Raw genomic sequence first — 72,089 nt, forward strand, 5'->3', positions numbered from 1 at the left:
AAAAAAAAAAAAAAAAGAGGGAAAGAGAAGCAGATTAAGAAAAAACAGAAACTAAACCAAACAACAAAGTCATACGACTTGGATAGTTTTGATAGCACTTTGTATTTCATAATCCCTCAATGGGCTTATGAAAGTGAATGTGTGCAGATCTGCACTTCAGACTATTCTATTTACCCTTCCATAAAAATCAACTGGAAACCAGACAGCTATATGAAACAATGGTTTTCAGTTATTGGATAGCAGGCAGTGGAGGACTATGATCCTTCAAAGAGGAGAAACAAATGAAGTAAACCCTGCAGTTACAGCAGTTCACTTTTTAGAGGTAGTTTCTAGGCAACAACTGTGAGCTGAAGGCCAAACAAAGCTCAGAGGTCTCAAAGAATGGTGACATAAGATGTCCTAGACAGCACTCTGGCCTCAGAATCAGCCTTTAAGGCATTTGGATCTGGCTGAAGAGCCCATGAGAGTATTTTACGCATGGAAAGCCAAGAAACTCTGGCAAAAAAAAAAAAAAAAGAGTGACCTAAATGAAAGATCTCTGCAAGTGAGATAACAGTGGAAAGAACAGGTCATCAAAGAAGGAGGTACCTTTCTCTGAAGGGAGGAGAGAACTTCCATTTTGACTATGACCCTATCGGAATAAGATCAAAGTCTGTGAACTCAAAAGGCTTCCATAGCCTTGGCAACTCATGACAAGAGCCTCGGGTGATTACTGACGCCATAAACAAGAGTGTCAATTTGTTAAGTCAACAACAGGAGTCACTGTACACTTACTCCTCATGTAGGATTTCTGTCCTTAATGTGTTGTACAATGTGAATTAATGCTATAACTAGTACTCAAACAGTATTTACTTTGTGTTTCTGTGTGGGTGCAAACTGTTGAAATCTTAATATATACTAAACTGATCTTCTGTATAGAAAGATAATTGAAAATGAATTTTGATGCGAATGGAATGGGAGAGGGAGCAGGAGATAGGAGGGTTGCAGGTGGGAGGGAAGTTATGGGGGGAAAAAGCCAATGTAATCCAAAAACTGTACTTTGGAAATTTATATTTATTAAATAAAAGTTAAAAAAAAAGAATTCAGAGTTTGGAGATCCTGAGGTACCTATGATTTATGGGACAGATTACTAAAGAGGGAACTGTACATGCACACACACACCAGAAAGCAACAGAAAAACAATTTTTATATGTGATCTTAGCCAAAAGGCTAAGAAGCAATGACCAATTTTTTAATTCATGCAAACCTACATATACTTTGTTATTGGAAGCAGAGTTGAAAGATCATGCAATTCACATGACATATGATAGACTTCTCAGAAGGATTCTACCTTAGGCTTGAAGATTATCACTAAAGACTATTCTAGTTTGTCCAAAAAAAAAAAAAAAAACCTCAGAAATGATCTAAATGATTAGAAATAACCCAATTGTATACCACAACACAGAATGCAATATTATTTTAAAGGAATACTTGCTACACAGTCTAAAAACAAATAATGAATAGTACAAAATGTACTTCATATGACAAAAACACCAGGTATGCAAAGAAGCAGAAAAATATGACCAATATTAAAGAAATGAATTTAAAAACAGCAACAGATCTAGATGACAAGATGATATAATTGGCAGAGGACATAAAAGCATGAATAGTCTAAAGTTATAGAATGCAGATGAAAACAGGAACATGATAAAGAGAAAATTAGAAGTAATGAAAAGACAAAAATGTAACTTCCAGTTATAAAAATGCAATATTTAAAAAAGTGTATTAATGATATCAACAGATTAAAAATCAGAGTACCGGACAGTGTTGATGAAAAAAGGAATTAATTGATAAATTTTATTTTGGTGTCAAATTTTAATCAATGCATAATATTTTCAGTTGCACATTTTCCATGAACTTTTTGAAGATCCCTCAATTTTCCAAAGAAAAAAACATACTGAATTTGGACACATATAGTGCAAAAATTATAAAACAAAGCATAAAGGGAACAGAGCATCAGTGAATCTGGGACATTTTCAGGTGCAATTGTATTCACAGAATGAGAGAAATAAGGAGGAAAGAAATAAACGTTTTAAAGAAAAATTGATTAACTTTTTCCAAATTTAATAAACTCCACCAATTCTCAGGCCACAAAACTGAAATACAAGAAACAAAAGGAAAACACTACTTTGAAGATCCCAATTACATTGATGAAAAGTGGGATTAAACAATGGCCCAATCAACTCAGTCTGGTATTTTTGTAACAGAGCATACAGCTTGCAAACAAAAACAGCATAACTTGATTTCCAAATGAGCACAGGGTACTGCGTTTCATTTAAAAAACACCATTTTTGGAAAAGTGTAGCAACTTCTCCTGAAATCTCTCATGGGTGAGCACTAGCAGGAAGTGGAACTGGGGAGCTAGTGTAATCGTGCAGTGTGTTAAGAAGCCAGCATCCCTGTCTGGAGTGCTGGCACCCCATATGAGCACAGGTTTGAGTCCTGGATGCTCCACTTCCAATCCAGCTCTCTGCTATGGCCTGGGAAAGCAGTAGAAGAAGGCCTGCATGCTTGGGCTCCTGCACCCATGTGGGAGACCTGGAAGAAGCTTCTGGCTCCTGGCTGTGAATTGGCACAATTCTGACTGTTGCAGCCATCTGGGCAATGAATCAGCGAATGGAAAACCATTCTCTCCTCTCTCTCTTTCTCTCTCTCTCTCTCTCTCTCTCTGCCTCTGCCTCTGCCTCTCTATAACTCCGCCTTTCAAATAAATAAAATAAATTTAAAAAACAAACCAGCATCCCACATTAGAATGTTGGTTCCAGTTCCAAATGCTTGGCCTGGGAAAGTAATGGAAGATGATCCAAAAACTTGTCCTTCTCATGCAAGTGGGAAACCAAGGTAGAGTTCCTGGCTCCTGGCTTAGGCTTGGCCCAGAGCAGGCTGCTGTTCCCATTTGGGCAATGAACATTTAGTTGGAAGATTCCTGTCTCTCTTTCTCTCAATAGGTCTGCCATTCAAGTAAATAAAATAAGCATTTAAAAAATATATGTGGATCTAGAACTCAAACCTAGGTAGTCTGACATAGCATATGAGTTCCAAAGGCTCATATAAACAAATGCCCACTCCCAGATGTGCTTGCTCACGTTTTCTGATTTTTAAAGTTTTTACCTCTTATATGCATCATCTGTCATTCATATATTTATCTATCATCTATCTATCTATCTATTTGAAAGGCAGAGAGAGAGGAGAGACTGAGACACAGTGAGATCTTGCACTGATTTGCTCCCTACTTACAACAGCCAGGGAAGGGCCAGGGTGAAGCCAGGAGCCAGGAACTCCATTTGGCCCCCTATCACCTGTTGCTTCTCAGGGGTATTTCAGGAAGCTGAACTGGAAGGAGATGTGACACTCAATCTTTGGCAATTAGACATAAGATAGACACATTCCATGTAGCAGGTTAAACCACTGCACCAGAATTTTCCCAATTTTTATGGGTCTTTTATTAATAATGTCTATGATTCACTTATACTGTAAATGCATACTCTTTGTAAGATATTTGGGTATTTATTGCATATCTCTTTTCCAAGTTTCCTGGCTTTTATTTCAATGAACCAAAGATTTTACTTTCAAAGAAAGTCAATTTATCAATATCTTGATTTGATGATTAGTGCATTTGTGCCTGTTTAAAAATAATGGCTAACCAAAAGTCATGGTGTTATTTTCCTATATAATCTTCTTGAAATGTATTCCTTTACCTTTAATAGAACTGTGGATCTATGATCCATTTCACATTCATTTTTGTATATGGTGGCAGGAATGAGTCTAAATTATTTTGATTTCTACAGTTTTATTCACTTAACCTGACACCATTTATTTTTATTTTATTTTATTTTATTTTTGACAGGCAGAGTTAGCCAGTGAGAGAGAGAGAGAGAGAGGGGTCTTCCTTTTTCCTTGGGTTCATCCCTCTAAGTAGCTGCTACGGCCGGTGCCTTGTGGCCGGCGGGCTGCACCAATCTGAAGCCAGGAGCCAGGTGTTTCCTCCTGGTCTCCCATGCGGGTACAGGGCCCAAGGACTTGGGCCATCTTCCACTGTCTTCCTGGGCCACAGCAGAGAGCTGGCCTGGAAGAGGAGCAACCAGGACAGAACCATCGCCCCAACCGGGACTAGAACCCGGTGTGCCGGCGCCGCATGCAGATGATTAGCCTAGTGAGGTGCGGCGCTGGCCCTGACACCATTTATTAAAAAATATTTTACTTATTCAACAAATTTATCCCTTATTTGGTAAATCAAGAGAATATTATATTTTAAAAATCTATTTCCAAATTACACTCCATCTAATTCATCTTCTTCCTCATAATTGTGCCAAGTGTTATATTCTTTCATTTAGTTAAAATGTATATTAAATAATGGTAGTCTCTCAACTTTATTGTTCATAATAAATGTTCATAATTAGGGTTGTCTTCTCATGAGTAGTTTTTATTTTTAAACAATCAGATTGCTAATTTTCACTACCAGATGTTTTTCTAAAATTTTGAGTAACACTCTATTTAAACTGTGGAAAATTTAGAATGGTACCACTTAAATAGAATGAATATTAGATGGTGTATATATACATTTATTTGAATTATTTTTACATTTTATTTTAGCACTGTTCATTTCATTCTTGAAGTTTACAATTTTTAAACTATCTTAATTTTTATTTTCTACTGTGTCTGCTCTTTTGTTGTTCTTCTAAAATGTATTTATTGACTTTTTCATTTTTTTCTTAAATCAGTAGAAACATAACTGCTTTGTGTATTGAATTTGAATTCAGTGGTCTTAATTTTTTGAGTAATATATATTCAGAGATAGACTTGGTTTATACCAATCAATATTTGTTGAAGCTTTTGTATTTATTAAATAAGGTTTTTCATCATAATTACTTATTTTAAGCTAGTATTTTTTTCAAAAATGTATTCTGTCCCATTCTCTTGTTCTTATCTCATTAATGAACTGCAATATTTGACTGTATGCTAAGTATGCTATTCTTTTCCTTCCATTATTATTTTCTTTTCTCTACACCTTTCTCTCACTCTGTTCCAGTATATTCTAGAGAATTTGTATTACAACATATTCAGTAAATATTGTTCAGTTATTTTCATTTGTAGCATATCTTTTGCTTTGCAATTGTATGATTGAATTATATTGACATGTCTTATATAAGTACAGCTTAAAAGTCAGCCAAAGTTGAGGCAGATTTTTTGTTTTTTATTTGAGAGGTAGAATTACAGACAGAGAAAGGGAGAGACTGAGAGAAAGGCCTTTCATTCACCGGTTCATTCCCCCCATATGGCTGCAATGGGTAGAGCTGGCCCAATCTGACGCCAGGGGCCAGAAGATTTTTCTTGGTCTCCCATATGGATGCAGAGGCAGAAGTACTTGGGCCTTCTTCTACTGCTGTCCCAGGCCATCGCAAGCCAGGATATGAACCAGCACCCATACAGGATGTTGACACCACAGGTGGAGGCTTAGCCCACAATGCCACAGTGTCAGCCCCAAGGAAAAAAAAAATAATTAATTTTAAAGGATTTTTCTCTACTATTTTCTCCACTACGTCAAACTCCATCTATCTTGGAATGGTAGAAGTCCAGATCAGTGTACTTGAAAATGTTCATGGAAAAATGAAATTAAAAGATGAGTTTAATTGGTGCAAAATATGTTGAAATATACTCATACTTTTTTTATAAAACACATTTTCTATGAATCTTTTGATGCTGCCTCATATATACACATTTCAAATATTTTTCACCAAAATGAAATTCTCTTTTTATTCCAATTTCCACAAAACTTTTTGAAGTGTTCTCAATTTTCTCTGAGTAATAAAAAGTCTACTTTATGTGAGTAGATGTAGAAAATATCAAAAGGGGAAATTCAATGTCAATTATTCACCATTTGTATGCTTCCTTTGTATCTATGAGTAGTGTTTTCCAGCTTTAACAAAAGTCATTTGATTGCTTTCATCTAACTTTCACAGTTCTTTGGGATTGGAGGATCAATTTGGTTCAGCTACCTTTTCATACATGATCCCCTATTAGTGTTTGACAGGTTATAAAATAAATTGCAGCACCAACAGAATGGGAAAAAATATTTGCAAAGTATACTACAGATAAAGGGTTGATAACCAGAATCTACAAGGAAATCAAGAAAATCCACAACAACAGAACAAACAACCCACTTAAGAGACGGGCCAAGGACCTCAAGAGATACTTTTCGAAAGAGGAAATCCAAATGGCCAACAGACACATGAAAAAATGTTCAAGATCACTAGCAATCAGAGAAATGCAAATCAAAACCACAATGAGTTTCCATCTCACCCCGGTGAGAATGGCTCACATTCAGAAATCTACCAACCACAGATGCTGGAGAGGATGTGGGGAAAAAGGGACACTAACCCACTGTTGGTGGGAATGCAAACTGGTTAAGCCACTATGGAAGTCTGTCTGGAGATTCCTCAGAAACCTGAACATAACCCTACCATACAACCCAGCCATCCCACTCCTTGGAATTTACCCAAAGGAAATTAATTGGGCAAATAAAAAAGCTGTCTGCACCTTAATGTTTATTGCAGCGCAATTCACAATAGCTAAGACCTGGAACCAACCCAAATGCCCATCAACAGTAAACTGGATAAAGAAATTATGGGACATGTACTCCATAGAATACTATACAGCAGTAAGAAACAACGAAACCCAGTCATTTGCAACAAGATGGAGCAATCTGGAAAACATCATGCTGAGTGAATTAAGCCAGTCCCAAAGAGACAAATATCATTTGTTTTCCCTGATCGGCGACAACTGAGCACCAAAGGGGAAACCTGTTAAGTGAAATGGACACTATAAGAAACAATGACCTGATCAGCTCTTGTCCTGACTCTAGATGTACAATGTAATACTTTATCCCTTTTTAGTATTTGTTGTTGTTGCTGTTGTTGTCTAGTACTAGTGGTTGAACTCTGTAATTAACACACAATTATTCTTAGGTGTTTAAATTTTAACTGAAAAGTGACCCCTGTTAAATTTAAGAGTGGAAAAAGAGAGGGAGGAGATTTACAATTTGGGACATGCTCAATTGGACTTGCCACAAATGGTGGAGTTAGAAATGTGCCAGGGAATTCCAACACAATCCCATCAAGGTGGCATGTACCAATGTCATCTCACTAGTCCAAGTGATCAATTTCAGTTCACAATTGATGGCTCTGATAGGTCTAAGAGTCAAAGGGATCACACAAACAAGACAAGTGTCCGCTAATACTAACTGATAGAATCAAAAAGGGAGAGAAAGATCCAACATGGGAAGTGGGATACACAGCAGACTCATAGAATGGCAGACGTCCTAAACAACACTCTGGCCTCAGAATCAGCCCTCAAGGCATTTGGGTCTGGCTGAAGAGCCCATGAGAATATTGTAGGCATGGAAAGCCAAGATACCATGGAAAAGAAAAAAAAAAAAAAAAAGAAGACCTAAATGAAAGATCTCTGTGAGTGAGATCCCAGTGGAAAGAACGGGGCCATCAAAGAAGGAGGTACCTTTCTCTGAAGGGAGGAGAGAACTTCCACTTTGACTATGACCCTATCGGAATAAGATCAAAGTCAGCGAACTCTAAAGGCTTCCATAGCCCTGGCAACTCATGACTAGAGCCTAGGGAGATTACTGATGCCATGAACAGGAGTGTCAAATTGTTAAGTCAGCAACAGAAGTCACTGTGTACTTACATCCCATGTGGGATCTGTCCTTAATGTGTTGTCTAATGTGAAGTGATGCTATAACTAGTACTGAAACAGTATTTTTACACTTTGTGTTTCTGCGTGGGTACAAACTGATGAGATCTTTACTAATTATATACTGAATCGATCTTCTGTATATAAAGAGAATTGGAAATGAAAAAAAAAAACCTGGTGTTAAATTGGAAATGGCATAGAAAATTAATTAATTAAAAATATTATGTAGGATCTCTGTCTTTAATGTGCTGTACACTCTTATTTAATGCTATAACTAGTACTCCAACAGTTTTTTTTTTTTTCACTTTGTGTTGCTATATTGGGGCAAACTGTTGAAATCTTTACCTAATATGTACTAAACTGATCTTCTGTATATAAAGAGAATTGAAAATGAATCTTGATGTGATTGGAAGGGGAGAGGGAGTAGGAAAGGGGAGGGTTGTGGGTCGGAGGGAAGTTTTGGGAGGGGGGAAGCCATTGTAACCCATCAGCTGTACTTTGGAAATTTATATTCATTAAATAAATGTTTAATAATAATAATAATAAAAGAATGTGTCATTTAAGACATTAAAAAGTAAACCAATAATTTTCTTAAAATAAATGAAAATGAAAACACAAAATATTGAAACCTGTGGGAGACAACAAAATCAGTATATTAAGAGGGAATTTTTAAGAATTAAGTACTAGGCCAGTGCCACGGCTCAATAGGCTAATCTTCCACCTGCGGCGCTGGCACACCAGGTTCTAGTCCCGGTCAGGGCGCCGGATTCTGTCCCGGTTGCTCCTCTTCCTGTCCAGCTCTCTGCTGTGGCCCGGGAGTGCAGTGGATGATAGTCCAAGACCTTGGGCCCTGCACCCGCATGGGAGACCAGGAGAAGCACCTGGCTCCTGGCTTCAGATCAGCACAGTGCGCCAGTCGCAGCGCACCGGCCGTAGCGGCCATTGGGGGGTTAACCAACGGTAAAGGAAGACCTTTCTCTCTGTCTCTCTCTCTCACTGTCCACTCTGCCTGTCAAAAAAAAAAAAGAAGAAGAAAAAAGAAAAGAAAAGAAAGAAAGAAAGAAAGAAAGAAAGAAAGAAAGAATTAAGTACTTACATTAAAAGAGAAATTCCTCAACTAGATGATCTAATGATGCATTTCAAAATCAGAAAAACAAGAACAAACCAAACCCTCAAATCAGAATAAGATAAAATATAGTAAGAATCAGAGAAGAAATAAATGAAACTGAAACTTGTTTTTTAGAGAAGATAGACAAAACAGACAAACATTTAGCCACAGTAACAAAGAAAAAAGGAGAAAAAAACTCATAAATAAAATTAGAAATTAAAAAGGAGACATTAAAATTGATAACACCAAAACACTAAGTAAGTATCATTAGAACTACAATGAAAAACTATATGCTAACAAATTGGAAAACCTCAAATAAAGAAATAAATTCATGGGTACATATAACCTACCAAGAATAAATCAAGATAGTATATAAAATCAAACAGGCTCATAACAAGCATTAAGATCTAAGTGGCAATAAAAAGTTTTCCATCAAGGAAAAGTCTAGGACCTGATAGATTTACTATTGAATTCTACAAAACATTTAAAGAGGAACTAACTCCAATATTTTTCAAATTATTCCAAAGTATTTAACATGATGTAGTTTTATATATTATCCATGAATTATTTGTATTTTGAGGTCATTTGTAGGAATTATCCAAACATAGCTAAGAATATAGGATAATCTATTTAGCATAAAGTAATATATCGAAGCTATTAACACTTATTGTAATTCTTATATTTTAACAAAAATAACTTTGAAAACATTTTTGAATCACTCATTCAGAGTGGTCACTTCCTGATGACATTATCATGAGTTATTTTATGTTTGAGTTGCATCTTTCTGTAGTCATTTTCCATAGTTATTAAGGCTGTATTTATACATTCTGCATAATTTTAAAGTGGCAGAGTATTTAGCAGTAAGTTGGAAATATTAATAACTAAAGAAGGCATTTGTAGTAGCCATTAAGACTTTTTAAAAATTATTTATTTGTATATTTATTTATGTAATTGAAAGAGTTAGAGAGAGAGAGCGAGAGAGATCTTCCATATGCTGGTTCACTTCCCAGATGGCTACAACAAGCTGAATAGGGCCAGGTGGAAGCCAATAGCTTCATCTAAGTCTTCCCTGTGGGTGCCAGGGATGCAAGCACTTGGGCCATCCTCTACTGGTTTTCCAAGCTATTAGCAGGAAGCTGGATTGGAAGAGGAGTAGCTGGGACAAGAACCAGCACCATATGGGATTCTGGCAACATAAACCACAAATATACCCACTATGCCACAATGCCGGCCCCAAAGTTAAGACGTTTTTGAAACAACCAGCTCAGAAATAAGAGTGCCTGGTTTCAAGTCCCAGCTCTCCTCCAGATTCTAGTTTCCTACTAATACACACCAAGGGAAGTATCCAATAATTACTCAAGTAATTACGTCCCTGCCACCCTCACAGGAGACCTGGCTTGAGTTCTCAGCTCGTGGGTTCAGCGTGGCCAAGCTCCTGTTGTTGGAGTATTTGAGAAATGAACCAGCTTATTAGAGCTCTCTGTCTTTCTTAGTCTCTCTCTCTATCTCTGAAGTAAAATAAATAGTATATATATATATATATATATATATGTGCATGTGTGTGTGTATGTGCATTTATATATAACATTCCTATATTCATCATGTATGTGTGTGTGTGTGTGTATGTATTTGGGGTCAAAATAGCCCTTAGGTTATAGCAATAAATACTTCTTTGGTTGCCAAAGAGATACCTTATTGAATATCATCTTTTAAAGTAGTTGCAAAAGCTTCCTTACTGTCTATAGAATTCAATTTAAAGGTTCAAGTTTCAAGAGACCTTTCTATTTATCTCCAATTTCCCATGACAAAGTTTTTATCTATAGAATCATCCATCTTTCATCTACCAATCTATACACTTAAATACGAAGTTTTAAACATTATCTACCTTGATGATTGAGGATGTCATAGGAGTATCAAGAAGTTCAATGCATGATTGTACACTCTGTATTATACATGAAATAATATATGAAACTCAATCTGGCATTAACAGGTAAACAAAAACTATTGTCCAGCAAGTGGATGCATTATACTCAGATATGTGTAGGTCTTTTCTAAGGCAGAATTTGTATCACTCACAGTCTGCTGTTTTTCCTTCCAAGCTAACTATTACTACAGCTTCTTCTGACCAGAAATGTCAAACATCACTGCAATGTTGCTGTAGAAGCAGAATCCTCTCCATTCTTCCAGAACATTCTTCTTTCTTACTAGAGAATAATTAGCCATTTTTTATTCTAATGTTCTGCCTTACATAGTTTAGATACTATCACTCAAACAAGAACCTCAGGTGCCATGGAGCACAATTACTTTTCTTCTGACCAATCCAGATGTTTCTAAATACAATTTTCTCTGGTGAAAGAAGTAGGGAATAGAACTCCTGTGAACACGTTAAAGCGTCACAGACTTATGTGTTCATACAGAGAATTATCAACCAAGGTTAAATATAACATGAGGTAATTTATTTGAATATGATTTGGGTCCATTATTTCATTCACATATATGTAGGAATGATTGCAGAAACTGAAAAGCTAGAATCAGTTATGGCATTATGGAATGTAAGGACTGAAAACAATACCAAGTTCCCAAAACCAAATGAGAACGTTCTATAAGCGGCAGGCAAATGATCCCTTCCTGTTGTCTACATTAAGATGCATTCTTCAGAGATAAAAGTTTCTCAAATAGTACAGAATATATTGTGAAAACAATTATATTTACTTGCTGATAATTAGAAAATGGTTGGTACACTTCTGGAAAGTATTAAGATACTTATATAGAAACTGATAATTTGATAATTTTATTTTTAATTTTAAAAGTTTAGACTGTATAGTTTTATAGATACATAAAGTCTTCAGATAATTAGTTCAAAGGTTCATTTAAAAAAGTTAAAAAATGGTGCTTGGAAAAGTAAGGTTCATCTTTGAATGTATAGCTAGTCAGTGGTATACATACTCAGCTAAAATCTACATTTTAATCAGTGCTCCTATTATAACATGAAAAACCTATATTGTATAGGAAAGAAATATTTGGTGAAATGTATCACCTTATCTTGAAATGAAGAAAATGAAGGAAATTTGAAAAGAGCTTCAAGATAGCTAGACAAAGAACTTTTGCATGTAATTAGGTCTCTGGATTCATGGTAGGTTGCTGCTTCTCTGTAAATTCCTTTGTTTCCCCAGAGTCAGAGTTTAAAATACCATCCTAACTTTAGCACATCAAATGTTCATTTAAAAAAATTGTAACTTAATCTCTCATATGCAAGATTTACTACAAAAGCAATAATGGCCAACATATTTTGAATGCCTTCTATGTCAGAAAGAATTATTTCATTTAATTATCTTAACCATTTAGGTAGATAATTTTTCTAATTTATCAAGAGAATGAAGACTTGGCAAGGGGGAGAAAATTCCTAATGTCAATTCTCCATTTTTTTAGTGGATTAATGTAAAATGGAGCCAGGATTTTCCTGGCTTCAGAGCTTTAATTTTTAGTTTTTAACCACACTATGGCATACATAGTCCCTATTTGCATTCAGTAATTGCAATCATTCTTTTTTCCCCATATAAGAATATATGCTTTGGTCTTCAGATTTTTTTTAAAGATTTATTTTTATTTATTTGAAAGACAGTGTTACAGAGAGACACAGAGACAGAGAGAGAGGGGTCTGTATCCACTGATTCTCTTCCCAAATGGCACAACAGCCAGAGCTGAGCTGATCTGAAGTCAGGAGCCAGGAACTTCTTCCAGGTCTCCCACATGGGTGCAGGGGCCCAGGGTTTGGGCCATCTTCTACTGCTTTCCCAGGCCATAGCAGAGAGCTGGATGGAAGAGGAGCAGCTAGGACTAGAACTGGCGCCCATATGGGATGCCAGTGCTTCAGGCCAGGGCTTTGATCTCCTATGCTACAGCGCCAGCCCCTTGTCCTAAGGTTTTCGATGTGTGTTACCCTAAATCTGGTCTTGTTTCCTTGTGATATTAGTTCATTTTTATGATTGTACTCCACTAATCCTAAGTGTCCAACTATTCTTGGAACTATTCAAACAACCTAGTCTGTCAATGTCTCAGGGTCTTCTTATATATTACATTGATAGATACCAGATGTTATCTCTCAGAATAGAGGCCAACAAGCTACAGCTTATATGCCAAATCCAAGCCACTCTTTGTTTGATCAATAAAGTTTTATAAAACAACACAGTCACAGCCAACATATATCTCTTGTCTATTATTCTTATAGCTAAATCATTCTAGTTGTGTAGTTGTGATAGAGATCATGTGGGAAGTAAGGCTTAAAATATTTACTATCAAAGCCTTCAGAAGAAGGAAAAAAAATAGTTGCCAAAAGTCTCATCTGAAATCTGATAGCTATTTCCCAGCTATTTGTTACTGTCAGTAAGGATGAAAGTACAGAAACGAAGTGTAAACATTTTGGAAACTTGTGTTGTAATTTGACAGGTTAATAGCTTGTCTTTGAATCTAATAACAACAGAAAAAGCATGTTCCTTTGTACTTCTTTTAAGGTTTTCTATTATACTGGTGGTACATTTATTGTACTTACAGATGTATCAATCCTTAAAGACTGAAATGAAGAAAAATAAAGTACTTTTCTTTCATCATACAATGTGGGAAGCTCTAGATTGACTCCTTTCTCTAGCTAGTGACCTGGACTTATGAAGTAAATATTTTTTAAAATTTTCCTTGAACATTTTATTTAATATATTTCCAGTTTACTCTATTTTTTTTCAAGGAATAAACCCTGGTATAGAAAGAGGAAAGTGGTGGATCAGGTTAATGAGTATGAGGTAGTTACAAAGACCATTATTATTGTTAAGGCAGACATCAGCATGTGTGTGTAAGATAGGCTGAAGAAAATGAGAAGTTTCAAAGGAAGTAACTTATGTACAATGGAATGAGGAAACACGTTCTGAAAGCAGGACTCAGCTCTGATCCTTCTGCCTTGGTCCAAGGTATCCTTGCCTGTCCTCTTTCTAAAAGAATTCAATCCATTGAAGGAGTGATACAGCTGGACCAATAAGGTTATAATCACTGGACGAAAGGAGTCTTTGGCTTCTCCAATAGATAGAACCCTAACATTATCTTCTGTGGGGGGGCTGTTTAGGGGAACCCCACATCCAAAAAACCCTCACCCAGACTTCCTCAGAAGAGGGAGAGGGGAGAAGAAACAGGGAATAAGGGACCCATACTCATGTCTATAAAAATCCCAGTGTGAATGTATACTGAGCTCTCAATCCTTTACTGAGATGCCTGCCTGGTCCATCAGGTCTACATAGGCACTTCTGTGTCTTCCCTTATTTTCAGTAACGTTCTTTGTTATTGTCCCTCCTTTCTGCTTGTTCATCAGCCACATACTTCTTCATCAATACAACAATTTCCCAGGGTTCAAATCAGTGGTAACATCTGGGTTCTGTGCCAGGATCCTTCCTCGACTGTGCCAACAGAGAATAAGAGAAGATTGCGCCTAACTTTTTCCCTGTTCTACTTTCTTTAATTTTCACTTAGGACAAAGTTCTGGATGTGTGTGCCTGGGCGAAACTGGAAAGACAACTGAAGAGCTCAGGCTAATGCAACACTGGTGGACGCCTGAAAGTCTTCCAATGAAACCCAGCCACTGACTGCCCACTAAGGCTCTCTAAGAGGGAAGTCCTCTTTTCCTGTCTCATCTGACCAAGCCTCTCTCCTCAATGGAGGGAAGGAGACACTCCAAAGTTTCCTTTGAGTGAACTCCCCTTGGAGTGACACAAGTGACTTCAGAGGAGCCCTTCCAGACTACCCCAAAAGAGTTAAGCATGATGCTGGTCTCTGCTTGTGCCTCCTCTCTACCACCGTGAGGGTTTTAGGAAACAAGATCATAAAATGGGATCTCCCCTAGCTGGTTCACAGCTCCCACCATAGCTTATGTTAAATGCCTGCCTTGTAGACTCAAGTGGCATGTTCCATCAGGCTGTCCTTTCCCAGTTCAGGGTTTTCCTTTCTTGGTGGGGTATTCATTTTAGAAAAGTCCTTTTCATAGCCCACTTTTAGAGATGGACAATGGAAAAGATTTGTGTCACCATATCACACTTCCTTAGCCCCTTTCCTAATTGTTCAGCAGCCTTGGAAGCCAAGGTTAGTGTCCCTGCCCAGACACTAGTGATTGTGTGCCCCTTTATCAAATGGTCACTTTCAAATTCAGGCTTATAAAATTCAGCTTAAGGTCAGGGAAGATAGGAATCCTGTGTCAGTTTGGCCAAACTCAATGACAAGGAAGTATGTTCACTGGCCAGTGGATTGCCAGAACCCCAGTTTGACTAAGGCTGGGAGTCTCAGATATGGGATTTTCCCATCACCGTTGTGGGCATGAGAAAGGGGCTCTCCCCCTGTAAACAGGTGGGAGAGGAATGGTAAACATAAATCTTAACTACCTCAGAAATTAGAGTGCAGAACCGTACACTGTTCTCTCCCCAATGTCCACCAGATGGGAAATACAGAACCCAAAACCACTTCAGGATGCATCCTGGATTGGCAAGCTTTCAATCTCCAAGCTGCCCCAAAGAAGGACATGGTCTTTCTATGCCAGCAGGTTTGTCTAGACTATTTGTTAAAAGATGGGGAAAAGTGACTGACAGTAAAAAATATGTTATAATATCTTGTTACAATTGGAACTTACAAGAGATTGAGGCAGCTTAACTCTGTTTCAAACTCTCAAACTAGGCCCTCTTGACCCTATCTGCCTTGTGTGACCAGTCCAGCATCTGCTCACCACCCCGTCTCCTTTATTTCAAATGTTGGGAAGTTGCAGAAATGTCACAGCTGTTCAACGGCCAAAGCACTGCACACGGTTTCAGTCCGTTCTCCATGTGCCTCATTTTCTCTCTCATTTCTGCTGTTCTTTGCCAGCTAGCAGGCCAGAGATCCACTTCTATGGACAACTGCCTCTTTTCTATTTAAACAAGCCTCATGTTCTGGAAGGAGCTTCTCAGCCATGTCTTTGACCGCCCACCGGAGGAAGTGTTCCCCCAGCATTACTCTCTGGGACCTAAGGGAGCACAATTCTCTTCCCTTTCCATTCTCTAACATTGTCTGATCAAAGGGACATCTTTTATGAGTACTCTTCCAGTGTATAACAAGTTAAGCCAGGTGACAACCTCCTCAGCAGAAATCAAGACATACCAGAGAAACAGGCAAGGGCTGGCTGAGCATAAGGAGAAACGTCTCCTCCTACCTGCTGACCTCCTCTTCACACTGGGCTCCATGGTGTGAGACTCCCACAGTCCAGAGCTTGAAACACTCAAGCAAGAAAAAGGCACCCATAGTAGGCCACCAGGACACAAAGGTAATTCCTTTGACTGTCAGAACTTGATCTGAAGATCAACCCAGGAAGAGACCAAGAGAACTGAATCTTAAGAAAATTACCCAATAGAATGTTAAAATGACTTAACTCTAAACTGAATCTCTGAGCTTGGGACTTCCAGCTGGATCCCTGGAACCTTTCAAATAATGAGACTCAATCACAGGTTGTGGAAATGGTACCAAACTAATGCTGTGATTACAATTTGCAGGTCCATGACTTTTCTTTTCTTTCCAGTTGGCTTCACAACTTGTTGACTCCACTCCTTTGTCTCTCAGTCCTGGGCAGTGCCATTACCTTTGACAGAATTCTCCCCGGCAATGAATCCTCTCTCTCTCTCTAAAACTTAGATATAAATTAACAATCTCCTGTAGGCAACTTATATACCTACACTGGGCCCTGGCCCCCAGTCACTCATGAGAACTGTCTTGCAGCTCTCTGAAGATGTGTTTTTCTGAGACCGTCTTGATCACTTGACTCTTGACAGGTGTTGATGGCCTAAGGTGTTTGTTGGGTGGGGGAAAAAAATAGGCTCAAATTCAATTTAAAATCTTTAAAATCTAGAGATGTTTTTGGTGAATAACAATCTCATGTGTAAAAGTGCCAGAGTTGGGGCCAGTGCCATGGCACAGTAGATAAATCATCCACCAGCATCCCATATGGGCACCGGTTCTAGGCCCGGCTGCTCCTCTTCCAATTGAGCTCTCTGCTGTGGCCTTGAAAAGCAGTAGAAGATGGCCCAAGTGCTTGGACCCCTGCACCCATGTGGGAGATCGGGAAGAAACACCTGGTTCCTGGTGTTGGATCGGCGCAGCTCAGGCCATTGTGGCCATTTGGGGAGTGAACCAATGGAAGGAAGACCTTTCTCTCTGTCTCTCCATCTGTCCGTAACTCTACCTCTCAAATAAATAAATAAAATCTTAAAAAAAAAAAAGTGCCAGAGGCCAGAGTAATGTTTCTCCTGCTAATATACTTTGGCTATAACTGGACATTGGGTTTAACAGGATTTTTTTAAATGAAGATCACTATCTTGATAAATTGCTTTGTAATTTGCCAAACTTGTTTTGTAACTGGATTCAAGAGGTTTAGCCAAACAAGGATGGGTGGTGGGAGCTCTATCTTTATAATCTTTATGGTATATTTTCCAAAATAAAAAAAAATAAACCTATGAAAAAAAGAATGAAACCTATAGCTTAAACATATGAAAAAATAAAGCAGCATTGTATTCTCTATTCTATTCTATATTCTCTATTCTCTATTCTATTAATAAACAACAAATGGCCACTTATTAGACCTGAGTTATATCAAGTATAAGTCTAGTCTTTTTCAACTAGACTTATTCTATTTAAAATAAAACTAGTAAAATTCCACGTAAATGTAATTTTCACCTTAAGAGTAATTCAGATAAATGTATGATATAATATGTAATTGTCTTTAAGTCACCTAAGTGTAATTGGTAAGTGTAAGTTGGGTAAAAGTAAATGAGTTACACGTCTCTAAATGCAAACTTAAGAGCTCCTAGCATCTTAAATTCTATGAAAAATATACAATTTGTGTTTGTTAACAAGTAGGTTGTCATAAATTGTCCATAAGTGACAAAGTATGTCATGGAAACTCTCATCCAGTCCCCATTCTGTTAAACTGTTCTGAACTACGAGATGATTTCATGTGCTAATGCTTATATTCAAGGTCTTTATTTCCCATTTTGGTAACTGACCAAAGATTTTTGTTTTTGTACTCTATTGAGGTAATCTTTTGTGTTCTCTACTCTAAGTTCTGATTTTTAGAAAATAACTGTTTTAAGTCAAGGTTGTTTTTGGATATGTACCTATTTTGAAATATTTAAGCGATTGCTTTATAACTATGAATAAATCTGATCTATATCTGGTTAAATCACCCCAACTAGATGGATACATATTATTTCACAATGTTGTAGAGCCTTATTTTGTTCAGATATTTTAAACTTTCTTGGCATTTTTGACAGGCTTTCTAAAAATCAAAGTTCTAAATTCTTTAGCATTTGATACATCCAGTTGGGCCCCTGGAATATGAAAGAATATATCTCACATCTTGTAGAGATAATAACTAATTAGACTATTTGGATTATATTAAAGGTATGTGAAATGATGTAAACTTTATCATGATATAAACATGTTATTGATGTAAATATCCTAGAAACTATGTAAAATTAATAAAATCTTGACAAAGTCCAGACAGCAGGATAATGGTTCTTGAACTCTTTGTTCCATGATGTATTTAACTGTTATGAGTAAAATGTTCATATGTTGATGTCATGTGCACATCCTTTAAATCAAGGTTTATCTCTGCTTTTAGAATGACCTAAAAAGTGAGAATTTTATGAATCTAAGGGGAAAGGCTCAAATTTTTTGTTGTTGTAATTACTGGGTTCTGATTTTTTTTGGGGAAATTGCGTGTTAAAGGAGTTAGCATTATCTACCCATTTTAAAAACATGTTTGATTGATCACTGTAATTTTTTTTTTATTTGACGAGTAGACAGAGAGAGACAGAGAGAAAGGTCTTCCTTCTGTTGGTTCACTCCCCAAATGGCCGCAAAGGCCAGCGCTGCGCCAATCCGAAGTCAGGAGCCAGGTACTTCTTCCTGGTCTCTGGTGCAGGTGCAGGGACCTAAGCACTTGGGCCATCCTCTACTGTCCTCCTGGGTCACAGCAGAGAGCTGGACTGGAAGAGAAGGAACCGGGACTAGAACCCAGCGCCCATAAGGGATGCCAGTGCCGCAGGCAGAGGATTAACCAAGTGAGCCATGTCGCCGGCCCCAATCACTGTAATTTTGATTAGCTCTCCTCCACAGCTTTGGATAAAATATGCAAGTTAAATAGATTACCCTTGCACAGATCTAAGATCTTATTCTGATAGCTTTTTGAGTTAGTTTAGATTGTGTAAATTACATTGTTTGTCATAAAATGATATCAAATTTATGTTGTACTTACATAAAGGTCTGATGTTTTAATGTGCCAGGGTCAGTCACTGGCCGAAGAAGAAGAAGAAGAAGAAAAAAAAGCCAGAAAGTAACTAGGCTTGGCCAGGCCAAAATATGCATCAAACAGAGGTCCAGCCAACAGGAAAGGAAAGTTTCAAAACAGACTTAGTGATGACTAAAGACAAGCTATGCAGTCAATATTAGATAGCACGATTTCAGGAACCCACAAAAGTCCCAGTACAGCTAACAGATATTAGTTAAGCCCGGCAAATCACTCCCATAACCCACTGGCTATACAATGAACACTATCTTAAATCCAAAGGCCCAAAAAGTGTAGCTACATAATGAGCACAAGGTAAGTCTGAAAGCCCAGAAAGACAGGCTAAGCATGCGGGGAGGCCTGACATGTTGCCTATTCTGAGGGACTCACCACATAAAAAACCATATAAAAGGGATAATTAGCTCTTTTCGTAATAAAGCCTGGACACTTACAAAGACCAAATAACATAATATCCCCCCACCAAAGAAGAAAAAAACAGCTTAACTCTGATATTGTTACAGCTAGATTTATTCTTCTGTGGACACAGTTAAGTGGGGACCCCCCCACCCCCCCATTAAAAACCAAACTAAGAGATAAAAAGTTTGATTCATGACTTCAAAATTTACAGACAGGTTTTGTGATGTGGTCATCATGTTTCATCTTACCTTGAAGGGCATTGGTCATCTCATGGGCAATGTCTTATCTCAGAGAAATAACAAACCAAGCAAACCATTTTCAAAATGTGCTTCTGACTACAGATTTGTAGCTGAATGCATCAAAAATTAGGGGTGGGGCTGAGCACCCACTTGGCTAATATCCTAAAGGCTGCCTCTATGGTATATTATAACAGACCAGGAGGAAAAGGAGAAAGCTAAGCAGCAGGAGCAACGTAAAGATAGGTGGTAGGTCAATTAATAGCTGCTTTACAGTGCTCCACCTTCAAGGAGACCCAACAAGGCCAGGCAATGCCCAAATAGCACCTGTTTTTGATGTGGGAAGCCGGGGAATTGAGCAATCTGCTGTCATGACAGAAGTCAGCTTCTGAAAAGCCCTGTCAGCTCTGCAAAGAGCTGGGCCACTAGAAGCAGAACTGCTCTGCGGTTGAAGGTCTCGCAGGTCAGAGCCACAGACCTGTTGGCCTTCCCTAAGCTGAAAAAGTCCTTCACTCTGCCCAGCTTCTAAGTAACCATTGCTGTTAGGGGGAAGGCTTGGGGTCAGGGACATTACAGGCAGAATCTGTATTTTCATTTTAGAGACACCACCTGTTCTATTCTAACCTCTTATTCAGTCCAGTTCTCCTCCCAATCTAGCCAGGTAATTGGAGTCAACAGGGTATCTTTCCTAAAGAGATTCACACCTCCCTTATACTGTCTCTGCCAGTTCCCCATATAAATAAATAAATAGATCTGGGCCTCAGGTATACCTGGTCAGGCCTTAATGCCCACCTGATTATTATCAAGCCCCTCCTTGCAGTTTGAATTTGCCTTTAAAATCCTTTAACAAACAGGACATAAATCATACTCATAAAATACCTCCATGCTCATGTGTCAGCTTGAAGAAGATACAGAAATTGTGATGTGCATATATGTGCCCCCATAGATTATGGGTTACTTCCTTGGGGGGGTATTAAGGCAGCTAGGTAAATATTAGCCTATGTGTGTTAAGTGAGGCTGAAGAAAATGAGAAGTTTTAAAGAAAATACATTTATGTACAATGGAATGAGGAAGTAAATCCTGAAAGCAGGATCCATCCCAGTCCTTCTGCTTTGGTCCAAGGTGTCCTTGCCTGTCCTTTTACTGAATTGAGGGAGTGATACTTCTATTCCAACAACTAACTAGACTGAAGGAATCATTTGCTTCTCCAAAAGATAAGAACCTTGATGGTCAGTATTGTCTGGTGGAGTTTGTTTAGGGGAACACCTTACTCAATTATTCCCCACCCAGACTTTCCCAGATGAGGGAGAAGGGGAGAAGGAATGGGCAGGGTGGACCCATACTCATGTCCATAAAAACCCCAGCCTAAATGCAGAGTGAGCTGTCAGTCCCTTACTGAGACGCCTGCCTGGTCTTTCAGGTGTAGGAATTTCTGTCTCCACATTATTTCAATAAAATTATTTGTTAATCTGCTTCTCTTTGGCTCATTCATCAGCCACACATTTCATCATCAATAGAACAAGTTCCTTGAGTTCAGAGCAGTCATTATTTATCAGGTCTAGGTTAAGTAATGTAAAAGAGAAAATATGATTGTAAGACTTTTGATATGATATTGATTGCTCATGAATGTCTTTTTTGTAGCTACTCAGAAAAGTTAAATCTTGTCATATAAATAGATAACCTAAGTATAGGGTGGCATTTAGAATGACTTCAAATTTCTTCCATTTCTACTTCCACTAAATTACACCCACTGCAACTATATTTTGTATTGGGAGCAAAATGATAGCATTCCAAGTAAGTATTTGCTCTGCTTTATCTTCTACAAGCGTTTCAAAAGAATACAACTTATTAACAAGTAATTAACTAAGTACAACTTGTAAATGCTTCCTTGACAGCAGTTGCCAAGTGGGTTCTGGTCTCCTAGGAAGACAATCTTCCTACCTAATTTTGTATTCCAGCCCAAGTACTTAGAACAATGTTTAACACTCACATATGAGTGAGATGAGCACAACTGTTCAATTTGTAGTGAGACAAATCTCACACTGCATCGTGTTTTAGTGTTTACTAAATGCTTTATGTATTGTCTCTTTGATTCCAGGATCTTAAATCCCATCTCACAGAAAGAAGCAAGAGCAATAATTGCATGTGGAGAATCTTACCACAAGCGAAAGACCAAGGACTTGACTCTGCATTAATCTAAACTAAATCTCCTGATGTTCTATAAGTATTATTGTACTTTACTCTTTAGTCTAATAGCCTACCTATGGCCTTCACATAAAAATCCTACTTTGCTTTGTTTACCTCAAGTTGTCTTAAGGAATCTGGTATTAAACTTCTAAGTTATAAGCATGGTAAAAATACAGACTCTTTCAAATGTTCACTGTTCATGAATTTTTATTAATTTTGGAAACTACTACCAAATCATGCTGGGTTATATTAGACTCTGAAGTATAAAGAGGAGAGAGAATTCAGATGCATGAGGAAAACTGAGCTTCTGCTGAAAATGTTGTAAGTAATTGGCATCCCTTAGACAGTGTTACTTTCCAGGTTTATTTCAATATAGCCCAACAATTCCAGAATAATTACATTAACATAAAATAAAGCATCCTAAAATTATAGCAAAATAATTTGACACTAGGCAGTTGGTTATAACTCTATAGAAAATGCAATTGCCCCAGAGAAAACTTTTGATATGGAAAATAGCTCAGATTTATCCCAATGCCTTTCACAATTAGCTCTTTTACTAAATGGGCCTATTAATCTCAATATTTCCAGGATAATTGTTCGTGGCTCAGTGATAAATAGCAATGCACCATCTGCACATAAAATCTCTTTCATCCTTTTGCTCTTGTTATTGTTGCATCTTGATGCTAATGCTGTTCTTAAGGCCACATATTTATTGGTAAAGAACTTGATAGATATGTCTTACTGAGTTTTGTGCAAATTTATAGTATCAAGTACACACTTTGTTTTCACTTTTCATATGCACTTACCTTGTAATAAAATTAAGAAATGCTAAGTTTCTTTGTAAGTAGTCTACCTCAAGTAGTAACACTAGTTCACCTTGAACTGGGGTTTAGACATAGTTAGATGATATGGATCATAAAATGAATTGAGTAGTAGAATTTTTAAGATGATAAATTATGTAGTAGATTCAAGTATTGAATAAAGATTCAATCAAAAGTCATGATTGTGAAATGTGTGACACTGACAGGTAAGCAAAAGAAAATTTATACATGTGCTAAACTGTTGTGAAATTCCACCCAAATAACCATAGAATATTCATGACCACCAAGTGCTTGCTTCTCATTATAAAAGGACAATATATTTTATGCCAAATTTTCTTAAAATTGAGCTCAAATATGTTTTTATAATAATGCATGTCTTCCTATGGGGCAATGAAGCTCAATATACAGTTGAAGTAGCATCATTTATTACAATAAATCTTATATACTTTTGCTGAAATAGCTTAATTTGTACTATATAGAAAATTTGAAGATATATTTATTTGTTTTATATGTTTTAATATGTATTGACTTATTTTTCTGTTTAAAATGTACTATTCAATCAGTTTATAAAGTGATAATAATAATAAAATAATATTTCTCTTTATATTTGCAAATCTTCATTTCTTTCTTTGGACATTTACTAAGTGAAAACAGCTTAACCATCTTATCATAAGCTTTCTTTTCAGATAACACTCATGTTTTAATAATTTGCTTTAAAAATTTCCTGAGTATACTTTTACCTTGATAAGTAGATTGACTTCTTTCTAAAATTTCCCCAAGACAGAATGAGGTAGGAAGTGAAACCTCTATTTTATGTATGAGAAAGACAGACCAAAAAACTTAAACCAACAGCCCAATAAAAACATACAGTGAATAATAAAGCAGGAATTGGGAAATTTATATTCTAAAATGAAACTTAAGGTTATTTTAATCCCTTCCAATTGTCTCAAAGAAATGTTATAAACTTGTTTAAATATTTTTTACAAAAAATGGCAGAGAAAAATTAAGAGTGACTACTTAAGTCTTATAATATGCACGAGGTTGAAAAGGGAAATGCTACTTATTGAGAACCTTTATGTTCAGGTACTTTATATTCATTTTTTTCTAAACCTAGTCTATAAAAAACAGTATATTATGTACAAAGACTTTAATTCAAAGAATTTTTCGAAAATCTTTCAAAAATCACACAATTATGAATGAGACATGGAACCCCAGGTTTTCAATTTTTAATAAAATTCTATATTCTCAAATTTCAGTGGGCAGCAGTGACAACTATAGATTAAGAATACTGCAATTGATTATATATAAAACAAAATGCAAAATATGTGATATGGGAAATGGAAGTATACTGTTGCAAAGTCCTAAGCTTATATGTAGATTAGTGCAATATTTCTTTAAAATATAATTTGTACATGAATGATAGCAAACACAAACACTAGAGCAACAATAGAAAGCAGATTTTAAACCAATAAAAGCAATAAAAATGCATCATTAAAATACTTAATCTATGAAAAGTCAGAAGAAGTAAAAATTGGAAGAGCAGATGAAATACTTGAAAAACAAATAGCAAGTTTTTGTTTAAAATCCAACAATACCAATAATTACATTAAATGAAAAATCCTTGTGCCTTCAATAAGAAATATATTTTAAATACAAAAATAGAAGAGGGTGTTGTGGTACTGCAGAAGCTGCTACTTGGGCTGACTGCCTCCTACAATTGGAGTACCTCGGATCTAATCCCACCTCCACTTCTAATTCAGCTTCCTAATAATATTCCTGGAAGGCAGCAGATTATGGCCCAAGTATTTGGGTTCCTGCCAACCAACCAGCAGACCCAGATGGAGCTCCTGGCTCCTGGCTTCTATTTGGTCCCAACATGTTGTGGGAATTTGAGGGGTGAACCAGTGGATGGAATCTCTGTCTCTGTTTCTCTTCTTCCTGACACTCTGCCTATCAAATAAAAATTTTCTTTTTTAAAATTTTATTTATTTATTTGAAAGGCAGAGTTACACAGAGGCAGTAGCAAAGAGAGAGAGGGAGGTTTTCCCTTTCTCATCTGATTTTTGTCACTAATATTTTCCCTTTCCTAAACATACTAAATATTCCCAATGACACCATACCTCTATCAGTTTCAAAATCATGCTAATAAAATACACATTTTGATCCATCCCAATATCTGCACCAATTTCCCAACAATTCTTGCTGAGATATACCATAGTTCTCACTGTTCCTTCATAGCAGCAAGAATAACTCCAGTCTCCTAAGTGCTGCCTATTGCCATGAGGTATCCTAAGCAGTTTAAAATCCATCATCTCACATAATCTTCATAACTCCCCTGCAATTTAGCCAACGTTATTCCATTCGTTGTTATATTCACAGTATGGGAAATTTGTTACAGAGCAGAGGCTTGTTGGAGCCAGGATTCTGAAATCTATCTTTTTACTCCAGACCCTTTTTTTCCTGTATATAGAAGTTTTGCTCTTCCCATTTTTATGCTGCCCTGTTTTGATGGTCTGGAATTTCCTGCTCATAGAATTTCTTGTATGCCCTGCTCTTCAGCTATTTATAAGAGACCTGTCAGCATCAAAGCTCAATTCAAATGCCACTTGCAACTTGATACCCTGAGCTGTAATTAAATTCTTGTTCTACAGTTTCATATCTCTTCACACCTCTCATACAGGAATCTTTGAGTTCTTTTCTATGCTATTGTTAGGTACATGTAAGCCTGCTTTCATAATGCCAAGAATATTTATATCCCCATTAATGTCTGGCTTCCAAAAACATCCATTAAAATCCCTGAAATGATTCTATTAAGAATCTGAATGAGAAATGTAAAAGAAAAATAACTCAAACATCTCAATGATATTATCTCAGTTTCTTTTGTTTGAAAAAAATCAAAGACACATATAATGAAATGTCAGAACTTAAGGAGTATAGCAAGAGGGAATTGTCCAACTTCACTTCTAATAGCTTTAGCTGGAATCCCAGGGAGGCAAAGGCAATTTGCAAGTTAAAGCACTAATAAACCCAAAGCCAACTTTTTAATCACTTTTGCAGAGCTGATAAGCTGAGGGTTCACATGAGTGCACTGGCTATTTCCTGGCACCAGGCAACAGGCTGCCTCCTGTCACTCTATCCTCCAGCTTGTCTCCTCCTGCTTAAATAAGCTAGTATAAGGAAAGTAGGTTTATGCAAGTAGGAAGGAAGGTATACGAGGGAGAAAAAAATAAAGGAGAGAAAAAGATTTGGAATACCTTCAGCTCTCTGTATCCATGGGTTCTATATGTGTGTGTCCTTTATCTTCAAATTCAATCCTGTGGGTAGAAAACACTTGGAAAAATATACAGCTATACTAAACATGTGAAGTTTTTTTTTTTTTCTTGTCATCATCCCCTAACAAAACAGAATAACACCACAGCATTTGCATTCTACTAGGTATTAAAAGTAATTGAGATGTGATTTAAAGTATATTAGAGATTATATGTAAATGTAATCCCATTTTATTATATAAGGAACTTGAGCACTTGCATAAATTTTGGCATATCTTTGTGTTAGAGGGGGCAGGGGATGGGAGTCCTGCAGATATTGAAAGATGACTGAGCAAAGAACAATTTAGGAATAGAAAAGTTAATTTACATTTCTCAAAATATTTTTTCTTAACTTTCTTTTTATGTACATGTTAAATTTCAGTAAATCATAGTATCTTAGCACATTTGGGCTTCTGTAACAAAACACAAGAGACTAGATGGCTTATAAACAACAGAAATTTATTTTTCACGGTTCTGGCAACTGGGAAGTCCAAGATCAAGGCTGTGGCATATTTGGTGTCTGGTGAGGGCTGACTTTCAGGAACATGGAGGGAATTGTCTCATTGTGATATCACGTTCTGGAAGTCCAAATGATTTATTTGGAATTCTTTTTATAAGATCTCAAATTCCACTCATAATAATTCTATTCCCATGACTTACACCCAAAGGCCCGGCTGTCATACTGGAGACTAACATATATATTAGGGAGACATAAACATAAAGTCTGTAGCACACAAAATGTTACAAGTGATGGTGATGGTTAGAATGTAATGTAATACTAACTGATAGAATCAAAGAGGGAGAGAACGATCCAACATGGGAAGCGGGATACACAGTAGACTCATAGAATGGCAGATGTCCTAAATAGCACTCTGGCCTCAGAATCAGCCCTTAAGGCATTCGGATATGGCTGAAGAGCCCATGAGAGTATTTTAGGCATGGAGAGCCAAGACACTCTGGGAAAAAAAAAAAAAAAAAAGACCTAAATGAAAGGTCTCTGACCTAAATGAAAGGTCTCTGCAAGTGAGCTCCCAGTGGAAAGAACAGGCCATCAAAGAAGGAGGTACCTTTCTCTGAAGGGAGGAGAGAACTTCCACTTTGACTATGACCCTGTAGGAATAAGATTGAAGTCGGCGAACCCTAAAGGCTTCCATAGCCTTGGCAACTCATGACTAGAGCCTAGGAAGGTTACTGATGCCATAAACAAGAGTGTCAAATTGTTAAATCAACAACAGGAGTCACTGTTCTCATGTGGGATATGTCCTTAATGTGTTGTCCAATGTGAAGTAATGCTATAACTAGTACTGAAACAGTATTTTACACTTTGTGTTTCTGTGTGGGTGCAAACTGATGCAATCTTCACTTAATATATACTAAACTGATCTTCTGTATATAAAGATAATTGAAAATGAATCTTGATGTGAATGGAGTGGGAGAGGGAGTGGGAGATGGGAGGGGTGCGAGTTGGAGGGAAATTATAGGGGGCGGAGCCATTGTAATCCATAAACTGTACTTTGGAAATTTATAATTACTAAATAAAAAAAGAATGTATGCAACCTAGTCTCTCTGCGTGAGTGAACTGTATGAAAACTGTTTTCCAAGGTACATTGCATGAGGACAGGCATTTGGCAATGGCTAAGATTTCAACCCCTTATCAGGGTGCCTAGGTTTGAGTCCCTGGTCCACTACCAATTCCAGCTTACTGCTAATGCACACCCTGGAAGGCAAAAGGAAATGGCTCAAGTAGTTGTATTCCTCTTACCTGTATGGGATATATTTTTTTTAAAAAATGTATGAAAAACTAATTGCATGGAATATGAATTGAAGAAGAAATATTATATCTAAGAAAATTTCAGAATACAAGGCATTTGCACTGAAAGCTTCAGTCTTGTCTACCACCAACAGTTTCAGCATCCATCAAGCAGAAAGCTTGCTCTAACTTTTCAGTCAGAAGTTGTAAGCTAAAGGAAGTGAGACATCTATGGCATTGGTTATTCTCTTCTATAAACCACAGATCCTTTTCATTTAGAGTGTGGACAAGATTATCCTTTTTTTTCCCCTTGGTAAGTGATGTGGATTGTCTGACAGGGATGGCTTGATCTTCAACTACATTTTATCCTTTCATAAAATTACTTATCCATTTGCAAACTGGTGATTTCTTTGAGGCATTATTCCTATTAACTATTTTTTAAGTTTTTAGTAGGATCAATATAATTCTTAGCATTTTTAGAATATAATGATATTCCTTTTCTGGTCATCAAGAAAACTCCCTCACCTGCCATCTCTCCCACCCTCTTCTACTTTTCCATTCTTCTCACCTTCACTTTGGTGATAACATATTTTCAACTTACATTATTACAGTTAAGGGTTTAACACTACACTAAATAAGTTTCAACAAGTAAAAAGAAAAATGATCCTAGTTTAGTAGAAATATAGGCAAAGCTTACAAACAATAATCAAATGCAAAAATCACCATTTTACCCATATATAGTAAATTTCAAAATAATCACAAACCATTAAATCTATAGTAGTGGATTCAATAGAATAGGGTGTAAGCACACTAAATTCAGCTGCTCTGGGACATGAAAAGAACAAAGGAAGGACCATGTTTCCAGGTTGTGACAGAAATTTTTGGCAAAGAACTGAAAAAATAATAAAGACTCCATGGGACAAGGCGGGAGAAGAGACACCGCTGCAGGCAGCCACGTGGCACAGCCAGCTGCCGGCTGTTAAGTTTCTATCAAACCATCCACAACAAGGTAGGAAGAAACAGCCACAGGCCGCACTGCTCACAGTTCTACTTTTACTTCAGCCCAGGGAGCTGCACTGGGGTCTGAGCAACTGCCAGGCTTACAGGCAGGAAGCCACCTTGCTCCCTTCCCCTCCACACACTTGCACAGTGCCATAATCAGCAGCGAAGTCTGGCAGTGGTCCTCTGTTCTCATGCTACCAGGATCAGAATCAGCAGCAAGAGGAGACACCATCTTCTTAAAGAGATATGAGAAGAGACAGTGGCATCCCATATCACTGATGATATTGCCTGAAAAAGAACTTTGAGGACCACAGGGACTTTGAGTCTGCCTGGAGTGTTAGCAGGGGACAGAGTGCGCACCTAAACTCAAGAAATGCAAGCACATTGCCTGCTTCCCATCCCCACACCCGACAAGTGTTCCCAGAGAATAGCAGGGAGGAAGCATCTTTTTAAAAGGTGGGTATAGTTTAACCCGGATCACGTGAGTATGAGTAGGGGAGTTTATCTGAGGGATAAATCTGTGGTCCCCATGGATGCTGACTCTGGTCTGGAGGGCTGACAGGGGTGTGATGCCCACGTAAGCATGTGAGGTGCTCCCCTGCCCTCTATAGCACTGGCATTTGCCCTCAAACTGCCAACATGGGAAAGTGACAGGAGCTGGCTCTGGGAAAGGTTTGGCTCTCTCAATGGATGGGACATCCTTGCAGTGCTGAGAGTGGATCTCCGGCTCCCTTGGACTGTGGGAGTCCTGTCTGCTATAACTGTGGCAATTCTGTAACTGCATGTAGGGCATGGGAGATAGCTAGATCTCTGGGCAATCTCTGTGTCTGGCTTCACAGGCTTTTAGAGATCCCTGAGTGCCTGAGGTGGGTCATGGCAGAGGGTTCTGGACTCACACAAAGGAATGCACAGATCTTTTGTGTGGCTTTTGTGAATGCGTGTGTGGAGTGTGCATTGATCACCTCAGCAGAGAAGTGATCACTCTATAATGGGATCATACACTCTCCACTGCAGAGAGTAGAAAAGATGTACCATACTCTATGCGGGTGTCATCTTGCACCACATCTGAGAACTGACCAGAGGTCCCTGACCCCACCCAGCACATGCCACTGAATATCTACTGAGGCAGCAGATACTCCAGTAAGCAACAGTGGCATATGCAAAGATAAACGATATTAGAGGAGAAAACATACAAGTGGTTATACAAATGCCTAAAAATAAATGTAGGAACATGACAACATGAACAAGGAAGACAATATGGCTCACCAAAAGGAAAAAAAAATTTTTTTTCAATATTAAATTGTGAAGGTGAAGAGATTGATAAAGTGCCTGAAAAGGAATTCAAAAATATGAACAGAAGATTACTTAAAAGTGATGAGAAGCAAAGTCATGACTTAAAGAAATCTATGTTCCTAAATATGTACATATGAAATAAATGAAACTTGTATAACACATAAAATTTTAAAAAGAAGACTAAATAAAAAAAGAAATGCATACATGTCATGGAAGAAAAACTTTCCCATGAGCTGGAGATATCAAGGAAAAATAAAAGCAAAATATTAGAAATGAAGAATTCAATATGTCAAAAATCCAGTGGAAAGACTGACAGCAACTAGGTGAGGTAGAAGAAAGAATATCAGTGCTAGAAGAAAAATAGTTGGAAATCAGACTAATAAAAAACTAAAAATAATGTTACAGATTTGTGGGATAATACTGAATTACGAAACATTGTTTTTTAGGAGTGCTTGAAGGTGTGGAAAGAAAGAATGGATCAGAAGGCCTATTCATTGAAATAATAACTGAAAATTTTCATAAGTTGGAGAAAGAAAGAGATATCCAAGTACAAGAAGCACATAAAACTCCTAATAGACCTGACCAAAAAAGCTCTTCACCAAACACATTGTAGTCAAACTTCCAACAGTAGAACATAAAGTTTCAGTTATGAATGAAAGTGAAATAAAGACCTTCCAAAACAAACAGAAATTGAACGAATTTATCACCACTTGTGCAAACTTACAAATGATGCCTAAATATGTTCTACACACAGAAACACAGAAAGATTTTCATCATTATGAAATAATCTGAAGGCAGAAAATCACCTAGTAAAAGTACAAAGGAAATTCAAAGCAGGCACTAGGAATATTTATGGAAAAATGGAAAGGTCAAGTCGTTATTTATCAATAGTAAGATTGAATGTAAATGGTCTAGGGGCCAGTGATGTGGCACAGCAGGTTAACGCTTGGCCTGAAGTACCAGCATCCCATATGGGCACCGGTTTGAGACCCAGTTACTCCACTTCCAATCCAGCTCTCTGCTATGGCCTGGGGAAGCAGTAGAGGATGGCCTGGTTCCTTGGGCCCCTGCACCCATGTGGGAGACCCAGAAGAAACTCCTGGCTCTTGGCTTCTGATTGGCACAGCTCTGGCCATTGTGGCCAATTGGGGAGTGAACCAGTGGATGGAAGACCTCTCTTTCTCTCTTTTTCTCTCTCTCTCTTCCTCTCCTCCCCCTGTGTAACTCTGACTTTCAAATGAATAAATCTAAAAAAAATAAAGCAAATGGTCTAAATTCTCCAATTAAAAGATACAAGCTGGCTAAAGGATTAAAAAACAAAACTCATCTATTTTCTGCCTGTAGGAAACACACCTCAGCAACAAGGTTACCCACACACTGAAAATGAAAGGATGAAAAAACATTCCATGCTAATGGAAAATTAAAAAGAGCAGGAGTTTCCATCCTAATACCAAACAAAATAGACTTTTACACTTTTAACACTACAATTGTTAAAAGAGACAAAGAAGGGAATTATGTAATGATTAAGGGATCAATTCAACAGGATCATGTGACTATAATAAATGTACATTCATCCAATGCCAGAGTGCCTGGCTATATAAAGAAAATGTTAATGACTCTAAAGGGAGATCTAGACTCCAATACAATAATAATGGGGACTTAAACACCCCTAGTTCATCAATGGGCATATCAACTAGACAAAAATTCAACAGAGAAACAACAGAGCTAACCTACACTATGGACCAAATGGACCTAATTGATATCTACAGAACATTCTATCCCATATCTTCAGAATACACATTTTTTCCATCAGTGCATGGAATTTTCTCTAGGATAGAACATATAGTAGGCTATAAAGAAAGATTCATGAAATTTAAAAAACAGAAATCACACTATGTATCTTTACTGACCACATTGGAATGAAGCTGGAAATTAACAAGTTAAGAAACTGCAGAAAATGGGTAAACACATGGACACAGAGAAGCATGCTCCAGAATGAACAATGGATTACAGAAGAAACCAAAAGAGAAATTAAAAAAATCCTGAAACTAATGAAGATGGCAACACAACATGTCAAACCTATCAGTACAGCAAAATCAGTGTTAAGTAGGAAGTTTATAGCAATTTGTACCTGTATCAAGAAATTGAAAAAGCATTAAATAAATAATCTAACAATGCATATCAAAGGCCTAGGCAATCAGGAACAAACCAAACCCCAAATTAGTATCAGGAAAGAAATAGTTAAAATTAGAGAAGAAATAAACAAAATTGAGACCAAAAAGGATAAAATATCACTGAAATGAAGAGTTGGATTTTGAAATAATGAAAAAAAATTATATAACATTGACCCCACTAATGAAAAGAAAACAGTGGGCGAGGGGAACAAAACTCACATTAATAAAATCAGAGAAGAAAAATAAGATGTTATAAAAGACATCATAGAAATAAAAAGAATTATCAGGAATTACTACAAACAGCTCTATGCCAACAATTTGGAACATATAGCAAAAAACTGGACAGATTTCTGGACATATATAATCTACCAAAATTGAGTCATGAAGACACAAATAACCTCAATAGACAAATAACCAAAATGGAGATTGAACCAGTTATAAAGATTCTCCCAACAAAGAAATGTCCTGGACCGGGTAGCTTCAGTGTTGAATTCTACCAGGCTTTTAAAGAAATTAATTCTACTTCTTGTCAAACTATTCAAAATAGCTGAAATGGAGGGAATCCTCCCAATACCTTCCCATGAGGCCAGCTTCACCTTAATGCTAAAAGTAGGAAAAGATACAACAAAGAAAGAGAAGAGTCGTCAACATAATAGTAGCTAATTGAAATCAAGAACACATCAGAAGTCATTCACTTTGATCAAGTGGGATTTATCCCTAGTATGCAGAGATATTTCAACATACTCAAAGCAATAAATGTGATACATCACATGAACAAACTGAAGAAAAAACCATATGATTATTTTAAAAGATGCATGGAAAGCATTTTATAAAATACAACATCATTTTATGATAAAATCCTTAAGCAAACTGGGCATAGAAGGAATATTCCTTTACAAAATCAATGCAATTTATGATAAACCTATAACCAGCATGATATTGAATGTGGACAAGTTGGAAGCATTTTTACTAAGATCCAGAACCAGAAAAGTACATCCACCTTCACCAATGCTATTCAATAAAATTCTGAAAGTTTTAGCCAGAGACATTAGGTAAGAAAAAGAAATCAAAGGGATACAAATTTGACAGGAGGAAGTCATATTATCTCAGTTTGTAGATGACATGATCATAAATATAGGAAAGCAAAAAGACTCCACTTAGTGACTTTAAAACTTATAAGAGTTAGGTGAAGTTGTATGATATAAAATCAACACACAAAAATCAATCAGCTGTGCATACACAGAAAATGCTATGAATAACAAAGAATTTGTCCTAAAACAGTCCTAAAAACCTTGGAATAAATTTAACCATGGGGGGGGGGTGAAAGACCTCTACGATGAAAATTAAGAAAACATTAAATAAAGAAATAAAAGACACAAATAAATGGAAGAATGTTTTATGTTTGTTGATTGGAAGAATTAATATTATTGGAATGTCGAAACTACACAAAGTCATTTACAGATTCAGTGTGATGCCATTCAAAATACCAAGGGCATTTTTCTCAGGTTTAGGAAAGCATGATGGTAAAATTCATATGGAAACACAAGAGATTTTGAATAGCTAAAGCAATCTTGAACAATAAAAACAAAACTGGAGGCAAACAGTACAATATTATAATATATACTACAGTGCAGTTATGATCAACACATGCTGGTTCTTGCCAAAAATAAACAATTAGGCCAATTGAACAGAATAAAAAAACCCAGAAGTAAATCCAGGCATTTACAACAAACAAATCTTTGATGAAGGAACTTAATCAATCCCTGGAGCAGGGAGAGTCTCTTTAACAAGTGGTGCTGGGAAAATTGGATCACCACATACAGACGTTGAAACAGATCTCTAATCATTGACCTTATATGAAAATCAACTCAAAGTGGATCAAGGATATCAATCTGCTACCTGATATCATTAAATTACTAGAAAACTTTGGAGAAACACTGCAAGACATTGACATAGGCAATGGCTTGTTGGAAAAGACCACCAGGAGCACAGGCAATGAAAGCAAAAATAGACAAATGGGATCACATCAAGCTAAGAAGCTTCTGCACTGCAAAGCAAACACTAACAAAATGATGAAGGAATCAACAGAATGAGAGAAAATATTTGCAAACTGCAATTTATAAAAGATTAGTATCCAGAATCTATAAATAGCTCAAAAATCTCAACAACAACAAAAAAATCCAGTTAATAATTGGGCAAGAGATACAAACAGGCATGTTTCAAAAGATAAAATTCAAACAGACATGAAAAAAAATCTCAGGATCACACTAGGAATCAGCGAAATTTAAACAAAAACTACAATGAGGTACCACCTCACCACAGTTAGAATGGCTATCATCCAGAAATCAAAATAATAACAATAATAAATGCCTGTGAGGTGTGGAGAAAAAAGTACTCTAATATACTGTTGATAGGAATGTAAACAAGTACAACAACTATGGAAGACACAATAGAAAATTCCCGAGAAATCTGAAAATAGATCCATCATAAGACTCAGACATCATACTCCTATGAATTTACCCAAAGGAGGACATGAAATCAGCAAATGAACAAAATGGATGTAACTAGAAACCACTATGCCTAGTGAAATAAGCCAGTCCCAAAATGACAGATATCTAATGTTTTCTCTGATACGTGGTAATAGGGTACAATAAAATGTAATGTATATGACTGAAACTGACACTTTGAGATTTGATTATTGTTTACAGTCATTGTCTCTACAGTTGAGGAACATTGTTTTGTGTATTCTTACTGTTTGTTGAATTATTTACTTAGTGGAGGGTTACACTTATGAATATGAAATTAAGTGAAAGTATATCATTTTAAAATTTAAAATAAAAAAGGGGAGGAGGGTGGGATTTTGGGTGGGAAGGAGAGTAGAGTGGGTAGAGTGGCTGTTATCACTATGCTCCTAAATCTGTATATATGAAATGAATAAAATTTACCCACTTATATAAATAAAAAAAGATTTGAAATGTAGTTTAAGATTCTAAACCATTAGTTTGACAAGGATGTGAAACAAATTTGACAAAACTATATTTGCAGCAATACTCATCACACTGACTTCACAGGCATTTCTTTTTTGTTATTTTTTTTATTTTTTTTCCTTTTTTATTTTAGTTCCCACATATCAGGAACCACATGAGTACACAATTTTTCAATGCAAGTTTCTATATAAATTAGATGTTTGTTCTTGCTTCAATTTTAGCAAAATTCATATTGTTTTGATATGTACCTTTTCAAACACATGTCATATCATTCTTTTTGCCTCAGACATGTGCATGCATATTATAATAAGTTAATGAGTTTAATGTGAAAAATTTGAAATCCATGCATACATAAACATCTTTCATGAATGATGGTGTTTGAAAACACCATATATATACTTAATATATGGAACAATCTTCTTCTTTAGAACACATGGCCAAGAAAAATGACTGAACTTTTATACATAAACATTTCTAAATATGGGCCACCATTGTGGAACTACGTCTGCATCTTCCATATTCCAGCTGTATATTCTTGGACCTCAAGGGTGAAATAGACTGCCTGTTTCAGGCCTTCTGTGTTCTCAGCAAACTCTCCTGGCAATTTTCTTGAGAGAGATCTTACAAACAAGGTCTATGGTAAGAAAGGAGATTATGATTTCTAATGCAAATGAAAATGATTTTGTTAGATTTAGGGCACAATATTGTTCAACAGAAGTAATGAATTAGAAAAAGTCCACTTACCATAAAGAAGGTTTAGTAGTAAGTGGGAGATAAGCAGAGGATTATATCTAGCAGAGATCATTAAGTTATTCCTCCATAGATACAGGATCATGTACAACAATGATGATCCTGATTCACTATACACAATATTTTCACCATGAATTGAAGTTTTTGATGTTGATTATATTTACTTTTATTATTGTTGTTGTTTACCTTGAGTGTTAGGAAAATATTCTGATCTATATGTTTTCTTTTGATCTTTAATATAATTTTATTAGAAGAGATGATGAATTGACTGTTGTTTGCAGCTATAAAAATCAATGAAAAATCACATTAGCACCGAAAACCTGCCAACAGGAAAGACAGTGATACAGAAGGAAGAGGTTAAACTTTTCATCCCAGAAGTCTTCCTGCCCACCATAGTCCTTCTTTTCTATCAACTATAATTAAAAATTTTCTCTATCTTTGCTATTCTCAGGGAAGTTCCATTTTTTCCTTTCATTATTGTAAAGGGAAAATCTATCATTATTGCTCAAAGGTCAAATACTTACAAATATCTGTATAAATATATGCATATGTAGTATATTAATTGCACAATAAATATTTTAGGCATTTTTATATTTTAAAGTGTCTCCATCATGTTTCAAAGCAAATATTAACAAATAATTATTTTACTTATATTCTTGGTAATTGTACAAGATATGCTTTGGGTAGATACATTCCAAATTCCCTACCAATATAACCATGTTATTTTGGTCTGATGCCCATTTTTCATAGGTTAATGTCTTTCTAGAATACTGCCTAAAAAATTCTTGGATGACATCTTTAATGGAGCTGAGAGAAGTTCTGAACCACAGAGAAACTATTACTCTGAATGAAATAAAATTTAATGTAGGTATTATCTAGAATACAATCCCAGAAACTTCTGTTTTGCTCAGCAATTTATTACATTATTGGATAGCAATTATCACAGTAAATGATTATCTCTTTTGTTTCAGTGAGTCCTGATCAACCAGAAAGAATTCTGTTCAATGTTGTCATCAATAAACACTTTCAGAGAACCAGAGTAATCTAAGTTGAATTATCTATATGGATAGCATATAGGAGTATATTAAACAAATATAGCTAGCACTTAAACAGCCTCTTTCATCCCATGAGGTTCATATTAAAGTTCTCCATCCAGGACTTAACTCATTAATCTTCAAAGCATTTATTCAGGTTAGGAAACAAAATATTAAGAACATCATGTAGGAAACTGCTCATGCATATTCAGAATAAACAAGTTTAGAGATGGGACGTAGTTTCAAAAAAATCACAATGAAAGTCAATAATGATAAGTAATATATGGAGTGGATTCTGTATATCAGATAGCATCAGACCTTTTAAGTCATTTATGGAGACATTCAAACCTAAATGCAGGCTTCATGTTAGGTGTTTTACATTCAATATAAGGCTCAGGAAACCAAGATACTCAGCTTTTATTTAATTTCTTACTTTGGCTGTGTTGCAGGTGAGATTTCGGCTCAGAGTTGCTAAATATTATCAAATGTTTTGCTTCTCTAGTGACAAGACATTATTACTTTATTATTACTTTATTAATTCTCTGATATTCTAAAACAGTTTTTTTTTATTCTAACACTGGTATTATCCCTACTAATTCCAACATATCTTTTATCAACCTCATAAATCTAAGATTATATTTTTCAAATGTTTCTTAGGTTTAAGTGTGGCATAACAGTTTAGATTTCTAACTAGTATAAGGATGTCAAATCTGAATATTATAATTCAAGAGGTAAACTAATCAATGACTATGAATAAAAATCAAATATTAGCATGACAGTGATATAAAAATCAGAATCAGGAGAGACACTCTTTCCTGATAGTCTTTCTCCATCTCCAACACATACTTTTAGTATTTCAAATGTTACTATACTTTAGTGCATATGGAATTAAAATTATAAATTAAAGTGAGAGAAAAGTGAGGAAAAAGTGGTGCAAATCTGTTTGGACTATTTATGGGAATCCACACTCTTATTAATACAACAAATATGTATGTAGAGCCTATTTCCACAGCACAGGTCACAGCACAACTATCACTGGGACAACTACTAAGCAGAGATTTAATTAAAAAATACATTATTCATGCTAGATATTGCTTTAGTTCTTAACTAGAGGTGATAGGTTTATGGAAACTCATTTTATTATTAGGCTTCACAACGTAGATATGATGCAAATATACTTTCAAATATATCAGATGCTATGTTTAGAAATATAGGCTTATAAAAATTGAATAATTCATTAAAGCCCGAGGCCAGTTTATCATTTTAAAAATCACTATAGGGAAGCAAAAAATTGTCAAATTTCTGTGAATTATTTAGGTTGAAAACTTGAGTATTTCTAAGTTTCAGAGTAATTTAAACAAGGTTATTTCCTTCTCTGACTTCTACTCATGAATTGTTCCAACCATTTTGATCTCTGTCTTCATACCAGCTCTTGATTATTTAGAATCTTGAGAAAGAATTGAGATTATTATTCCTGCTCTTGGAAATCCTCTTCTATGGAAAGATACTACATGAATTCCTTTTGCCTACAGTACTCTCACCCTGTTGTGGTCATAATCCATTAAACACATATCTTCTGCTGACTCAAAGACCAGATACAGGGGAATTCAGCAGATTGTGGGATACTTAATGTATAACCTCTGCTCTGTAAAATATTTCATGTTAGATAATAACTCAAGTAGCTATTCATTCATGGAGAAATTTGAAATAACGCAATTTAATTCACATTCTTCTTATTGTTATAAATTCTGTTAGGAAGAATAACAAAAGCTAGACACACTCCTCATTTTTCAAAAATGTATCAATACGTATATGATTGCTCTGTTCTCTGCAGGAAATTTTTAGTTTCATGGTAAAACGTGTTCGAGAATCATTAACTCTGTAAATCACAAACATGGCATTACTCTATTGAAATGTGTAATTCTAAGATGAACACAACTAAACTACTAAGCCAAAACTATTAAAATGAAACTACCTAAAATGAAAACTGAATCACATTGTATGGTTAGTTTTAGACATTATTTACATTAATATGAATAGGATTAAATAAATATGAACTTTTGTCAATTTCAGCCATATATTTGTGTAAATTTAGAGTAGAAAGTTACTCCTGACATAGCTTATAAGATTTTATTTATTTTCCCACCATTTAAGTTCATTTTGATCATAATACTAGTCTGTTGTTTAATTAAATGAAATTTTTATATTGACCTTATTTTTTGACATAAATCCTTATGTATCTGATATCTGTAATTACATTATGAACATCTTTGACTCAAGGGTCATGTCTTATAATTATTTTTCTACCCCATGATTCTGAATACAGTGTTGTCATGTGGTATGTGTTTAAAAATATTTTCAATTGAGCAGTATCCTACTTAGTATTATAAATTTACATATAGCAGTATATTTTTAGCAAAATTCAGATGACTTTTTACATTAAGATGGCTTTGCCATTTTACCAATGAAATGGTCACTCATGGTACATTTGAATATTGGCTTACATGTTAATAATTTTCCAGAGTGGTAGAAATAAGAGATTCATTTGAAAAATGGTGAGATTCCATTTAACTTCCAACTAACTCTGAACCTCATCATAAATCAATTTCATAATTAGGCAAAAGTGACAGAATCACAATGTCACAAAATACCTCTCTCTCAGTTCAACTTTGCATCTTGTAGCATTGCTTCTGCCATTTGGTAAGCATTTGGATACTGAGGAAGAGAGAAAGTCCTTACTACCTCCTTATTACCTAGACATGATTTAGGGCTCAAAAGGGGTATTCTCTCTACATAAAACTGGAAGGCACATTGCTGCTCTTCCCTTTGGAAGTATATTGTTCCCGTTGGTCTTTATCATCAAGTACATAGCAAATAAAAAGTACTAGCCAGCTCAAGAGTCACAGACTAAGGGCTAATGGTGTTGGTTAATATTTCTCCAACAGCATTTTTGGTAGTTCAAGTCTGAGTTCTCTTTTCCAGATCTGCAGCCTGTCTACTAACAGAAATCAAGTAAGATCAGTATTATCTTTACATATTTTAGCTTTAGAGACACCACAGCTATCCAACACCAGAAACACTAGCAAATCAAATCATTATAAATTTTTTTTCAGTTTCACTTTCCATTGTAGTCCACACTATACAAGAATAACTACATACTACTTTTCTTAGAAGTTTAAGTGTCATTATTTGGCCCATACTGTCATAGGATACCATCTTTCTCATTCAGTTTATATATATAAGCTGATTGTGAAAAGTATTCAGAGACTTCAGTGAAGTGAGCTAATAAATAAATGCGGACAGTATACTTTTCTAATAAAAATATGGTTATGACTTTGTTCAAGTGCTTAACAGTTTGAGCTGCTAAGTCTGATGATACATCGTTATGTCAAAATATGGGTTTTTCAATTATGAAGATGCTGGTCTTAATCATATATATATATATATATATATAGAGAGAGAGAGAGAGAGAGAGAGAGAGTGTTCAAGCATTTCAAACATGGAACTCCTCTTTCACATTTATGTCTCACAATTGTGGTTGAGTGTCTTCTGGGAACTACTCGAGAATGTGCACAGGTCCTACATGATAAATCCACTCTATTTTTTAATTTTCCATCACCTTTCAAAGCTTTCAGATAGTTTCCTCTATAGTACCTCAATGAAGTACTGGCATTTAATTTTTAATAAACATCTGGGTCCATATGTCAGTATATCAAGAAATAAGCAAACCACTAGGACTATACATAATGATCTGACTTAAAAGATTGAATATGTAATTTTGGTTTCCTGAGCACATATCAGAAATTTGATGCAATCCAAATTTACATAACTTGAATCCTTATTTTAAGATCTTCTCCACATTATTCTCTAGGTTCTGTTAAAGTAAGTGAAAAAAATGAAATATTTTGCTATTTTGCTAGTTATTACATTTCCTCATCGTTACAGAGTTACATTTTTTTTGTTCCCGTCATAACTGATGAGGCACAGCTGAATCAGTTGTGAAAAGACATGCCACACAACTATTTTGCTGCTGCTGCTGTGACCTTGGAACTCTGTCTTCTCCAAACCATTCCTTTGCTGTCACTTGCTACCTTCCCTACAACAGCCCAGTGGGTTGTTTGTTTTGTTGTTATGGAGTTTCTTGATCTCTTTGTAGATTCTGGTTATTAATCCTTTATCTGTTGTATAGTTTGCAAATATTTTTTTCCCATTCTGTTGGTTGCCTCTTCACTTTCCTGACTTTTTTTTTTTTTTTTTGCAGTACAGAAACTTCTCAATTTGACGTAATACCAATTATTAATTTTGGCTTTGACTGCCTGTGCCTCCAGAGCCCCCTCCAAGAAGTCCCTGCCTGTGCCCATATTCTGCATGGTTTCTCCAATGTTCTCCAATAATTTGATGGTGTTGGATCGCAAATTTAGATCTTAATCCATGTTGAGTGGACCTTTGTGCAAGGTGCACAACACAGGCAATGCCACGGCTGAGGAAGAACTTCTAAGATCAATCCCATTCATAATAGCTACAAAAACATCAAATACCTTGGAATAAACTTATCCAAGGATGTTAAAGATCTCTAAGATGAGAACTGCAAAACTTTAAAGAAAGAAATAGAAGAGGATACCAAAAAATGGAAAAAGTTCCCATGCTCATGGATTGGAAGAATCAATATCATCAAAATGTCCATTCTCCCAAAAGCAATTTACAGATTCAATGTGATACCAATCAAAACACCAAAGACATTCTTCTCAGATCTGGAAAAAGTGATGCTGAAATTCACCTGGAGGCACAGGAGACCTCAAATAGCTAAAGCAATCTTGGACAACAAAAACAAAGCCAGAAGCATCACAATACCAGACTTCAGGACATACTACAGGGCAGTTGTAATCAAAAAAGCATGGTACTGGCACGGAAACAGATGGATAGACCAATGGAAAAGAATAGAAACACCAGAAATCAATCCAAACATTTACAGCCAACTTATATTTGATCAAGGATCTAAAACCAATTTCTGGAGTAAGGACAGTCTATTCAACAAATGGTGCTGGGAAAACTGGATTTCCACTTGCAGAAGCATGAAGAGTTTCATTTTCATTTAGTAATATATAGAGAATATATTTCATGAATTCATGGGTTAGATTCAAACTATGTAATGATACTTTTCTCCCACTCTTCCTCCCTCTTCTCTCTTTTCTTTCTCTTAATTATTTTAATTTATTGTGAGAGCATGCTTTCAATTTACCTTATAATCAGAGGCTCAATGCTCCTCTAAAAACAGAGTTTTACCAGTAAAAGGATGGAAGACCAATATTCTGCAGGGATATATACAAGAGTTATAGACAGCCATCAAATCACAAGATGCCAGTTTAGCTCAATACACATTAAGTTTGCATTGCCTTTTAAGGTCTGCTGAAACATGAATCTTGCTGCAGTTTAAAAGACAAGGAGAGAATGTGGGGTAGGTCACAAGGGAGATCAACTGTTGCCTTGCAAAGCAGCTGTTCCAGGAGAGGTCATTAAAGATTCTTTAGGTAACTTCCCTAGCGGGAGAGGAACGGCTTCTTCACCTGGCAAAAATGGTTTGGTGGAAATTATAGATGTAGGGCATCCAGGCTTATAAGAATATTTGTAAGTACCTAGGTAACTCCCAGGGAGTAAGTTAATCTCCCTGGAAGGCTGCATTACTATATTTAAGCATCATTAATTTTATTTTCTAGAGAGTTATTAAAAAGGACTATACTGATTTATAGACTGACAAATTCCCAGATTTTATCAAATTATTAGATGTTTCTCATAAGTAATTGAACCACAGATTTATATATAGTATATCTACTTTTATAGGGGTAAAATTTGCAGAAAATCCTGCTGAGTTGAGACAATGAAAATATCAATGCAGTTACTATTAATGTCAGAATCTAAGTGTTTAAAGGATACTTATTCTATAATGAAGCATATAATGAGATAATATAGATTAATATACAAATCTTATGTTTTAGATGTACTCACTTGAAAACAGTGAAACAGGAGAATTTAGTGACATTGAAATCATGGGAGAGAATCCTCAGCTACACAATAGCATTCTTCCACTACATTTTCTGACCTTAATGATGCCCAAAGAACCCAATTTTTATATGTCAATATAAGGCAACATTCTAGAAAAGCCTCATAATACACTCTAGAAAATATAACAAAAATAAAATTTAAAAGAGCATATCTAATTTCCCATTCTGTGTACTTTAATTCTTTAGCCTTTGATAACAGTTAAAAATACTTCCTATTTAGATTAGACTGATGTTTATGCTACACTAAAATATTGGCAATCTTTGTTTATTAGAATTAAGATACAGATATTATATGTACTTAAGGCATAATTCATAGTATAAAACCACTTTCCCTGTCATGAATGACAATGAATCTCTAAACCACCAGTCTATAACCTCAATTCAGAGATCGTACTTAAAAAGTTACATAACTATAAGGAGAACCACTGAGGCACAACATTAAAAACATTAAATATGAAAATAACACCTGTAACTTCTGGTTTTTATAAGATGCAAGATTCATGTACAAGTAAATTTACACCAAGGACTTCCATTTCCAAGACACAAATATGATATAGTGCATTTATTACATCTTTTGAAAGTTTATGAAATTATAATTCTAATTATGAATAAGGAAAATATTTTACTGAGCTGGATCAGAGATTCTGCTTTTCTAGTATGTCTTTAACTGGTTATTGGGCTGAAAATTTTACATTTAGGATGCTTATTGATAAAGATTTGTAACAAAAAGAACCCGACAATGAGCCTTTCCTCTTTAAAAAAATCTATTTAAAATTCTTTTTCAATCTGGTGCGATTTCTGGTCATAACAGGTTCTGTGAATAAAAGTTGTATATGTTTACTACCTACTGTGAAAAATAAGAGGTTGCTCTATGGAGTTACAAAACCACTACTTTCAATTCCAGGAGGTCCCCTCTAATTTTATGGGATTAATGAAAAATGAAAAGTTTACCCTTTCATTTACAGTTCATATTTCAGATGTAAAATACACTAAAAAAATAAAATAAAATTCTCTTACTGTATATAGGATACTAAGAGCCATAAAGTCAGTAATGTTCTCTATGAAAGAGAGAATTCAGACGTATGAATATTTGTCCTCCAATAAAACATGTTTATAACTTTTTAGTATAGAAAAAAGCTGAACTAGTATCTTTTTTTTTTCAAAATTTTAGGTGACAAATATCTGTACATATTTATTAGGTGCAATATGACATTTCAATAAGTATACATATACCACTCATAAAATATATAGTGATCATATATCATAATGTGTAATGATCATATCATAATGATCATATCATAGCTAAAGCAATATTACCCAAGAAAAACAAAGCTGAAAGCATCACAATACCTGATTTCAAGACTTACTACAGGGTAGTTATAACCAAAAACAGCCTGGTACTGGCACTAAAGCAGATTTGTAGACCAATAAAACAGAATAGAAACTTCAGATATCAATCTATGCATCTGCAACCAACTTACTTTTGACAAAGTAGCTAAAATCAATCCCTGGAGGAATGACAGTCACTTTAAAAAATGGTGCTGGGAAACTGAACCTCCACATGAAAAAGTATGAAACTATACTCCTACCTTACACCTTACACAAAAATCCACTTAAAATGGATCAAAGACTTAAATCTATGACTTGATACTATAAAACCATTAAAGGACATTTAGGAAATTCTGCAAGACATTGACATAGGCAAAGACTTCTTGAAAAGGAGTCCAGAAGCACAAGCAATCAAAGTCAAAATTGACAAATGAGATTACATCAAGCCGAGAGGTTTCTGCACTGCAAAAGAAACACTCAGCAAAGTGAAGAAGCAAATGACAAAATCAGAGAAAACACTGGCAAACTATGCAACTGATAAAGGGTTAACATACAGAATCTATAAACAGCTCAAGAAACTCAACAGCAACAAAACAAACAATTTAGTTAAGAAATGGGCAAAGGACTTGAACAGGCATTTTTCAAGAGAGGAAATTCAAATGGCCAATAGACATTTAAGAAAATGCTCAGGATCACTAACCATCAGGGAAATGCAAATCAAAACCACAATGAGATTTCACCTCACTCCAGTTGGAATGGCCCACATACAGAAATCAACAAATGATAAAGGCCAGTGACGATGTGGGGAAAAATGTAACCTGGTACACTGTTGGTGGAAATATAAACTGGTAAAACCACGGTGGAAGGCAGTATGGAGTTACCTCAGAAATTTTAAAGTAGACCTACAATTAGACCCAACCATCCCACTCTTGGGAATTTATTCAATTCAATAGAAAACAGTATATGAAAAAGTTATATGTACCCCTGTGCTAATTACAGTACAATTCACAATAGCTAAGATATGGAACCATTGCAGATGTTTGTCAACTGATGACTGGATAAAGAAATTATGATATGTATATGCTACAGAGTACTACTCAGCTGTAAAAAAATGAAATCATGTCTTTTACAACAAGATGGTCACAACTGGTAATCATTACACTTACTGAAATAAGCCAGTTCCAATAATACATACATTCACCTTAATCCAAGGTAACTAATAGAGTACCTGAAATATAATGTATTGGAGTGAAACAGTCATACTGAAAAGCAATGATTATTTATAGCCCTTGTCTCTTTCATTGAGGAACAGGGTATTGTTTTGTTTTGATTTGTTTTCTCTTTATACTATTTGTTGAACTCTTCTACTTAGGGTAAGATTAACTATATGATCATTAATTTTACTGAAAAAAAGATTATGATAAAATTTAGAGTGGGAATCCAAGAGAGATGGGAAGGAAGGGTTGGAGTGTGGGTGGGAGGGATGATAGTAGGAAGTGACACTTTGTCCCTAAAACTGTATAAACGAAACATACAAATTTGCATAACTTAACTAAAATATATAAATAAAAAATTGACAAATCTGTATGTATTTATTGGGTGCAATGTGACATTTCAATAAATACAGATATACAATGCATAAAATGTGTAATGATCATATCATAGTGATCGGTATGTAGATCACCTCACAACTTTATCATTTTTGTGTTAGAAATCCTAATAATCATCTCTACTATTTTGAAATATTAAATAATCATTGTCTAACATAGTTATCCTACTTTGCTAGAGAACAATAGAAACTTTCCCCTACCCAATGCACATCTGTACCTTTTAACCATCCTTTCTCATCCTTCTCCCAGATCCAACAAACCCTTCTGAAATTTTGATAACCACTACTCTATTCTACTATGAGATCAGTATTTTAGCTTTCCAGAAATAAGTGAGAAATATGATAATTATCCTTTTCTTACTGGTTTATTTCACTTAAATAATGTCCTCCAATTCCACCCATGTTATTGCAAATCACAGAACTTCATTTTTTAAAAATAAATAATATTATCTCTTTCTCTATATATATGAGATTATTTACTATATATACCATATATTATGTTATGACATATATATGATAAATATATTTTATGATAAATATAGGCCACATTTTCTTTATTCATTCATCCATGAATAGAAACCTAGGGTAATTCCATATCATGGCTACTGTGTACAGTACTTCAATAATTACGTATGTACAAAGGCATTGAGTTTTTTTCTCTCAAAACTCTAGGAGAGTTTTACCCATTTCTCCTCAACTGACTTTACATATTCTGTTGACATGTATTTATTTCTATGATGTCATGATACCAAATATTGACTGTGTCATTAATTTATTAAGTAAATCTTATCTCACTTCACATTTTTGAAAGACTTATATTAGAGAACAGACTTAAAATTTTAGTTCATTTTGAGTTTACATCTATATGTGGTGAGAGAAACTAGTTTCACACTTCTGAATATGGGTATCTAATTTTCCCAATACCATTTATTAAAGAGTCTGTCTTTTATTGAAGGTATATTCATGGTGTCTGAATCAGTTGACTATAAATAAGTGGATTTATTTCTGAGTTCCATTTAGTCTATTTGTCTGTCTTTATGGAAGAACCCAAGAACCTGGGCCATTATCTGTTGCCTTCCCAGGTTTATTAGCAGGAAGTTGGATCAGAAGCAGAGTAGCCCTGACTTGAACTGGCACTCAAATATAGGAGGTAGTGTTGCTGTGGATTTGTGCTGAGAGGAGAAGCACAGTGAGGGCAAAAGGCATGGAGTCACCACACAGACCCTGGGAGTCGGGTGAAAGTGGGCCAGAGGCAAGCAGCCCACAGACTTGTTTGTTTCAGTTGGCGCAGCAGCTTATATAGCCGAGGCAGCCAATATGGTCAAGAGGTGGTTTATGCCTTAACCAATCACTGCCTGTTGCCAGGCAGGCTACTTTGCCAGATGGGTTCTGAAGCCATTCTTGAGTAACTGATGCTTGCCTGCCAGTGGCCATCTTGGCACAGCCTTCTCATTCCACCACAAGGTAGACATCCAACAATGTGTCTTACTGCTCTATAATGCCCACTCATATTTCAATGACTTTCACATTTCCCCTTTGATATTTTTATTACCCATTTATCCTTTAAGGATATATTGTTAAATTTTGATATGTTTATAAAATTTCTAAAGTTCTTCTTTCTCTTGATTTCTAGTTTTGGAAACTAGAAATTTGTAGTCAGAAAAGGTATATAATTTGCTTAATATCTCTTTTTTAATTTCTTAAATCTTTTTCAACTAGCATGCAATTTATTCTGGAGAATGTTCCATAGCTGAAGGAGATCCTCATTCTATATATATTGGATTAACTATCCTGTAAATGTCTATCAGATCCATTTGTTTCTTAATATAGGTTGATTCAAATGTTCCTTTGTTGACTTGTCTGGATGATTTATCCAATAATGAACATGTGATGGCTACTACTGTATTGTACTATTGTACAACTGTTAATGTATTGTATTCCTTTTATATTTAAGGTCTGAACTAATTGGGTGCTATTGCATTAGGTTCATAATATTTACTATTATTATTTATTCTTTTTGAATCAGAAATATATGTAAACTTTTTTGTCTTTTGTCATTACTTTGTTATTACTTGTCTATTTTATCTGGATGAAGGATAACTAATCATGCCCACTTTTACTTTTCAATTATGGAATCTATTTATCCATAATTTCACCTTTCTTCTTTATGTGTGAAGTAAGTTTCTTGCAAAGCAGTTTGTTACTATGCCTTGTGGGTTTTTGTTTTGTAAAAAAATCTATCTAGTCATTTTTATAAATCCAGGTTATAATTCATACCTTGATATACTGCTATCATTTTGTCAGTTTTTTTTCTGCTCTATTTCTGTTATTCTGTGTTACATTCTTCTTATCTTGTTTATCTTTGTAGTTTGGTGGTTTTAGTGTTGATGACACTTAATTATTTATTTTTGTATGCATATGTGTGTCTGCCGTTCTTGTGTAATTTATAAGTCAAGTTTATTAAAGGTAGCTATCATATTCTGCTTCTAATAAAACTCTCTTAAGAATTTCTGATAATATCCTCCTGCTGATGATAAATTCCTTGTTTCTTTGTTTGTTTTTGACAGGCAGTGTTAGACAGTTAGAGAGAGAGACAGAAACAGAAAGGTCTTCCTTCCATTGGTTCACCCCCAAAATGGCCACTACAGTCGGCGTACAGCTCCAAAGCCAGGAGCCAGGTGCTGCTTCCTGGTCTCCCATGCGGGTGCAAGGCCCAAGGATTTGGGCCATCTTCCACTGCCTTCCCGGGCCACAGCAGAGAGCTGGACTGGAAAAGGAGCAACCGGGACAGAGTCCAGCGCCCCGACCAGGACTAGAACCCCGGGTGCCGGCGCCACAGGTGGAGGATTAAAATTCCTTGTTTTTAAAAGTTATTATTTTCCCTTCACTTCTGAAGGATAGCTTTGCTCGGTATAGTATTACTGATTAGCATTTCTTATTCCTTGAGAATTCTGAGTATGTTAACTATTTTGACTATGATAACCTGTTTTCTGCAAGCCATGTGGAAGCTGCGCTGCTCCTGTAGTACCAAGCAAGCACACGACATTATGACTATTAGTGAAGTTGGGATACTTTTCACTGTTGAGGGTTGCTCAGCAGTTTGAACATAACAATGGACTTACATGGGTTACCCATCATTGTCTGGGGCCTATGCAAGTTCAATTGCAGGGCCTCAGGGGAGTGACCTGCTCAATTTGGAGTGCCTACCTACTTCTTAGAGTCAAATATGATTGCTTGGGGCTTCCTGACTTTTGAGGCCAATCTTCTCAGGGCAGGTTATCCAAGTGCTTCTCAGATCTGTGGCAGAATAGTAGGGGCCACCCTGTGTTGCCGTTGATTTCTCAACAATGTTGCAGTGGGTTCATTTCTGAGAGGAGCAGTGTGATGGGGGCAAGAGGCGCGGAGTCACCACACAGACTGCGGGAGTCGGGTGAAAGCAGGCTTGAGGCGAGCAGCCTGCAGACTCATTTATTACAGTTGGTACAACAGCTTATATAGCCAAGACCAGCCAATCTGGTCAAGAGGCGGTCTATGCCCCAACCAGGAAACCAGGCAGTTTCCAAAGCCATCCAATTACAGCCTGTTGCCAGGCAGCCTCTGTTGCCAGGTGGGTTTCAAAGCCATTCCTGAGTAACTGATGCTTGCTTGCCAGTGGCCACCTTGGCATGGCCTTCTCATTCTACTACATTCCCCCCTTTTCATTTATTTTTGAGCAACGGGAGGCATGATTCTTGGCCATACCATTGTTGACACCGTTTCCATGTGGTCTCCATACGCAGCTGTGCCTGTCTTAGGTTGTCCCCCAGGGGATCTTACCTGTCATTGAATAACCAGCGCTCAAATCGAGAGACCACAGGATTGCTTGCTCAGATAGGGGTAGGAATGAGGAATAATGGTTATCAGGAATGGCATGACCACACACAGGCTGTGGGCCATTTGAGTGGCTGTCCAGAGCTAGTGGGGTATACAACAGTAACAAATATGGCTTTGGGCATATGTTAGGGCCAACATAACTAAACTGCTGCTTCATCCCAGGCCCATGGGCATCACAAAATACTGTTGTGCAACAGGGGTCACAGTGGCAAAGGCCAAAATATACACCAGACTTTTCCTTGGGACAATGTAGTAGATTTATCCCTTGCAAGCTCCCCAAACTATCATTAAGGTCTGTGAAGGCTGCAGAGTTTTCTATCAGAAAATAGTTCAGGTTTCCATATTGTTAGGAAGGACCCCAGGAGGCCTCCCTTTATCCAACATGTGAAACTGTCTATCCCCACTGAGCCCACTTGTTCAAATCATTCCCGTTTCGTTTTTTTAATGGATTTCCTTTCCTTACTATTTATTCAATAACAAATATTTCCTGAAACTACTGTTTTTTTCAGACTTTGCATTTTAGTTAGGAAAAAACAACAAACAATAAACAATAAAACAAATGTATAATTACACGTGTACAATATGCATAATTATATAACATGTGTATGCAGAATTATAAAGAGATGGCAGATTTTATGGAAAAATAATGGTGTGTAATTTTAAGAATTAGAGTAGGGTTCATAGTAAAAATGAAAAAAATACTTTGCTTGAATAACATCTTTCTTTGAGAAAATTTTTGAAGTAGTTGAGAGAATTAGCAAAGCAGTTATCTGTGAAATAATGCAAAGTGTTAGAGGTGGATCATTCAGTTCATGTGAGCATCAGTAAGGAAGCTAGTAAGGCTAGTGTAAGTAACCTGAGAACAGTTGTAAAACAATCAAGAGAAGTTCTGAATGGCAAGATTATGAAGTATATAGTAGGTAACCATAACAAGTTGGCCACTATTCTGTAGGAAATGTAAAACCAAGGCACAGCAATGGTATGGAAAGTCTTTTATAGTGTAATAAATAAAGTCAGAAGAAGGAAAACATATTAAAATTGTATTGCAATGTAAAAGTGGGATATAATGACACAGGTAAATATAAAGGATTATAGAAATATTTTTTGAATGTCAAAGACCTGATAGGAGAAAGAACATGGTCATGCAAGTGATTCTGAAGTCTTACTGTGCATAATCATGGTGATGATTAACATTTATATTTTGGATTAGATGTGCTTAGGTTTACTGCCACTTAACGATTGTGTGATTAAGATGAGTTAATTAACTTATCTGTATCTCAGTTACTACATTTCTAAATTTGAGATGCTGTCCCATATAAACATATGAATCTAATTTTTAAACATGATATATCTTTCAGTTTCTTGGTTTTTATTTTCTAAAAGTTTTACTGATAACTAACAAATGCAGAAGTTCTAAATGTACACCTTTATATTTCTTTTTTTTAATTTTTTGACAGGCAGAGTGGACAGTGAGAGGGAGAGAGACACAGAGAAAGGTCTTCCTTTGCCGTTGGTTCACCCTCCAATGGCCACCGTGGCTGGTGCGCTGCGGCCGGTGCACCACACTGATCTGAAGGCAGGAGCCAGGTGCTTCTCCTGGTCTCACATGGGGTGCAGGGCCCAAGCACTTGGGCCATCCTCCTCTGCACTCCCGGGCCATAGAGAGAGCTGGCTTGGAATAGGGGCAACCGGGACAGAATCCGGCACCCCGACCAGGACTAGAACCCGGTATGCCAGCGCCGCTAGGCAGAGGATTAGCCTGTTGAGCCACGGTGCCGGCCCACCTTTATATTTCAAAACATATGTTTTAAAATAGAGCAGAAAATAGACAAAGTGATAGAAAAAAACATGTGATATTCAAAAATTGTGTGAATCACAGATAATACTATGATCTTTTAAAATCACACTTTATTTGGAAATGAGGGAATTTCAGATATGGATTGGTAAAATGATTATTATATTGCCAGAGAAATGCAAATAACAGTAACAGAAAAGCATTTCACCACAGTAGCAATAGAGAAAGAACACCTGGGGAAGGAGAAAATAAAGTGATCAAAGAAGTTAAAGAAGGAGCAAGATATTCATATAACTTTGAACAAAAAAGGGACATTGTGAATAAAGGAATAAGAGTATTCAATATTTCAGAATCATTAGTAAATGTGTAAAAAGATCCCCAAGTTAATGGTTTTCCAAACAATTTTTCTATAAAAGAGAAGTGGGAAAGAAATTAGATTGTAAAACCTTAAGAATTTTAGGAGAGAAAAATTTATGTATTCTGGTACAGGTGTTGGTTTAATTTACAGAACATAAATAGCAAATAGTGATGTCATTTTTAACTTTCATATTGCATTTTAAAAGCACTAATTAAGCATAATTTCTTCACATTAACCCTAAGATGATAGTAAAGCAATAGAGAAATGAAATAGTTGGAAAACAGTATGTACAAATAATAACTATTCAGTTACATGAACCCTCAGTTCAGCGTGTCATTAGACTACACTGTTAGCATTAAAAAGAGAAAATATGTTACCAAAAGGCATGTCTGCCATTTCTTTAGTACAAAAATAAAGACAAATATTTTCAGTGGCAAAAATGTATCATAATCTTTCAATTTGCATCATTATTACAATGACAGCATCTGATTTATACATAAGAGCAACTGAAACACCAACCCTTGGAAAAATACCAACCCTTGGAAATCAGGTTTTTACAAGGATTTGTAAATGAAATATCAGAAAATTTGGAATTTCAAATGATACTGAAGTAATAAGTAAGTAAAGAATACTGAAAACTGCAAAGACAAACCAAGCACCAATCAGTTCTGAATAGGTGTTGTAGTAATGAGAGTGTGTTCCACAAAGAACAACAGCTTCAATTCCAGTTATGGAATTCATTTGTGCATAATGTGTTAGATAATTAACAGTTGTAAAATATTTCTTATTATTATCTCTATGTAGAAGAACCAATAGAATTTCACTTTCATAACATTTGTAACAGTCTATATGGGTAGAGAATATATACTATTACATTTCATTTAGATGAAAAAACACTTCCAGTGTCAAAGCCTGCCAAGAGGAGTGTGGGTGACTATATAGGTTATCCAGTCATATCACCTGCCAAGATACTATGCAAGGATTATAGGAGACATGTTTTTCCCTTCTCAGGCATAAACAGCTCAGTAGTACCTGGAATTGGATGTCAAGGGATACTCAAGATGTTTGGCCAAAATTGAATTGGCAAAGCCTTTCCTTGGAAAACCTATGAAACTCATTGATATTGTTTAGCTAATTTCAAGAAAGTCATAACTGGAGAAAAACCTAAGGCCATATCAATCTGCAAGTAAGGTAGTGAAGTTTCAAGAAGTAGGGTGAATATTTCTCTATAGCAGAGTTTACAAATGAAATTTACCTTGTTAAAAAATTAATAGTAAATATAAAACCTTTCAGATAGGTGATCAAGGCTGAGGTTTCTAGAATGCCTTTTAGGTAAGCACAGTAAGGAGTCTACATCCTATTTTGCTCCCTCATCTTTTTTTTTTTTTTCTCTCTCTCTTTTTAAGCTCAAAAATACCATACTGAGCCCAATTTTATACTTCAACAAAGACAGTCTTTGAATTAGAGGTGTCATAGGAAACAAAGGCTAGTTATTACGTGGAAGAGGGACCTTCATTGCATCACCTTTGCATGCATCAAGAACAATAGCATCAAACCATCAAGCGGGGTCCAGTAAATTAGTGACAAATGAGGGACTCAGCAGTTGATTGTTCTCAGACAACGTGTTGAAGAGAAGTATTTACCAAATAAAATATTGGGGAGGTTATTCAATAATTGTGTCTCTTGTATGAGAATCATGCTGAAATTTACATATACCGATATTTTTAAGTGATGCCCTAGGTACTTGGCTTTATAAAATGTGTGAGATCAAATGTTACCTTAAATTCTTGCAACACGATAACTTTCAATAGCACTTGTCTCGACTGTTAAGGAACAGTATTTTTTATACTATTTTTTGAACTCTGTATTTAGTGTAGGGTTAATCTTATGTGTATACAGTTAATTTAAAACAGATCTTAATAAAAATAAGAATGGGGATAGGAGATAGAGGAGGAAGAAGGTTGGGAGTGTGGGTGTGAGGGAAGGCTGGATGGGAAGAATCACCATGTTCCTAAATTTGTATATATGAAATACATGAAGTTTTTATATACCTTAATTAGGAAAAAGAATTCTTATATCAAAGAAAACAGACAAATAAGATGTTCTGTTTATCAAGGCCTATTTGGTCACTTTATTCCACCAAAATAGATGTTTTCAATAGTTTCTATCTCAATAAATATTGCTAGTCATTATGCAAAACCCAGGAGTTATCAATGACATACTGATTGTAACATTAAAATAAGTTTTAATCATAGGTCCAAAGATTGGTAAATGTGATTGAATTTCCATCAAGATGTTTCTAAAAATGCTTAATGGAGGATTTCCAGTAAGTTTGCAAAAAGAGGTACACTATCCTTTGTGACTACATTTTTCAAATTTATTTACTTTTTAAAATATCTTTTTATTTGATTAAAATATACATTTACAGGATCCAGTTTGACATTTCAATACATGTATATACAAGCACTGATGAAATCAGGGATATTAAGACTTCTTCCTCTTTGTCATTATTGATGATTGGAGCCTTGGGATGCTACACTTCTATTCACTCTGGAAATATATTATAAGTTATTGCAAACTGTAGTCACTCCACTGTTCTGTGTAAAATCAGGAACTTAGGGGCCGGTATTGTGGCATAGTGGATAAAGCCCACTACCTGAAATGCTAGCATTCCATATAGATGCTGGTTCGATTCCCAGGTACTCCAATCCAGCTACCTTCTAATGTACCTGGGAAAGCAGTGGAAGATGGTCTGAGTACTTGGGCCCCTACACTCATGTGGGAGACCCAGAAGACACTTCTGGCTCTTGGTTATAGCCTGGCCCAGACCTGGCTGCTGTGGCCATTCAAGGTTTAAACCAGCAGATATATGATCTCTCTCTCCATCTTTCCCTCTCTCTCTATAAGGCAGTCCTTCAAATAAATAAATCTTTAAAAAATCAGGAACTTAAATACTCTTTCTAAAAAATCATATTATTGTGTTGCATTATATTTATAAAGATAGTGAAATTGGTTAAATGGTCCATTCAGGGTCTCTACTTTGCTTGGAATACATGAGGGGGCTTCAAAAATTCATGAGAATATAAATTATCAAAAAGCTGTTCTTGACTTCCAAAATTTTTGATATTAAATAAAACTTACTTTTAATTTTGTTTTTAATGAACTTTCTGAAGTGCTCTAATAGTTGAGACTTTAGGACAAGTCTCAGAGAAAATCCAAAGCCAACTTATCAGAAGCTAATTCAACTTGCCTTTATTTTTTTCAATAATTTAATGCTTCATAAAATACATACATTTTAATTGATAAAATAGGACTTAGTACTTTGATGAATGATGATCTAAGAAAAGCTGAATTCTTTGAAGGTAAGGTGGCTGTAAGTAGCAACCATTCCCCAATACCAACTCAACACACTAGTCAGTCATAACTTCCTATACATGCAATACATTAAAAGACTGCTATATCAGGTATTATAATAAAATTTTGACACTAGTGTCACCCAGTTAGCTGGACTATAGCCTCTATCAGGACAGAGAAATTATTAATTGTGTTTATATTTATTTCTCTAGAGCTGGGGCAGTTTCTTACAGTAATTGTGTTCAATAAATATAACCTAAAGAATGAATTTCCTCTTTGTCATCATCCAATCTCAATCAACTTATTTACAAACACAATTATGTGTTTATGAAAAGTATATGTATGTATTTTACCCTAAAAGCTAACATTAGGTTTCTGGATCAGAAGCAGGATTACTATTGCTCATAGCAAAAAACACATTGATCTTTTGTTCATTTTTCTCCCCTTTTTCTGTTCAGCCCAATGACAACCAGATATTACCGTGCACACATGGAAGAAATGTTTGCAGTATAGGAGCGGGGCTTGAGATTATGGCTCTGGGAACTTCATAGGAGCTAGACAACCGCCACTGCCTTCCTCCCGTGGGAAGGAGAGAAATTTTCTTTTCCAGTGTCTTACAAACTTCTGGAATGGAAATGGTTTCTCTGAGTCTCATTGCACTTTGAAATATAAACACAGCTCCACAGAGATCAATTTATAAAACTCTCTGTCAGTTTCTCATATGTCAGTTTTGTTATTCATTCATCCTATAGCTTCCAAAAATTCTGTTTCAACTCAGATTTCAGCTTTTTCTTTTTTGCTCAAAATGCCTGACACTGCAGAAACTTGAAAATATTAATATCACTCTTTGACAGTCTGCATACTTTTACTTTTCTCCACTGTCTTCACTCTTGGGCTATATTAATTTCTCATCTGGACTCTTCCGATTTCCTTATCCCTTGTTGATCTTTTCCTCACTTAGCACTCAGAAAGGAACCTTCTAAAGGCAAAGATCATATCGCTGAATTGAACTTAAGTTATGAATCGTCTGGTTCCATTTTGGGGCCCACCTGTCTTTTAGCCTTGGCCAACATCTATGGAGTATTCACTGCTCTCCAAGTTCCTAATACCATCATTGTTATTTTTAATACCTTTTTTTTTTTTCAGCTCCCACTTTGGGGTGAGGACTGTTACTCTACTTAGCTTCCCTTGCTGCTCTTTTGTGAGCCATAGTTATTTAGCTCCTAGTCCTCATGTCTTTTCCAGAAGCAGCCTGGTGAGGGTCAGGAAGATATTTACTGATATGTGGAACAAATGTCAACAAATAGAGACAGGGATCCACATGGAATCAGCAAATAACTGATCCTTTTATATTCAAGAGAGAGTATTGCTAAACTTAGTGACCACATATAGCCATGTGGGAAAGTTCTAAGTAACCAGGAAATAAGAATTGTTTCCTTGTAAAGCTGAAGCCAGTTCACTTGCAGATACTTCGTACTGGCTTTCTCTGTTTTCCTCCCTCTATTACTTTTACTTTTCTTTACCCTCCTTCTTGCTGCATTTGGAAAGCAATCCTAAGAAAGCATAGCAATAAGTTCTAGAAAATACAGACTATGACAATGATCACTGAAATAGGCCATTGTTACTTTTTTAGATAGACTAAAATAGACTGGAGTCTTAGCATCTGTGGTCATGTATGACCTGGAACCTGCGGGTCATCTACAAATGCTGTTCTCATTACACTTAAAGCTTTGATTATTCAGATTTTGTTTCCTTTATTTCCTTAAATCAAGTCACTTCAAACCCTAGAAGTTTCATATGGCAACCCCCTTTTTCTGCTTATCCCAACACTTCCATAATGTTTATATATACTTAAGGAGTCAATCATCTTTAATATCACTAGATCCTCTCTTCCCACAAATCAAGGTAAAGTCTCCTTGATAGACTATTGTAGTACTCTCTATATATTCCTCAGAAGTCTCCACCTAATCATAAATAATCTGAAATGCAAATATTTACTCATCTAATTTCTAATATGTAGCTCACTGATCCAAATGTAAACTCTATGTCTTTTTATTTTTCACTTGTAGACTAATGTTTACCAGTATCGGGCAAACAGTGCACATTCACTGAATATTTCCTGAATGGGTGAACAAAAATTAGAGTAAAAAAATCTTTTTAACGTTTTGAAACTAAAGTAGCTTGGAAAATTATGTATCTACAAAGATAATTGAAGCTGTGTATAGCAAAAGCACAAGGAAGTGGACCTCTGTGAGAATTATGCACATCTCAGAGAAAGTATCGGCTTAAAGGCCTGTTAATGCTTTGATAATAAGGCTCAAAGGGATATTACTCTGTTTTACCATTTCCTCATTAGAAGATAAAAGTTTCCCTTTCCATACTCATTAAAGCAAAACATAGATACATATGTCTCAGCTGAGCTCATGAAAAAAAAACAAATTCATACATTTAAAATATGTGTCAAATGTCTGACATGTCAAAATCTGAAATTTTTATTCATCAAATTATCCTTAAAATAGTAAATATAATATAAAACAGTTAGAAATAAGTCTTTTCAGGTTAGCAACAAATATTTCCTGGATTTTCTAAATCAACTGTTAAAAAGAGGAAAGGAAAAAAATGGAAAAAAAAAGCAGTAATTATAGAGACGGGAAATTGAATATCTTTGAAAAGGGCAACATTTAAAAAATTTTGGCTACTGTTTTCAATTTTGATTTTGTTTTGGACATGGAAGTCTTTATCTTTTCTTCAGCTTCAGCACTGGGATGAGAAAACAGAAATTATTTCTCAGGGAAAATGCTGCTGTGTTTAGAAAAAGTGGTATGTTTAAATGTACAGATAATATGGATGCAGACCTTATCCTGTGTGGACCTGACTTAATTAGATAAGCCTTTTAAAAGCAGAATACTTTTCTTATTTCTTTTATCCAATGGTCATAGAAGAAGAAAGGAAAAAAAAAAGTCTTATTGTTAAAAAAAACTTACAGAAAAGTAGCATGTAAAGGCTTAGCAAAATCTCCAATCAACAACCAGCAAAGAAAAGAAGGATTCAAGCAATAGAACCACAAGGAAATTTACTAACACTCTAAATGAACTTGAGCTTCATATGAGAAAGTTATGTTTTCCAGCTAACACATTGACTACAGCATTGTCAATTCTGAGGAAACTGTCTCCAACTAATCTGTAGCTGGACTCCTAACTCAGAAAATGTAAGATAATATATTTATGTCGCCTTATGTTCCTAAGTTTGTGGTGACTGTACACAGCAACAGAAACTAATCCAACTAGCACTATTTTATTTGAAATTTTCTTCTTCCTAACCAAGGAAAACTTTAAAGTGTATCAAGGTAATGAGCCTGCTATACTATCAACATACATGTGTGAATATTAGAAAGTTTACTAGACAATAGTTAAAGCCAACTAAAGAAATAAAACATATCATACAGATTTCTTCATAGATGTCATATGTACAATTTGTTATTTTTAATATTTCACTTAATTCATTAAAATATTTTCTAAGCATTTTTAATGTGTCACATGATCAGCAGGGTTTGAGGAAAAACCATGAAAATATGTGGAAATTATCCTGAAGGAACTTAACAGTTGAATAGAAAAAGTAAAAAAAAAAAAAAAATTAACCAGAATTACAGAAAAAAATTTAAAGATTAGCCTGAGAAATTCCTAATTAACCACCTTCATCACTCAGTGAAACTGAAGTCTCAAGAGGTTGTATATTTTGTAAACAGCAAACAATTTCACTTCTCTGACATCATAGAAAAATATAGCAATATGGTATTGGCCCATTGTTCCAACTTCCAACCTTTCTTTCCACTGCCTTACAATTTTTGTATGAGTTTCTTTTCTCACGATGAGAAGGCTGGTGATTATTAAAATGTTCGCTATTCACCTTGACCCATTGGTTGTTGAATGCTTAACTTTTGGAAGTTTGGATTTTTTCTCAAGGTGAAACATCAACAATGTAATATAACAATAATAGTATAACATCAATAGTAGGAGGAGTTTTATGATTACTGAAACAATTCTAGAAGTTAATTAGAAATATAGAACATTCTTGGGGCCAGGTGTTGCTGTTTCTGTCAAGCTGCCTCAGATTTATTTCACATTTAAGACATATTCAGCATATGGATTATCATAGTCTACAATATTTTAATTCTTTTATTTTATCAAGGAGTGATGCTCCTTAAACAATTATTTGAAAAATAGCATTTACAATATACACCACATTTATCTCATCTCTTCATGATTCCTGGCGGGAGTGGTTAAAGGGGTAGATCTTCAATTATATTGGGCTGATACTAGCCTGTAAAGACAACCACTTTGAATGAGGCAGCAGTTCTTCTCGTAAGAAATTTTGAAGCAGACAATTTTCCTTTGAAAAACAGGCAAAAAACAAATTTCTTACGATAATATTCCACTCCTAATCAGGCTCAATGCCTGGTTAGCTAAGGGGACAAGGGCTGGACATTGGGACACATAGGCACTAGTCTTCATCACAGCCAAGGACATTTCAGAAAGGAGATGTGATTTTAATTTAGTCTAGAAAGCTAAGTAGCAATTTGGTTGATGGAGATAGAAAAACTGTTTAGGATTAGAAAAAAAAATTTGGAGGTTAGAGACTTAATCACATTCTTGAACTGGAGGAAATGCAAGTAGTGAGTTAATTAGAATAGATGGTTTTCCGGGAGAGTTTAAAGATACATACAACACAAGAGAGACACAGCATGGCCATATCTTGTGCAAATCTGTCACTTGAGATTTGTAAATGTCAGCAAAAATATAGATGCTCTGGATAATTATTCAATAAAGATGAGCTGCATATTGAAACAGAATGCTCCCAAGGTGGTAAGGAGAAAGAATACTACAGAAATAAGGAGTCTCAAACACTAGCTCCAACAATCAGAGTGGAGAGCCAATTTGTAATAAGACATGTTAACACAATAATTATTTCACATATCTGAGAGTTTTAAAATGAGGAATTATGAAATGAACATTAAAAAATTAATGTCCATGTATGGAGTTAGCAGACTCAGCACTACTGAGCAGTAATGTAATACCATAATCCACTTTAACAACCTTAACAGCAAACTACCACAACATAGACAGAAGTTGAATACATCAGATATTATGCAGAAGTTAGGATATGCATGTTCATGAAGACAAGCCAGATGTGATTCGAGGACTGATGGAACTAGTTGCCAAACAAGACAATTGTGATGTGATCTGAAATGTAATTCTCAAGCATAGGCGTGTGTGTGTGAGATCTATTTAAGAAATTCTAATATTTATAATTGAGATCTTAATTTTACTTGCTGATCAAGATGCCAGGGGAAACTCATAACAATTTTGTCCAGAAAATTCTTCTTAATCCTAAAGTATTACACTTTAGCTATAATATATTCCAGATTTTAGATTCTTAGATATCTATTCATGAAGAGATAGATATAGATATTGATCTATATACAGATATCTTAAATATGTTTAAAATAAAAATATTACATTAAGGGAGAAACTTTAAGGAAATACAATAAGATTTTGTGTCTGGGACATGAGGTTGACATAAATGACTGTACTAAGAATTTGAGCAAATTTATAATGAGATCATTTAGTGATAATCTGATTTAATATTACATATTGAATGGAATAAAATATAGGTAGTTTTTCTCTGGCATATATAATAGGTCATGTTCTCAGCCATAAACAATAATGATGTCTTTCTTCAAGAATGATGATTTTTATTGGATTATAGTCTTCAGTCTACACATGTCAGAATTACCTAAAATGCCTATTATATTTGCCTTTAGAAGCAGGTAAAGTTCTTACAAACTTATAAAAGTTTTTAGTAAGTTCATGTAGAAATGCTTCTCTCCTACACGGCCATTTCATAATGCGATCTGGATATATTAAACACAAGTGGAAAAATGAGACTGAATTACTCATTGAATTTATGGGATTTAAACCTTATTAAACAAGTGCCCAACAGTATAAATAGAAGAATACTCATTACATTATTGGTTGAAATCTAAAAAAAAAAAGCTAGAAATAACTAATTCCTACTAAGGCTTTACTGGAAATGTGAAATGTGAATTATGAAACAGTCACACCTTTGTAGATTTGCATTTAGTACAAAAATGTATCCATATTCTTATGTGACTATGTAATAATATCCATTTTCAGTTAAAATATTACTAAATGATACATATAGCATAATACAATATATAAAATGTGGATTTTAAGTACGTATCATTTTGTAATCATAAAGAATACCTGGAAGCCTGAAAATAAAGCTGTTAATAACATTTATTTCAATATAATATAATTAGCAGGGGTAAAGTATGATACATTAATTTTTATTCCTTACCCTTTGTGATTGATTGTTTAACTTTTTTTAAGATTTATTTATTGATTTGAGAGGCAGAGTTTTAGAGAAAGAGAGAGAGAGAGAGAGAGAGAGAGAGAGAGTCTTCCATTCACTGGAAGAGCAGCAGCTGGAAATTGAACAGCACATATTTAGTATGCTGGTGCTGCAGGTAGAGGCTTAACCTATTACACATGGTGCCAGCCCCAATTGCTCAACTTTCTTATCAAGTATATATTTCACTTAATAATACGAAGTTAATACTGAGTTCTGTATGGTGTATCCCAACATGTATAAGAACCCTACCGTTTTACCATAGATAAATTTTTAGATGTGGAAATAGAGTTTTAGTTAAAATAATTCAGTATCTAACAGTGAAAATTAAAGGGAAATATTTTTCTATAATATATCTAAGATGTAGGTCTGTGGACACACATGGTACTGTAGAAATATACAGATAAAATATGCAAAATAATGATAGTCATTCTTCTGAGTAATGGTATGCTAGAAACTTTCATCTTACATTTTGTTTAGTTTCAGATCTAAGGAGACATATGAAGAAAAAAGACATTTTCATTTTTTAAAATAATTTATTAAACTTATTTATATATCTATAATACTTTTCACATCTAAATTGATCTAGCCTATTTTCACATGAAAAACATCAGCTGCTGTTCTATTTTAAAACTCTAGCTATAGTTAGATGAATATTAAATTTACATCAATTAACACTTAAGCTATTAATTGAAATCTATTTAAATTTACCCTCAGTTATTTTTAGAAGTTGAATACATTTTGCATAACATATACCCTAAATTTAATGTTAACAAAAATGCATGGCATTTTCTATTGCTCCTTTAATATTAAGTATTTGTCAATTAGATTTATTCCAGTCATAACCATTAGACGTTAACATATTTTAGTATTCTAATAAGATTTTGTTCCAAGTTGGTGCTAAAATACAAAATTATACTTCTTGTTGGTCTTTTCATCATTCAGTGGGTCACATAGTTAACCAGAATGGAATCACTCTTAATTACTATCATCTGTCAGTAGTTAACCCACCCAAATTTTCCAAAGCTGCTGTCATATTATTGAATTAAAAAAGATCATTAGTGACTAATCAATTACTGTTAAGGCATTTTAAGATATATTCTAAGAAAAAAAACATATAATTTCAGAAATAAAAGTTAAGAGAATCATTATGTGTTACTGCACATATGAAATAGTTTTCATGGGTGAGCCTTTGGAAATTCAATGTGATAGTAACAATTTAAAGTATTAATCACATTCATTTCACAACCAGGCATTACTTATCTTCTAAAATATATATTGCTGCTCAATTCACAATAGCTAAGATCAGACATCAATCCATAAATCAATCAATCAATCCAGAAATGCATCAATCAGTAAAATGTGGTACACACACACACACACACACAAAATGGAATATTATTCAGCCATAAAAAAGAAAGAAAGCCTGTCTTTTTCAACAAAATGGGTTCAACTGAAAATCATTATATTGGTGAAGTAAACCAAAACTCAAATATTATATTTTCCCTGATCTGTGGTAACAGAGTACAAAAAATTGTAATGTATATGACTGAGAATGACATTTTGAGATTTGACTACTGCTCACAGCATTTATCTCTACTGTTGAGGAGCAATGGTTTTTTTTTTTGTTTGTTTGTTTCACTATTTGTTGAATTTTTTGCTTAGTGGAGAGTTAAGCTTATGATTATAAAATAAACTTAAACTATGTCATTGTAAAATTTTTTTTAAAATGTATAAGAAGGGAAGAAGGAGGAAAGATAAGCATAGGTTTAAGGCGGAGGGAGGGTAGGTTGGGCAGTCTCATGGTGCTCCAAAATCTGTACATATGAGATACATTGAATTGGTTCACCTTATATAAATAAAATATGTAAAAACTAATATCAGATTAAAATAAAGTATACTACAAAAGATTATGATATTCCTATATTAAAAAGTACCTGTGCACATGCATTATTTTTCTTTAAGTATTTGCAAAATATTAAGAGAAAATATTTAGATAATGTTTTGGAATCTTGGCAAAGTATAGGACTGGCTCCCTTCTTTGGAACCTTACCTTGAATCCTTTAATTGCAAAGATACGTTACTTTCAAGAACTGACTGAGGGAAGACCAGTCAGAGGTTTTCTCTTATCTAATATTTTATTTCCAAGACAACTTCCAAGAACATACCACTTTTTTTTTTTTTTGGGACGGGCAGAGTTAGACAGTGAGAGATAGAGAGAGACAGAGAGAAAGGTCTTCCTTCCATTGGTTCACCCACCTAATGGCCGCTATGGCTGGCATGCTGTGGCCGGCACACTGTGCTGATCTGAAGCCAGGAGCCCGGTGCTTCCTCCAGGTCTCCCATGCGGGTGCAGGGCCCAAGCACTTGGGCCATCCTCCACTGCACTCCCGGGTCACAGCAGAGAGCTGGACTGGAAGAGGTGCAACCGGGACAAAATCCGGCACCCCAACTGAGACTAGAACCTGGGGTTCTGGTGCCACATGCGGAGGATTAGGTGAGTGAGCCATGGCACTGGCCTCAAGAACATACTACTTCTAAGATGTGTAATAATCCAGGATCCCAAGCATCTGTACTTACTGTCATGAAGACAGAAACTAAGAGCTTAGAAGCAAATCCTGAATACATTAATGAGCAAATGCTTCAAAGGATGGAAGAATTCTGATCTTTTTAACATTCATAGTTCCTTTACATCATTAAAAGTATATTTAAGAATGGCATCCATCCACAACATTTTATCTTATTTGGATACCAGGAACTTATATGACTCTATTATGCCATGGAAATGCTAGAGATGAGGGGAGAATAATATTTGAACAAAAATAATTTTTCACATTGTATTGATCTGCTGTTTATCAGTATCATATCATGATGGGAACACATGTGTCCATCTCTGTGTGGTCACTCTCCCTCCTTATAAAGCCACCATGATTCAACCGTGGGGCCCTCCACTCTAAAGACCTAATCTAGTTATACATTTGGGAGGAGCTCTAAGATGGCAGAATAGGGAGCGAGCACACTGATACTCCAGGAAAAGATAGTTTAATAAAAGTAGAGATACTGTAGTCTCAGAGAATAGTTAGGGAAAAACACTGCAGAGAAAACTATTCCAGAACTAGTGGGACACGGTGGATCTGTGTGGAGGGCACGGGCGGCCATGGCTCGGGACCCCAGCCACCGAGTGTATGCATCATCACTGGAAAGGGAGGTGAAGCGAAACTGCAGTACCTGAGACACTGGCGGAAAAGTGGCAGGAAGAGCCTAAAGGGAAAGAGGCTTGAAGTCCCGTGGGGGAAAGTTCACCAGGCTAACTAGAGGAAAGAAAAAAAATAAATAAAAGGGACCAGTACAGAGAAAATTCTCTCTCTCCAGTCACCTTACAAAGGTGGGCAAGACAAAGAGCAGGTGCCATTTTGGACATCATTAAAAGCAGCACCAGCTCAGGGCTGCACGCACCCTCAGCCAAGCAGAAAAACTTGATTCTGGTGGCAAGAAATAACAGGAGTTTAAAACCTAGTGAATGTGTAGAGCTTATGAACTGGGACTGAAAAAAACAAACAAACAAACAAACAAACAAACAAAAAACTGAGGGTGTGTAGGAGAACTCACAGACTGCCTGAGATGTGAGTACTCTCAGTGGGAGACACCAAAAACTTGGAAACTTGGCAACCCCGTGGAAGATTGTAGGGGAATCTGAGCTTACACTGAGGACTGTACAGATCCTTTGTGTGGTCCTTGGAAAAGAGCAGACAAATATTACACACACAGGGACTAGCGCTCAGGCACTGAATGCCTTCAATGAGAATAGCTCAGCTGTGTGGAATTACTTCCCCCCTGAATAAAAAAAAAAGAGAGAGAGAGAGAGAGGAGAGAGAGAGAGAGAGAGGATTTACCATGCCAAACCTGGGTGTGTCACCTTTGGCACACCCTTAACCCTGAAAAACTGAACAGAGCTCTCTGGCCACACCCACCACAAGCCTCTAGAGATGCACCAAAAGCAGACAGTCCACTTAATATAGAGTCATAGTATAACAAGAAAGGCTACCACAGTGAGGAAAAAAAAAAAGAAGAAACCAAAGAATATCTCCACATTGCCAACCAACAAATGCAGAAACCGAGGAAACAAGAACAAGGAAGACATTATGACGCCCCCAAATGAACATGGCACTTCAATACAATATTAAGATGATGAGATAGAAGAAATGCAAGATACAGATTTCAAAAAATTTATGATAAGAAGTTATCAAAAACAAATTCATGAACTACAGAAATCCTTAATGGATAAGATAGAAAATCTTTCTCGTGAAAATGAAATATTAAGGAGGAATCAAAAAAAATGAGGAATATAGTAGAACATGAAATTGTGATATTAAAGAGAAATCAAGATGAAATGAAGAATTCAATGGAAGAAATGACAAACGCATTTGAGAGCCTTAAAAACAGAATCAGTGAGATAGAAGAGAGAATATCAGACTCAGAAGACAGAGCACAGGAAAGGAAACAGTCAAACCAAAGAAAAGAAGAAAGTAGAAATCTGAAAAATCTGAAAAATATTGTTGGAAATCTACAGGATACTATTTAAAAAAAACCCAACATGCAGGTTCTAGGAGTTCCTGAAGGCATGGAGAGAGAGTAAGAATTAGAAGGCCTTTTTAGTGAGATACTAGCAGAAAATTTCCCAGGTTTGCAGAAGGAGAGACATCCAAGTACAGGAAGCAAAAGAACCCCCAATAAACATGACCAAAAGAGATCCTCACCATGACACGTTGTAATCAAACTCAACACAGTGAAACATAAAGACAAGATTCTAAAATGTGCATGAGAGAAATGTCAGATTACTCTCAGAGGATCTCCAATTAGACTCACAGCAGAAACCCTACTGGCTAGAAGGGAATGGTGAGATATAGCCCAGGTACCAAGAGAAAAAAACTGCCAGCCCAGAATATTATATACTGAAAAGATCTCATTTGTGAATGAAGGTGAAATAAAGATCTTTCATAGCAAACAGAAATTGAAAGAATTTGTCACCACTAGTCCAGCCCTGCAAAAGATGCTTAAAGATGTGTTACATTGGCCGGTGCCGCGGCTCACTTGGCTAATCCTCTGCCTGCGGTGCTGGCACCCCAGGTTTTAGACCTGGTCAGGGCGCCAGATTCTGTCCTGTTATAAATAATAATAAATAAAATCAGAGATGGAAAAGGAAACGTAACAACGGACACCACAGAAATAAAAAGAGTCATCAGAAATTACTACAAGTTGTATGCCAGCAAACAGGAAAACCTATCAGAAATGGATAGATTACTGGACACATACAACCTACCTAAATTGAAGCAGGAAGACATAGAAAACCTAAACAGACCCAAAACTGAGACAGAAATTGAAACAGTAATAAAGGTTCTCCCAACAAGGAAAAGCCCAGGACCATATGGATTCACTGCTGAATTCTACCACACATTTAAAGAACTAACTCCAATTCTTCTCAAACTATTCAGAACAATCGAAGAAGAGGGAATCCTCCCAAATTCTTACTATGATGCCAGTATCACCTTAATCCCTAAGCCTGAAAAAGATGCAGCATTGAAAGAAAATTACAGACAAATATCCATGATGAACATAGAGCAAAAATCCTCAATAAAATCCTGGCCAATAGAATGCAACAACACATTAGAAAGATCATCCACCCAGACCAAGTGGGATTTATCCCTGGTATGCAGGGATGGTTCAATGTTCGCTAAACAATCAACGTGATACACCACATTAACAGACTGCAGAAGAAAAACCATATGATTCTCTCAATAGATGCAGAGAAAGCATTTGATAAAATATAACATCCTTTCATGGTGAAAACTCTAAGCAAATTGGATATGGAAGGAACATTCCTCAATACAATCAAAGCAATTTATGAAAAACCCACGGCCAGCATCCTAATGAATGGGGAAAAGTTGGAAGCATTTCCGCTGAGATCTGGTACCAGACAGGGATGCCCACTCTCACCACTGCTATTCAATATAATTCTGGAAGTTCTGGCCAGAGTCATTAGGAAAGAAAAAGAAATTAAAGGGATACAAATTGGGAAGGAAGAAGTCAAACTATCCCTCTTTGCAGATGATATGATTCTTTATTTAGGGGATCCAAAGAACTCTACTAAGAGACTATTGGAATTCATAGAAGAGTTTGGCAAAGTAGCAGGATAAAAAATCAATGCACAAAAATCAATAGCCTTTGTATACATAGGCAATACCATGACTGAGAAAGAAAACACCCTGGAGGCATAGGCAGTCAAAGCCAAAATTAACTTGGATTGCATCAAACTGAGAAGTTTCTGTAAGGCAAATGAAACAACCAGGAAAGTGAAGAGGCAACAGACAAAATGGGAAAAAAAATATTTGCAAACTATGCAACAGATAAAGGGTTAATAAACAGAATCTACAAACAGATCAAGAAACTCCCCAACAACAAATACATTTTTCAAAAGAGGAAATCCAAATGGCCAACAGACACATGAAAAAATGTTCAGGATCACTAGCAATCAGGGAAATGCAAATCAAAACTACAATGAGGTTTCACCTAACCCCGGTTAGAATGGCTCACATTCAGAAATCTAGCAACAACAGATGCTGGCAAGGCTGTGGGGAAAATGGAACACTAACTCACTTTTGGTGGGGAATGCAAACTGGTAAAGCCACTATGGAAGTCAGTCTGGAGATTCCTCAGAAACATGAATAGAAACCTACGATACAGGCTGGCGCCGCGGCTCAATAGGCTAATCCTCCGCCTTGCGGCGCCGGTACACTGGGTTCTAGTCCCGGTCGGGAGTCGGATTGTGTCCCGGTTGCCCCTCTTCGAGGCCAGCTCTCTGCTATGGCCCGGGAGTGCAGTGGAGGATGGCCCAAGTGCTTGGGCCCTGCACCCACATGGGAGACCAGGAGAAATACCTGGCTCCTGCCTTCGGATCAGCGTTGTGCACTGTCCGCAGCGTGCCGGCCGCGGCAGCCATTGGAGGGTGAACCAGTGGCAAAAAGGAAGACCTTTCTCTCTGTCTCTGTCTCTGTCTCTCTCTCTCTCTCTCTCACTATCCACTCTGACTGTCAAAAAAAAAAAAAAAAGGAAAAGAAAGAAAGAAACCTACCATACAACCCAGCCATCCCACTCCTTGGAATTTACACAAAGGAAATTAAATTGGCAAGTAAAAATGATGTCTGCACCTCAGTGTTTATTGCAGCTCAATTCACAATAGCTAAGACCTGGAATCAACCAAAATGCCCATCAACAATAGACTGGATAAAGAAATTATGGGACATGTACTCTATAGAATACTATACAGCAGTAAAAAACAATGAAATCCAGTCATTTGCAACAAAATGGAGGAATCTGGAAAACTTCAAGCTGAGTGAAATAATGTTGTCCCAAAGGGACAAATATCATATGTTATCCCTGATTGGTGACAACTGAGCACCAAAAAGGAAACCTGTTGAATTGAAACGGATACTATGAGCAACAGTGACTTGATAAGCCCTTGTCCTGTCGAGGAACAACTTAATACTTTATCCCTTTTAGTATTTTTTTTTTGTTCTAGTTAATACTATTGGTTGAACTCTGTAATTAATACACAGTTATTCTTAGGTGTTTAACTGAAAAGTGACCCCTGTTAAATATAGGAGTGGGAATGAGAGAGGGAGGAGATGTACAGTTTGGCACATGCTCAATTGGACTTACCCCAATGGTAGAGTTAAAAACGTGCCAGAGCATTCCAATTCAATCCCATCAAGGTGGCATGTACCAAGGCCATCTCACTAGTCCAAGTGATCAATTTCAGTTCACAATTGATCATACTGATAGGTCTAAGAGTCAAAGGGATCACATAAACAAGACTAGTGTCTGCTAATACTAACTGATAGAATAAAAAAAAGAGCGATCCAACATGGGATGTGAGATACACAGCAGACTCATAGAATGGCAGATGTCCTGAATAGCACTCCTGCCTCAGAATCAGCCCTTAAGGAATTTGGATCTAGCTGAAAAGCCCACGAGAGTATTTTAGACATGGAAAGCCAAGACACTTTCTCAAAAAAAAAAAAAAAACTAAATTAAAGATCTCTATGAGTGAGATCCCAGCAGAAAGAACAGGTACCTTTCTCTAAAGGGAGGAGAGAACTTCCACTTTGACTATGACCTTGTCTAAATAAGATCGAAGTCGGCGAACTCAAAAGGCTTCCATAGCCTTGGCAACTCATGACAAGAGCCTTGGGTGATTATTGACGCCAGAAACAAGAGAGTCAAATTGTTAAATCAACAACAAGAATCACTGTGCACTTATTCCCCATGTAGGATCTCTGTCCTTAATGTGTTGTACAATGTAAATTAATGCTATAAAAGTACTTTACACTTTGTGTTTCTGTGTGGGTGCAAACTGTTGAAATCTTTACTTAATATATACTAAATCTTCTGTATATAAAGGTAATTTAAAATGAAACTTGATATGAATTGGATGGTAGTGGGTATAGGAGATGGGAGGGTTGCATGTGTGAGGGAAGTTATGGGGTAAAAAAGCCTCTGTAATCCAAAAGCTATACTTTGGAAATTTTTATTCATTAAATAAAAGTTTAAAGAAAAACACCTAATCAGGTGAAATCACCTTCTAAAGTCTCTACCTTTAAACGCCATAGTTGTCTTCGCTCTCCATCTTCTTAATACCATTAACAAGATTTTGGAGTTTAAACTCCTCATGAGTGGAGAATGATATACCATATTCAAAGCAAAGCACATATAACATTAGAAAACACTTTTTGTTCCTTTGAGGAAATCTGTTGCATCAAATTTTTCTCATGCTTCAAATCTCTGGTTTTGTTTCTCATTCTACAGCTAAAGAAAATCTCTCCTTTTAGAGTTTGATGATTATAGTATGTCCACTAAAGATAATCATTTATTTTAAAGTCAACTAGTAACCTTAATTTCAGTTACAAAAATCCTCCCACTGCAACACCTGGATTAGTGTTGAAGAAGAGACAGATGAATATACACCAGAGCCAAGTTTTGGGGAACATTTTCAAATTCTGCCAATAACATGTTACCTAATTTACATCTCAAATTGTACTATTTGAGCAAGGCATTCTTTATACACTATGTAGAAAATAGGGGCCAGAAATGCTCCCTAAATTGCTTAATAATCATGATGTTTTGCCAGCACTGTGGCTCACTTGGCTAATCCTCCGTCTGAGGCACAAGCACCCCGGGGTTCTAGTCCCTGTTGGGGCACCGGGTACTAGTCCCGGTTGCTCCTCTTCCAGTCAAGCTCTCTGCTGTGGCCCTGGAGGGCAGTGGAGGATGGCCCAAGTGATTGGGTCCCTGCACCCACATGGGAGACCAGGAGGAAGTACCCGGCTCCTGGCTTCGGATCTGTGCAGCACCAGCCATAGCAGCCATTAGGAGAGTGAACCAACAAAAGGCAGACCTTTCTCTCTGTCTCTCTCTCACTGTCTACAACTCTCTCTCTCTGTCTCTCTCTCTCACCATCTAACTTCGCCTGGCAAAAAATTTAAAAATAATTATGAGGTTTTATGAGCATTTTTTTAGCTATACTATTTTTTAAAGTTTCTGATAGTCTGTAGGCATTATGGAGGGGTAAGGACTGGGTTGGCTTATTAAAACTGATATATTTTATTACATATTGAAAGATGATGACATTTTCATGAGTGGAGAACAAGGCAAGTGATACTAAGTGGATTAAGTTGGGATGAATATAAGGGCCTCCTAGCCAGAGTTTAAATTTTTCCATAATGCCAACATTCAAGCAATTTTAATAAATATTATGAGCAATGGAGCATGGTTTCCCTCTTAAATAATTATAACTACTCTTCATCAGGAAAAAAATCTAATGAAGACATTAAAAATGGATGAGGCACTGGCATGACCAGATCTAAAGTAATGCACCCAATTTCAATTATAGCAAGGAATTCAGTGCCAATAGATATCATATAGTTCTACCAAGGCTAGTCATTTACATGTCATCATTACTTGTATTCATTCCCTTGGGGATGTCATTTACTTGTTTAAATTTTGCTAAGCACTTTGTTTGTGCCAAGCAGTGATGAATGTTTTACCCTTGGCCTTCAAAATTTATTAATATTTATAGAA

This window comes from Lepus europaeus, chromosome 13 (assembly GCF_033115175.1).
Source record: "Lepus europaeus isolate LE1 chromosome 13, mLepTim1.pri, whole genome shotgun sequence".
Lineage (NCBI taxonomy): Eukaryota > Metazoa > Chordata > Mammalia > Lagomorpha > Leporidae > Lepus > Lepus europaeus.